The sequence below is a fragment of the Homalodisca vitripennis genome, chromosome 4, assembly GCF_021130785.1.
Source record: "Homalodisca vitripennis isolate AUS2020 chromosome 4, UT_GWSS_2.1, whole genome shotgun sequence".
In the NCBI taxonomy this organism is placed as follows: domain Eukaryota; kingdom Metazoa; phylum Arthropoda; class Insecta; order Hemiptera; family Cicadellidae; genus Homalodisca; species Homalodisca vitripennis.
Window position 1 is genome coordinate 148,017,838 of NC_060210.1, and position 60,948 is coordinate 148,078,785.

At 32.6% G+C, this 60,948-nt stretch overlaps 1 protein-coding gene across 1 annotated transcript; it reads left to right on the forward strand.

The window, feature by feature from the left end:
• Positions 1–27,497: 27,497 nt before the first annotated feature.
• LOC124360287 (SLIT and NTRK-like protein 4) lies at positions 27,498–58,172 on the forward strand. The gene is made up of 6 exons (XM_046813789.1): positions 27,498–27,745; positions 33,938–34,153; positions 40,463–40,680; positions 42,354–42,568; positions 50,801–51,021; positions 53,548–58,172. Exons 2-6 carry the CDS (start codon positions 33,938–33,940, stop codon positions 53,818–53,820), a joined length of 1,143 nt encoding a protein of 380 aa, XP_046669745.1. The 5' UTR covers positions 27,498–27,745; the 3' UTR covers positions 53,821–58,172.
• Positions 58,173–60,948: the final 2,776 nt, after the last annotated feature.

Below are 60,948 nucleotides of genomic sequence, written 5' to 3' on the forward strand. Positions count from 1 at the left end.
AAATATTATTGTGAACTATTCTGGTTGTTATATCTAGAAGTACTATACACATAACAAGACGTTAGAGGTTGTAAGATGAGATCCCAATCATGAGCTAAAGTGAATATTTGGAGATTTTAATCATGTGAATCAAAATTAAAATATTACACATTATTTGGATTTTCAGTAAACTATAAATTTTAAATATTTGCATATGGACTAGGAATAATCTACTGAAATTCGATTCGCAGGATTGTTATTGTGGGAACCAAAACTAAATGTTTTCAAAAAGAGAAAATGCGCAAGACACCCTTTACCCAAACACATTTTTTTATAGGAAACCAAAGTGGCATAAAATATAGTTTTTTATTAATATATTTCTGGAAAATAAAAGGTCATTTTGGTAATGTCTTTAAAAAGTTGTGAATAATGTTTAACTCATAAGACACTTTTTACTTTGAAAATGTAGATTTGATCATTTGTACTTAAAAAAAGTATCAAATGCCAACTTAGTTTGATTAAATTGTATATAATTAGAAATCTTGTCATTAAAAGTAAGTAGTATGACATAAATTAGATCACGCGTTGAAAAGCTCAAGAAGTGATAAATAATTCGCTATAAAAAGTTCAAAGTCGCGTTTTTAGTTACAACGTTCTACAAAATCAGTTATTTTATAGAACAGGTTTATATGTTGTTAAATGTAATTTCTTATTTAACTTTAGGAATACAATTTAATACTCTAACATTACCTATCTACACGGTGTCTAACGTATGCAGATTGTGTCTTTCTTACCTTTCAATACTTTGGGAAAACCCAAGAGGAAATGTAAACTCCTGTTTTATAATTAGTGTAATCAGTTGTATTTGTGAAAGATAGGGCCTGAATTTTCCTTATTCATAGTTCATACTTGTAGTTAAACATGATTACGCAGCTTACCAGGAAGAGTTGATGTAATATTCACGATACGAACCTCTTATATGCATTTCCTGATCTGTAAATAGACAAGGAAAGTGCAAATGTTCAGAGAACGTGTCACGTAGTCACGTACTGGATGTGGTACGTGGACAATTCTAAATCCTGACAAGGAAAAAAATCACCTGAGGAAATTACCAGTTATTGCTTACATCTGATCGCACATTACAACACATTATTGGAAGTTGAATACACTGATTCTTAGAATGATGACATAATTTCTTCCGATGAAGACATCGCTTCAGGTGTTATATTATGGAAATCATTTCGACTGATTGAAGCGGCTCAAAAATGAATTATTAAAGAAGATTAAGAAAAAGTTGATACAAGTTTGAACTTTCGACACTGTGTATTCATGATCGATACTTGACATTAAAAGTCAAACATTCTTTGTTGAATATTCATGTTCATGTTGAGATATTCAGTTCCTCTGATTTTTAGCGAAAACTGACAACTGTGTTGATTTAAGGACAAAGTCAAGGTCCTTTGCAGTGGTGGGTAACTCTGCACTCAGTATTGCGAATAATATCAGTAGTGAGAATATAATTACTACAGAGCATTTACTAAGCTTTCTTTTTTTAATATTTAAAATGTATTGTTTTAACAATGGGATCTATTAAAAATATACACAATTATTTTTATTTTACACTGCGCTCAAAAGGTGGCTCAAACCGAGACATCTCATTGAGGTTGATAACCAGGTCCAGTCAACAGAATTCGCTAGTGATGGGCTGTACCACACTACTTTTTAAGTCTGGACAAGTTATTGTGTTATTAATAGATCATTATAACAACGTTCATCTGATTATAGAAATACATTTTTTATTGATAATAATACTTTGCGATTTGTACTCAGACTCCATCGTATTTCAACTGAGAGTACAACTTGATGGAAGGGAAGATTCTCTAAAAGATTTCGTATATTGTCAGCAAAAATGTATGTTACGAAATTTACTGATATATTTATGATATTTTTATGAAAGATTATTTACAATAGTTTTTACAAGAACGACTTAAAAATAAATTATATACATTTTTCCGAAATATTCTACAAAAATCAATTTTTAACTAAGTATTAGCCTATTATGCTACACTCTGGGCTTGGTTTAGTTTTATCTTTTTATATATGTAATGGTGAGAATATGAAAAAACTTTCTAGATTTGTAAAATATTTTGCACTATATTTCGTTTATAATAAAATTACAATCTTCACATAGGCAGTTTAAAAAATTAAGTACAGTAATATTGTAAGCTGAGGTTTGAGTGGCTTGACAGTTTTCAATAATTCTGCTAAAAAGTCTATTGTAAGAAATATTTGCGAATTCTCTTCACATAAACTGAACTTATCCATACATAATTAGACTTAGTATGGAATTAGACTCTACTATATATTCTATGAGATGTATATAAATGTGGATGCCTTTTAAGGAGTGGTCAGAAGAAAAGAGACGACTTCTCTACATACATAGTATCCAACACACGGTATCCACGTGTGTTATTGAAACGTAAAACACTCTTTATAGTGGTAAAATAGAGAGTCATTAATATTAAAACTTTGCTAATAGGCCAGGCGTTCTTATGTATCCTTAGAAATCGGTGCATTAGAAGTGTTCTAACATAGTAGAAAACCAAGAGACCAAGACAAGACTCAAGAGACCAAGACTTACTTAGTATAATCTTCATAATATGACCTCGTATTTCCAGCCTTGGGAATTCTATTTGCAGACCAAGGAAAGACATTTCACTTAAAACAATTACCACTTACTCGTCATATCTGCATGTAAATCAGTACCTAATCTTAACCAAGATGATTGAAATTGATTCTGAGAATGATCACTTGCGGAAATTATCTGACTGATTGAGGCGACTTCTGTTGATGAGAATACCTTTATTCATTACCATTACGACGGAGGAGCTGAATTTAGTTATGAAATCCGTAATGAAAATTGTTTCATAAATTTGATGCCAAAATTAATTTTAATTTTGTTTCTACATACTGTATAACTTTACTCGAAATATACATTTTATGATAGAATTATTATTAATTTCTTGGATATTTGAGGGAGTTGTAGCTTTATTAAATTACCTTAATTACATTTTACGAATGGTTCATTTCTTTCTCTGTTTCCCACAAACGTAACTGTTAATTTAAAACAAGAGAATGGAGTAATCCGACATAGAGAAGTAAATGGTGTGATTTATAAGTAAATAAATTCATAGACATATTGCTTTACATATATACTGTACAAATAATATAATAACACGTTGATTTTTTCACTACTTACCATCTATTTCACTACTTTAAAACTTTTACAGGTTTGTAACATCTTACCTTACTTTTAACTATAAAACTTCATAAACCCATATAAATGTAAGCTTTTGCAAAACTTAAAATGCACCTCGGTTACTTCGGAGCAAATAACTCGGTTTTCATTTTCAACCTCGATTTACTTGATCACTTCGAATTGCGATATTACACTAAATCAGATGCTTAAAATGTTCTCTGGTCTGAAATTCCAATCGATAATATAGTTAATTTGATTTTATTTACTAACGGTAATTTGAGGGTAGAATCGTATTTGAGTTGCCTTCATGTTGTTGTTCATTATAGTTCTGACCCGAGAGCCAATTTACGAAACATATAAGAAGTGTTTTCTTAAAACATAGAGGAATTTCGCATAAAGGGAAATCTACCATCAGTTCCTCTAGTTTTAGTGGCGATCGAAATGAAAATGTTAAAGGATTTATAAAAATAAGCAAAACATTTGTAATTTTTTTTTTAAATTTTCATGTTAAGCAGACACCTATCAGATACCTAAATAACAGTAATATTAACATTACTAAGGTCAAGAAAAAAAAACAAAGTATCAATTTTCAGCATAAAAGTCGTTTCTCTCTATACGGTTCGCTGGCGCCAATAACTTCTATTTACTTATGTTGCTTTTAAACATGTCAACCTTACAAGTATTGTGTGTGAAAAAATGTTTCGCTCAATATTTTTAAATCTTTTGTTATTAGTTCTATTATCTCATTTCGGGCCCAATAAACTAGTGCGACGGACGTTCGATGTTCCTTAAGGAATACTACTAATTTTATTTTACAATTTTTTTTTCGTGTATATATACGATACAAATTGGCTCTCAGTTCTTACAAACTATTGTGATAGACAATGGCGTAAATACTAATCTGATAATTAAATTGATATTATTAATTTACAAATAATAATTGATACTTGATATTTATATAAATCATACAAATGGGTTCAAATATGTAATAACAAAATACGTTTTTTCGTTTATTAGGACTTTTTATACTGCCCGAGTTTAGGCATAACCAGCATGAATAATCATCGCCTCCTTATAGATTTCAAAGGTAGTAATGCTGACGTCAATCACTAGGCCTTGTAATCTTAGGAGGTAAGGGGTTTCTAAAATGTTCCACACACCGTTAAATATCGGTCCATAACATGAGTAATCTTCAATGATTGATTCTGCATGTTATCTCTTATGTTTGACTAATTAAACACCCACCCATCTATAAATGTTTCAATTTTACGATTCTCTTCAATCTCATGAAGATAAAATATAGATAATGGAATTTATTCACGCGTTCAGTTGATTATACTGTTGTATACTGGTACACGTAAACCCTCATTTTTATCATACTTGGGCTATTTTTAGCGTATGAATTGTGAGAGTTCAATTCGGTGGTTGCTATTGGCAGTCAAGAAGAATAGTGAGATGAAAAGGTAAGGTGACGTCTCGTTCAGTTATTAAAACCAAATGTTCACAAGTCTTTGTATAGTCTTCTCTAAAACCATGTTTCCATGTTCCTACGTCCTGCTAGGGCAGGACAAACTGTCGTAAGAAGCCAAACGTGACCAAACATAACTTGAATTAGCAGTTGTATTACATACGTAATTTCATATATTCCCGACCATGTCATTTTTAAAATATCTTACAACTTACTTTTCTACTCAAATTTATACATACTGCAGCTTAGACTGTTTCAGTGGTAGACCGAATGTACTGAAACATATGGGGTGGGATACCGCTGAGGTCATAGTAATGAATACTCGATTTACAAAGTTTACTTATGTGTTTAATTGTGGCAAATAAACATAAAAGCACCGCTTCTAGATGTTAAAAATAAATAATGTATTGCCACGTTGCTGCCAAATAGAGTGATAATGAACTAAATTATATCATGGGGGTGGGCCTAATGGTTCCAATGTTCTATGGGAATTTTGCATACGAACTTAATAGTGATTAAAACTTTAAAATTGACTTCCCTTCATGTTGATGTCTACTCACAAGCGCGGGCTCGACAGCTTGGCTTGCCATTGCAGCTGTGGTCGGAAAAGTGAAGATTAGTAGGCTAGAAGTCTTAAAACATGAATGTTAGAAGCACTCAAAGTTGAACTCATAGTGAAAACCAAACTCAGAGACTCGAAGTTGAACTCGCCTAAAACAAAATCACGACGGTATTAGCCATTTATCGAGACAACTTAAGATTCATGACAACGTGGTCTCGTCAGAAGGACATCACCACACTGTTATCAATATTAATCTGCCAAATAAAACATCAAGCAAGGTAAATTACTTGACTATTTTCAACTTCACTTTATATTACATCAAAATTAGATGTCTCGCATGAAAGGGCTAATTTATAATAAGAAAATATACATTTTACTTACGGATAGGCGTGCGAGGTGTTGCTCGGCAACAGGGTAGGCAGCTACAAAGTTGACGAGAGAAAAGATTAATACGCTTGCCAATTATGTTATTAATCCGCTAAGAATTTAGTTCCAAGAACATCGGATGTAACTTATATCAACCAGTAACGATTAACAGGGATGCGAAAATAAGTATTATACAAAATACAAATAAATAACGGTACAATCTATCCAGACTTCCTCTCATGTAATTTTATAGCTCTGGGTTGTTATTTTATGTGATTTTAATTGTAACGTTGTAATGTAATGTTCTTTTCCATTTCTTATTCTTTTATCAATTGCGTAACTGTTAATATTTTCGAACTACTCCCAGTTGCATTTAATGCAGCAATTATATGTTGAATATTACGTCAAAGATATATATGGAAAATGTAAGAATCACAATAGTTTTAATATAATTTAATTCTTGATTAGACTATGTTGCAACATTGTTTTTCCACTAATTTAATCATTTAATTTATATCATTTATGCACTTCATACCATGCACATCTGAAGATAAACTATGTGAATCCTGTTCCATATATAATAGTAATGTGATAATTTGCTCATGTATGGAAAAAAGTATTTGACCTAGAGTTTATGTCTCAAGAAAGTCTACATTAAGGAATTATTTGAAAATAACAGAAGTGTGACCGATATTATCAAACAAACTGAAGCCGATCAGTATTATAATGGTATTCAGGCGTATCAATAACTGCATAGCTAGTTAAATTTATACATAGCCTACAGTTGAAATAAGCTAACTGTATTAATGAGGTAATTTCTCAAATGAGGTAATTTCTTTCCTCATTTGAGTGGGAAAAGAATATATTATTAGCTAATCGTAATAATAAACAACAGTTTAAGGAATATTCTTTTATTGGAGGGAGAAACTGTAATGTATACACAATAAGATGGTCGTTTTCGTAAATGCCGTCAAGCTTCTGTGGTCGGTAAAATGATAGTGTATATTCGTTTTGTTGGCTTTTATATACATTATAATTCATAAAACTTATTATTTCTGAAACAATATTTAGATTCTGTTTTAATATTAACTTTTAAGAGAGTACATACCATTAGGTGAAGAAACTACCACTTTAGCTCTTGAATGAATTTTCTATGTTGTGATCAAGTTTGAAGGCAATCTTCTTGAAGTATTGTGAGTTATAGATTATTCAAACATGGAAGATCATAAATTGTCAATAGAAGCAAAGTATATTAAAACATTTTTAGATAACCTTGTATGCAACAATTTCACTTGCTTGTAATCACAATAAATTTGTGTTAGGTAAAATAATACACAGTGGTATACCTACATAAACAAGGTAGGGGTACGCCACGCCACCATTGCGTAACAAGCTTCAATGAGACTTCATAATATAAGAGCTCAGACAGGAGCAGCGTGTGCTTCTATGCATGTATTATAATCCATATGTACTCACTTTGTTTACAAAATTTATTTATTCTGATTTTCTCTTTGCTTTAAGGATACCCATAAGACCAATGTAAATTGTTCACTAACGCTCAGCCAAATATCATAGACGGTCATGCAAAATATCAAGTCTATAGGTCAAAACAGACATAAATGAAATTTTGAACAATGTTAAACTTTTTTGCACATGAAACAAATTTACACTATTATTTTTGGTCTTGGGATTACGGTCAATTTTTAATTTTAAAGATGTAACTAATACGAATCCAAACCTTTTAATTTTTTTGTCTTTAATTTTATTGGCTTTTCAGAAAATATATCAAACGTTTGTATTCTTTTGTTTAAATATTTTAAAAGTGATAATTTATTAAAAAAACGAAACAAACGAAAAACGATTGGACGCGTATTTAAAGAGAGAGACATTCCATACTTACCATAATAAATATCTATAGGAGTTTGAAGTATAATTTTTAATTTTAAAGATGTAACTAATACGAATCCAAACCTTTTAATTTTTTTGTCTTTAATTTTATTGGCTTTTCAGAAAATATATCAAACGTTTATATTCTTTTGTTTGAATATTTTAAACGTGATAATTTATTAAAAAAACGAAACAAACAAAAAACGATTGGACGCGTATTTAAAGAGAGAGACATTCCATACTTACCATAATAAAAATCTATAGGAGTTTGAAGTATAACATTGCTCTTATGGGTAAAGTTCAAGGCCCTTTCAGTTCAGCCAGCTCACACAATATTATGGTTTCCTCACTGCAAGTTTAACTTACACGGCGCCTGCAGGCGGCAACCCCGTAGCAGTATCAATATTGCCGAAGTCACTTTGCAGGAGAACCGATCTTGTTCTGCATTATCTTTTTCACAAGTACGTGTAAAAATATACAATTTTTTTTAATTTATAAAACTAACAACACACATATATCTAAACAATACTGTATTTAATAAATGACAGTCATTTTCACAATGTTTTTGTCATCTAAGGCACTATTATTTAAAAATGTTTTAGATAAGGAAACACAAATTAAAAACACATTTTTGTATGATCAAATAATTGGAAAAGTTTAATGTAGTAATTTGTTTTATTTTAGTAACAATTATTGTTTAATAAAAGTCATTCTTGTGGTATATATATATATATATATATATATATATATATATATATATATATATATATATATATATATATATATATATAGTTTGATTATACAACACTGTCTATAGTATAAAAAGGATTGCTACAGCTACAATATAAACTGTAAGTTTTTTAAATATTTAAATTAATTTGGAACTATTACCTTAAAAAAAACCATTTGCTTTTGTAAAGAATGTTTTTGGCATCAAAGCTGATCATAACGTATTTTGTTTCAATTTAAATGCATTATGTAAAACTATTTTTGTACTCCTCCATCAGAACTTGGGAACAAAAGCATTCCCAGAATGTGTTTCTTTCGTGGCCCTGAATTTAAACAAGCTTTGTCTTAAAGAATCAATGAAAGTGTTTGACCTTTAAAATGTAACAGCAAGCTCCACTTCAATGCTTTTCCAAGATCGATACACAATAGAATGTCACAAAATGTCATTTGATAAGTTAATAGGTATAAATAACTGTTCATTTTTAATAAGTTAATAAGCATAAATAACTTCACTTTTAAAGTGTTAAATTGCTAACATTAAAATAAAAATGTAATATTAAATATTTTTTTTAAGCAGAACAAAATTTTAAACAATGTTTTAGAAAAAAAGAATAATATTTGGAAAAATATCGTATAAATATAACTATATTTACAGTAAAGTAAAAATGCAAACAGTTATGCTTCAAAGTATAAAATAGTCTTAGTCAATTGTTAAAGTTTTTCGTGAAATCGATTGGAGAAATTCCAAGAAAGAAATTGATCAGAGTCGAAAAGCAAGGGTAGGGAAATGGTTTAAATACAAATAATACCCGTTTTCTCATATAAAATTTTTTATACACTTAAAACCAACTGTCAGGCACTTAAATAATAGTTATATACATTAGCCTACGAAACTTAAAGTCACGACTTTAAGTAAAAAAATCGGTCTTTGAATCTGAGATTTTTGTATCTAATTTAGCTTTAATTTTCGTGTCTGAGACTTGATTTAAATCTCTGTACATCTTAATAATAATCTAGTAAACAATCATCTCTATTGTATTGCAATTTGGAAATTGCTACCGAATAATATAAACGTTTGAAAGTAATAGTCATTGTAAATTGTTAAGGGAAACTTTGCAGAAAACAACTGTTTAAGGTGCATGAGCAAAGCACACCATAATTAGAGTTTAACAGAAATCCGGTCTGGCTATGTTTTAACAAATACAAAAATCAAACTAGCAAATTCTTAATTTGCATTGAATTTCCTTTGAAAGTATATGTTATTTTATCGTATCCAAATTCGACTACACCCAAAAATATTATGAAAAGGTTTAGATGTCAGTAACTCATAAAGTTGATGGCCATGTACGTCATGCGATACCTCATTTTAAGCGCTTCAAAAATAAATTATTTCACGTTCCATTTTTTTTTTTTTCATTCTAATCTGCCATTGAAACATAAATTAAATTGTTTTTCACCCAATGCTCTTGGACGCACGAATCACATTTATCTATCTCCAGTCCCAACGCCAGTCAGCCAAATCTATCGATCCCCCAGGTATGTGTGCCAAGTACTCGTTCCTACTGTAAAACAACTGTGACTATTGACTCTAGAACCAAAAACTGTCCATTCGATTGTCTTACACCCACGTATTATTACAGAAAATTACTTTATTGACATGCCATCGTCATCCGTTACTGATCCACATACTTAATTTATGAGAGCGCAAAAGGAAACGTATTAGTTTTTTTTTTTTAATGACGGTACATTGATCTAATTCAAGTACATTAATAGATTCCTAACCATACTAAAATTCAAAATATAGTCGTAATTTGCAACAAACCAGAGCTGTGGCACTAACATGCTGACATACTTTGTCACGACGCATCGAGAATCCAAAGTCGATTACAGAAATAAAAAAAGGGCTAAGAAAGATCTCTGTAGAATGACAGAGCTAAGCTGTGATATATTACATGCAAGTGTTTAGACACATGGTGCTGCAGAAGAAAAATAGTTAGAAGAGCTACCCTAATGAACATGCTAAGTGAGGATGTTCCGTAAGTATTACAATACTATAAAATGAATTTCTCTAAGTCTTTTATAGTCGTCTATGACATCATAAATTCATTATCGGTGTTATACAGGTACATATAAATTCACTTTTAGGTTATAGCTGATACTAATGTACAAGATGTCACGTTTAAAAACCATCCTAGATTTATGGGAAAAAAAACTTGTGCTTATTTCTTGTGCTTAGGAACAAAATCGTGATAAGGATTAAAATGATGGAGATGTCGATGAGAGTTAGTATTTACTACTACACGAATATTCTATTTGCAAATTGGAAAGAAACAATACTGAAGTATTAACTTTCAAGCCTTATCGATCTAGAGTGCAACTGTAAAATGTACTGTTGAATGAATGCTACAAACAACTTAATTTTTACTTATTCCTCGTAATAATTGTTTTACTCTAAGGAAATTCACGTAATACTAAAAGGCACGCAGAGATGCAGCCAAACAAAACTAATAACGAAGCAGTCGTCTTGAAATGAACTTCACGATTGCCAAGTATGAAACTTATTTGGAACAAACAGTTCTGACATTACAAGTCAGGTAACTTTTAATGAAAACCGGATTACAAGAATTTTAATAAGGCGAATGAACGAGCCGAAGGCAACACGGGATAGGTTGAGTGATGAGCCAAGCCGAGCCTACGGACCTATCCCAAGACTATCGAGCGGGTGCGCGCGCACGGCGCAGCGCGGTGGCACGGGCGCGGGGCGAGAGTTTCAGTACTGCGAGCCGCGCCGGCGGAGGATGAGAGGCAAATTGAGAGATCTGCTCACCTGTACATTCTCTAGCGAGCCCAGACCGACTCTCCACCGCTCCAGATCCTCAGGTATCCTCATCACACATATCCAGTGCCATTATTTATCGCATTGGCACTTTTAGGGCAGGACTCTTATTTTTTCTAAGTTGGATCTACTACTCAGTATTCTCCTTATGTTCAGTTATTAAGTAATATTATTTTTTGGAAATACATTCATCACTTTCAATGTTTAATAATAATAATAATAATAATACGTAACAGTACAAATTCAATATGTTTGCGGACCATAAACTAGCGGAACTAAATTTAGAGGGGCCCAGGAATCTGCGGCTAGTCAGATCGTAGTGCGGAGGAAGTCGGGTCCTATAATTAACCGAGGTATTTACGGTGAATGAGAGCCGTGACTGTGTGTGAGAGATAAGGCGAGGCTTGTCACCTCCCCCCACCCCATCACTCACCCACGGGGGTGGTGGGTTGTGGATGACGTAATCGATACACACCGTGCCGGCCCACTTATCACGACACGATATCAATACTGTACTAGATCATTGAGGCCACGCTGTGTAGTGACACCTTGTAACGTGTCAAACTTCAATACATCCCTCGAGGTACAGTGTTCACTTTCAGTATGTGATACCACTTCATGTGTTCTTGTGGATATCAATAATGTATCAGACCATTGAGGCCACGCTGTGTAGTGACACCTTGTAACGTGTCAGACTTCAATACATCGCTCGAGGTACAGTGTTCACTTTTAGAACGTGATACCATTTCATGCGTTCTTGTGGATATCAATACTGTACTAGACCATTGAGGTCACGCCGTGTCGTGATACCTTGTAACGTGTCAGACTTCAATACATCTCTCGAGGTACAGTGTTCACTTTCAGTATGTGATACCACTTCATGTGTTCTTGTGGATATCAATACTGTACTAGACCATTGAGGTCACGCCGTGTCGTGACACCTTGTAATGTGTCAGACTTCAATACATCCCTCGAGATAAAGTGTTCACTTTCAGTATGTGATACCACTTCATGTATTCTTGTGGATATCAATTCTGTCACTGCATTTCACGTTATTAATTTTCATTGTTCGATTTTAAATCAATGTGAAAAGGTTCCATCTTACTGAACTTTGAACACTTTGAAGTTATATTCTACTAAAAACTTCTCAAATACGTACAAATATTTTATACATTTTACACACATTTATGTTACCACATAGATGCTCATCAAGAAGTGTCTATGTACGCCATATTTTGGACCTCACTTCACCAACCCTTGACGTAATAAACTACTGCAATCTTTGCAAATATTTAAACAAATAATTTCGGTCAGATATTTGTAAATAAATGTACATAACAATAGATCTTATGTAATGCGATGCAGACGTTAAAGTTATAACATAGTTACTCAGTTAGAATTGCCTTTAAGTCTTAAACTTTAGAACATCGCCCTACTGGTCTTTGAAGTAATAAACTAATGCTAAGTTCACCAATACGTAAAGAAATTGTATATAATGTGATGCAGACAGACGTTAAAGCTACTCGCTGAGAAATTCCTACAGTCTCGAACTTTAGGACTCTGTCTTACTGGTCTTTTAAGTTAGAAACTAATGCACCGCTCGTAAATTAATTACCTCTTGTGCAGTTTTGCACAGACGTTCACGTTTCAACACAGTTACTTACCAAGCAATGACTATGAGTTTTTACTTTAATAGTCCATTGCGCTGTTCATAGAACTCTACAGCTACTCACGCCTCAGAAACCCACATGACCAAATACTATGATGTTTGGCATGAGGCTTATTTTTTAATCGTAGTATTTAGATATAGAGGGTTTATTTTTTTCAAACTTCTAGACTCCAAACCCAATGCTTTAAAGTTGTATATTCGATGATTTGGAAGTGGTTTTGTACATTGGAACAATTTGAACTATTATTACTAAGGAACCGACAGGTTTTGTTTAATAACTCTTAATATACAGACCTAGATGATTGAAAATTGATATACAGGTTCCTCTTGATCCAAGGAAGAATGATTGATTTTGGGGTCAAATAACTAAATTCTTAAGAGGCAGAGTGGAAAAATTAGTAGACAGATCCTAAAAACCGGCACATAAGTACTTCTTGGTCTAAGGAACTATTGATTTTATGATCAAATGAAAAAAGAAATGAAATGAAATGAAATATGCCTTTATTCAAGAGGCGGAGTTAGGGCTATTTAGCCCTCTCTACCACTCAACCTCAAAAAAGGGCTTTACATTTACCATTAGTATGCCTGTCTGTGCAATAACTTTTTTATTAAGTTTTGTCTGGTCCTTCGATGCTCTGTTGTATCTGTTTATTTATCTCAGGGTTCACTGTGATTTAACTGTTATACTGTTACGAAGTGGTAGATAGATACTACGTCACGATTAGTGTTTAAATACATTCGCAAGATTTGTTTCGAGTTTGGTTTAGATGTAACTCCGCCTAAAAAGCTGGGATATCTCATGCCAAAACATCCTTTCTCTCTCATAAAGACGGTGAGACTGTGGAACTTAATCCTATCATCCAGTTTTGTCACGTCTCCATCTGAAGTATATTGTAGCGTCTTGTCGATAAGAGGACAGTTCACAACTTGTCGAATTGCTCATGAACATGGCGTATTGCTGAGTTCGTAATTATTCTTTAATTGTTATTGATATTCTCACTAGATGTTCTTGTGGTACCTCTCTTGTGTACATATGTAACCTATTGGTAACATATGTTACCCTAGTAACATATGTTTAAACAAATTAAAGTGACAGCCACCCGAGTCGAAATAGAAATATCGACTCAAATTGAGAAGGTGATCAATACGTTGTCCTCAACCATGGCAAAATATTGTTACAATTTCGAAAATATAGTCACGATTATAAAACGCACTGTCCCTTACTTCTTCTGTAACTCAGAGTAGAATCCTTAGAGGAAAGGAGAAGAGGGCACAAATGATGAGGTGAGAGATTCTGTTGTCTCTAAGCGTGGTATTTACCAATGACCTCACATTTTCTTATCACATAACTCAAGTTTCATACTTGGCTTTGGTTGGGTTGCGTGGTATTATATAGGTTACATATTATGGATGAAACAGATTTGTGTTATCAAAGGAGCAAGGCTACAGTTGGTCCAGGCCATACATTTGTCAGTGGTCTACTACTGCTTCCGTGCATACTACAATTTCACAACTAGCGAAGAAATACGCCTATCGTTCGGCATGATGCCGGACTTTTGCCAGCGGGTGATGTATGCAGGATGCAGATAAGTTCTGGGTGTTGAAACGGTATGAGCCAGGTCCTGGTGGAGATTTTGGACCTGCGTGCGAAGATTACCCAGTGCAGTACTCGGCACAGCAAGAAATCACACTCCCAAAATAATGTGGTTGGTAACAGGAGGAGAGGAGTAGGGTTGTGCTATCGTTATAATTACGAAAGCTAAAATTGGTTGAGTTTCTGAGAACCTTGTCCACCTAACACTGACAAAACTCGTAATAAATTAGAACTCCTCTCTTAAAACATGTCCGTATAACATACGAGTATTTTTGCTGTATTCAGCCTTTTAAGTAATTTTTTGTTATACACTTATTCTGACCAACTAATCTGAAGGCTTGCTATAGTGTGATGGCAATTTTAACTATTTCAATTAAAAAAACTGTCATTTTCAAACGGTTTTTGAATAAAGAAACGTATGTATTTAATTTATAGTATACAGAGCAAAGGTAAAAATTAAGTACTATCCGACTGTTTTGGATAAGATTCACAATTTATTGTAAAAATTAGCTTTATTAATCGTTTGCAGTGAGAAGGCTACAAGTGCTTTAAATCCATTGTTGCTGTAAACAATTTGTGGTAAATGTTAAGTGTAAATAACTTATCAAAATAAAAATGAATCGCTAAGCGCTAATCTCGAAAACGGCTGGAACGATTCGGTTTATTATTATTACTTTTAAATATCCGTTGAAGTCCGAGGAAGGATTTAATGAAGATAAAAATAGTGAAAGTTTCCCGCCCAATATTTAAGGTTAGGGAAAAATAATGATAATATTTACAACACGTAATCCAAATTTAACGGACACTAAACAGCTGGTGATACTTTCAACTGAAGTTCACCAAAGAGGCAAACGCATTTGTTTACATTTAATTAAGAAAAAAAAAATAATTCTTCAGTGCTTGATCAGTAGTGTAATGCAGATTGCAAAGACTAAGTTAGGCTACTATATAATTTTTACTTTAGATTGCACTAGTAACTAATAGACCATCTAATGCATTGGAAATACTTTTTAAATGCTGTTATAAACAACAACTTAATGAAAAAAGCTGTTAATGTTTACACATAAGATAATCGAAACTAGTAGGCTCCCTTCACATTGTGCATGGAATTTTTACTGTAGTTAAAGGAAAAGCAAAGGCACACTCTTCCCTTTATACCAGACAGAGAACACAAGGGATGTTTTTTGACCAAAGTAGTATTCTTTTGCTTACGTATGCGCATATTTTCTTGATCGGGGTAAAAAATCAAATCACTTATGGCACCACAAGCAACGTAAACCGGAAATAGACGCTTTTTAATTAAAGCTGGATTCCAAAGCACATATGTGTTTATTTTCTTGGTTAGTGCAATAACATAAACTCAACTGTGGAACCGTAAATAAATTAGACCGGTAGTGAGTTTAAACGGCCGGAACTGACGCAGGAACTTTTCAGTCGTACATAAATATATTTTCTTCATCAGGACTCTAACAATGACGCTTATCGTTAACTTAACGAAACATCTTAGATTAGAACGAAAGTGAACTTAATCGCCCAGAGCTGAAACTTTTTGACTTGTAACTTTTTTGTCGTACGATATATTTTTTCATTAGGACAAAAAGGCATAACTAAGGCACTTGAAATATCTTGCACAGAAAGTAAATTAAAAGTTCTAGGTGCTTTTGATAGTTTTTGTCATATATTTTCCTGATCGGGACACAAGGAAAATACAACTATGAAACTGGAATTACTTTAGAAAGAAATTGAATTGAAAAAGACGGAAGTTGACACTTTAGATCAAATTGTGTTTTCAAGACTTATACATATGTTTTCATACAACACTTAAATTTGAACTACTGTAGTTAAAGTTTTGTTTAACTTTTAACCTAGATACTAAAATAATTTGTACCTTATATAACTGCTTTTGTTTGAAAAATATCATAGTGCTCCATCATATCACATCATATATGCTTTCACTTAGAATTTCTTCCCTTCTATTTTAAAAATTGCGTTTGAAGCCATGGGTAGCTGCTAGAAACTGTTAAAAACTTTGCTGCAAGTTTGAATTCGTTCTCGAATTATAGTTTTCTGTTAATACTGACAATTAGTATAGAAATTATACTATTGAAAGTGATTTTATAAATAATTATGGTTGAAAAAGAAATCACCCACCCCCCCCCCCCCCCACCCCCCCCCCCCCCCACCCCCCCCCCCCCCCACCCCCCCCCCCCCCCACCCCCCCCCCCCCCCACCCCCCCCCCCCCCCAATTTTATATACAGTCTCGGTTAATTTAGCATTTTTGTGTAGTAGATGTATCACCAATGTGGTTTATCGCGAGTGTTTCCTTATAATTATAAACTTATAACATGTTTGACGTGTTAAAGTTCACCTAATACAACAGATGTTCATTACCTGTTACTTGTGAAGGTTATGTTTGACGTGTTAAAGTTCACCTAATACAACAGATGTTCATTACCTGTTACTTGTGAAGGTTAGATTTTCATATGTGGCAATCATACCATATGAAAATTTACATCAAACATAGGTTATTTAACTTAATTTTTTTTTAATGTCTGTGGTGAAACTGTGAATGCTATTCTATTTAAAAGATAGGTAATAATTTATTTAAGGCTACAATTTGCAACAATAATTTTGGAGTGGTTGTGGTTACACAGAATATTGATATTGATTGTGTTAAATAAACAAATATAATTTTGAATAATTGGTTACAAGTGCAAACCTGTTGCCACAAAGCTGTAGATTTCAATTAGAAAATATCGCAATGTAATCCTTTAAAATTGAGAATGAAACCATTTAAAATTACATTGAAACCACAAAATATTGTTTTCCTAAAATGTGTGGCAGAGTATATTAAGTAAATAATAATTAATTTAGTGTATAACTATTTCATATTTTGTGAAACTTCGTGTTTATAGTTCATTTTCGATCGCGTGATGAGCATTTGCTATGCATTACCAGTGAATAAAGAAGGATTTGTGTGTTATGAATTTGGAAGTATAAAGGTAAATTACCACTCTCCTTCCAGAAAAAATAAAGAATTGAAACTCATAATCTAACACTGTTATTTTTAGCTATTTACAGTGTTATTAAGTTTACTAATCATATGTTATTTGAAGAATCTTGGAGAAATTAAAAAAATTTTAATAAAAACAATACTTTTCCAAATGGTTTTTGGACGAGGCCTTTCTAAACCAAAGGTTTTATCGTCAGGCGTCTCTACAAAATACATGGACTCCATTTATTTGAGGGGTCGCCTGATGATAAAACCTTTGGTTTCGAAAAGCCTCGTCAAAAAAACAATTTGGAAAAATATTGTTTTTATTAATATTTAATGTTATTTATTACAGTCAATTGGTTTTTATATAAATTAGTGAAAGGTTATTTAATTGACACCAGGGCCAAAAAATTGCTTTGTCCCGATAGTCATATCGCCATTTTGGGGATATGCTCCAAACCTGCATATGCTTATTAACAAGAGTTTTTCTTGGAGTTGTAACACCCCTAATAACCAGAATCCCATAAGGATACAAACTGTTAAATATTAGTAATAAAACGTGCAGAAACGTTCCGACCCCTGTCTCAAGGTTACGCAGAACATTTACTTCATGGGCTGTTAACGTACCAGCTGTAAGTAACTTGCACTAAAAATGTGAGAGTCCGAAAATTTTTCAGATCCCTGTTACAAAGTTACGCAGAACATTCACTTCATGGGCTAAGATAACGTACCAGCTGTAAGTAACTTGCACTAAAAATGTGAGAGTCCGAAAATTTTTCAGATCCCTGTTACAAAGTTACGCAGAACATTTACTTCATGGGCTGTTAAACGTACCAGCTGTAAGTAACTTGCACTAAAAATGTGAGAGTCCGAAAATTTTTCAGATCCCTGTTACAAAGTTACGCAGAACATTCACTTCATGGGCTAAGATAACGTCTCAAAAACAGCTGTTATTTGTGCATTATGATAAAAATTAACGTAAATCTTTCCAAAAATGTAAAAATGTTTACGACATAGAACATATAAAAAGCTAAAAATTCTTTAATCCAAAATAAGTTTTGGTTTTAGGGCAATCTTGGTAATTTTACTATGGCATCATTTTGTGTAAATCCAATAAAGGATTAAACAAGTTGTAGTGAAATTTGTTGCTTAAATATTATCTCTTGGAATTGCAATTGTTACTATATTTGACTGGTCATATTTTAATAAATACCATATTAACTTAAAAGCTACTAAGATAAAAAGTTTATTTGGAGTTGCAACATAAAACAGGAGTCGAGTGGATTAAGGTGAACTTTGAAGTCGGTCCGCGGCTTTGCTCTTATGTGTTCCAGATGAAATCATACATTTTCTCTTCATCACATTTACATCGTGTTCATAATATTTTTGCATTAACTTAGTTAATATTGCGATTACTGATAGTTTTATTCCGTTACATCCAATTATGTTATTAAATAAACCGTATTATTTAACGTATTCATGTAAACTATAAAATGGATTAAATTTTTTATCTACATTTATATTAAATGTGCTAACTATTACATATGCTCAGAGTTAGCAAATTTAATATAACTATAGATAAAATTCACTTCATTCTATAGTCTACACGAATACTTCAAATAATATATTTTATAATAAAATTAAATCGTCACCTTGTTCAGCAAAGTTACAACTCGTGGTATATTGTGGAAAGTGTATTATTTGAGTTAATGGTGTCCTAGAATTTTTGAGAGCTTTCTCTAAAATAATTCAACAGGAAAATTCAAAAGATACATATGCGTGTTTCTATGGTGTTGAAAATCCCAAAATGAGCATGGCGTAAATCTGGAGAGATTGACGAAAGCAGCACGGAAGTATAATTGTACTATAAGTACTGAGAAACATTCTTTATTTCTAAGATCTATTAATCTATTGGTGTACTTAATTGTTAATATGCCTATTAAACCAGATCATAATTGGATGGAGCCTCTGAGAAAACTGCCTCCTCTCGAGGACGCTATTTTACTCAGAAGAATGTTAGGTATGTTCTTTCACTATGCATATATTCTTCCTCAATTAGCAGATAAAATAGTTCCTCTTGCCCGTTGCATCTTTTCTTTACGGCATCACTGAACGTCGAAGTATGATGCCTTGGTAGAGAAAATTAAGTTTTTGCATGGTAATGCTGAGTACCCTCGTGTTCAACTTCCCATGGAAGAAATACTACGGAGTAAACTCGCCATCTTGCTCCAGTTGAAGATTGTTAGAAGGAAGACTCAGATTCTAGAAAAGAATTATTGGTTCTATAAAATTATAATCTAGAATGTGATACCAAGTCTGTTAGGAAAACCCTGAACAGACTCCTTGTCTGCCGTGAATCGTGATATTTTGCGTAGAAGTCCGAGATCCAGACCTGCATATTTAAGAAATTGTAACCGGTAAAAAAAGGAGGGAAAAATTTCATATAATTTGTTATGGATTTAATTTTAAACATGTGTTTTGGTAAATGCTTTGTTTTCAAATAGTCATGCATTTTTCATGTCTTGTTTAAACTTTATTACACTCGTTCTAAATGTGTCTCTTATTGTGGGATTACGTATTCTTTTTGTGTTTGTTAATAATACACTACTTTTTCCGTCCTTCTCTGCCTGTCTATATGTTTTCACTAAATCCACAATGGTGGCATTTTAAAGATGTATTTTTCAAAATATTCAGAAACCGATCAAAAAAGAAAAATGTTAAATAAACTTTCTAAAAACTAAGCCATATTCAAGCGAATTAACATTTACAGTAGAAAAGCAAATATATGTTTATTTATTGCGTTTACTTTTATGGCTATTGTACAGCCATATTTAGAAGAAAGAGTATTCATGGCGTACGTTAATTTGAGCAGGAAAAGTACATATTCTTAGTCATTTTTCATCCAATAACAAATGAGGACAGTTAACAAACGTTTTGTCTAATTAGGGTGTGTCAGACCACCGTCTGAAATATTTAGTGGTTAAGCGGATAAATGCAGAAGTTTACTTTGAATGGATTTCCCTCTAAATTGATCCAAAAGAATTTGTTAAAATAATGTCAACTATGTAAAAATATAAAGCATCCAAAAATCTGAGGGTCACATGTTTGAATTTCTAATGCAAACACACATCATGTTGTGCATTATTTTAAAATTCTTTGCATCTTAGACATATTGGTGAGAGAATTTTAATCGTCTCTATTCCTTTCAAAGTTGTGGTGTAAAGGGTATGGAAAATAGTATTTTATTTGTTTTTATTGGCACTCCTGTGGTACGGACCCATACCAAAGTATATTTTTCAATACTTCATATCACGTGCTTTCACATGATACCACGCATTGCCGTATTTCACAAAAATATTCTACCATTGTAAAATGTACGTTTGAAAATATAAAAATGCCCATAAACAACAAATGTCAAATGGTGAGGTGATATCCACCACATTAAATTTAAGTCCATGTAATCAACTTTCACATTAAAAGTTCTTTTCTGAATCTAACCATTCAATAATGAGGCAAATATTAAATCGTATTTATTAATAAGTGACGAGTTGTAGTTCACATTTTTACGTTATGTAATTAACAGGCAAAAAAAAATACTCGTGCAAAGGATGTACTAACTACATTAATAATATCACTTCAACCATGCGCTCGATCTAGGCTACAACCTTAGCGTACATAAATTTACAGCAGTGAGTAGAAAACAGCGGATTATCGGCCCCGGTTACCTCATATTTATTTTACTCAGTATAGTTTTTTTCTGTTAAACCGGTTATTGTTCTTTTTAAACGAGAAGTACGCTAACACAGTTGTGAGTGTAGTTTTTATTGTGATTTATATTGACTTTTCTTCAAAACGGCGAATACCAATGAAACAAGATCATATATGCTTTTATTACTAGACTAATGTGTGTAACACTGTAGAGCTGCGGTGCATTTGTATTCAAATATTTTAAAAGTAATTAAAAATGTGATTTAATTTTATCGACAAATTACGTTATATTAGGATAAATACTTCAACCAAACTGTACCACTATAGTGTAAACAATTTTACTATTATAACTTTTATTTTATTATTACTCACGCAAAAACTAATCCAGATAAGAACATAAATAATCAAAACGAATGCACGCCAGACTTCGAGTCAACGTGAAGACGTCGCATTTAAGTCATAACGGAAAACATCCTGGCCGACTTCAAATGGACCGATGTTTACCATTTTAAATTTGGATGTAGTAGTTTTGTAGTTTCAAACCAAATTTCAACCCTCAAGGTCTAATAATTCTAAAATTATCGTGTACATACGCTCGACGATACAGACGTACAAACTCAAAGAGATAAATCTGCTTTCGCCATCAACTGGTTGAAAGACATCGCTAAACGCGTATTCAGTTAAACTTTGTAGTCGTATATTTAAATATATGATTACGTGGATACGACCGAAGATTTTTCAGTAACAAAAACAATTAAAGTAACATACCCTTATACAGATATACGTAAAATTCTATACACAAACTTCACTTGCGTCTGCATATTCTGCAAATAAATCAAAAGAGCATTATTCAGTGACTTCTATTAATTTTCAGGTAGCGAGTGCACAATTCTAGGAATATACAAATACTCGTAAAAGTATGTAGCGTTGTTTACTAAGTAAAAAACATAAACTGTATATGTTTAGTCTGTAGTGCAAGTCTCACGATTCCACGTATACGCAACGTTAGTATATTGATAAAAATGTATGCTTAACATACAAGCAAATGATTTAATAGTAATTTGTTTAACTGTTGTACATGAAATCCTTGCCCTGTCTATCCAATTATTCATTATTAAATCAAATCAACACAACACAGTAATGGAAGCTTTTAACCTTTTAGCTTGTTATGAAGATTACATTTTAGGCATCGCAGGTTATGTTAAAAGCTTTTCATCAAACCAACTAATTAAACAAATTAACTTCATCAGATGTTTTTATAAATGTATGGGAGCGTCTTCTTTCAATTATCCATGGGACTCACCACGGTACTTCATTTATCCCGGACATTACCGAGCGATTATCCCAAATTTGCCAATCAGCTACTAAACACCTGGGATAAATTTCACTCCATGATACTTTTTAACAAGAACGTGAACATCAGATAAATGAAACATAAATCATATCTAATTTATTTGTATGTGTAGAAATATTATGTAAATTAACCTGTCAAATAACCTATATAACAAGATAGTCGAAAATTTCTGAACATCGAAACACCCTGTTGGACAAGCTGGGACGATACAGGTTTTATAAACTAAGAATAAATAATAGTGGATTACTATTTATATAAACAATTATTGGCTGAACATTTGAGAATCCACTCGTGAAGCTGAGACAATTTCGTTACTCATCGTTCGTCATTTCGTTTTTTCGTTTCGTTATGTGGTTTTCGTTTCGTGTGTCTGTCCACACGATATATCGAAAACCAGCGACCAAAGAATACCAGTTGGTATTCTTTGGTCGCCGTCGAAAACGAACACTGATCTACAGGCTTGAAATATGCATGAAGCTTCGTTGTATATAGGCAACACTGAATTCGATGACGGTGCACGACAGTCCACGGAATTTGGTTGAGCGTTAGCAAATACATAAAGTCTAATGATGATAGCGACGAGAAAATAGCAGAATAAATTTATTTATAACAACTGATTATAATCATATGAGATTTTAACTGAACATATTAACACATGTAGCTTATTCGTAGTCAAATAATAATAATATAATGGAAATTCATGTTCAAATTTGATGAAAAAATGTGTTAAAATTTAAACACTACTATGAAACTTAACTCAATTAGCAAAATGTGAATGTATGTTCTGGCAACATATTTTGATAAACATATACTGTACATATATGTAGAGTTTTAATTTAGCATGAACAAAGACAAGAATTGTGCATTTCCTACCATGGAATTTGTCTGAACATTATTGAACGCTATTTAATAATCAGTGAGCTGAAAAAATTTCTCTTTTGTCTTCCAGGCCATGTAAAAAGTGTTTCTGTATAGTTTATGTCAATCTATCTTCCCACAGGACATATCTAGCTCAATCTAGTTAAAGACTTGGGCGTTACAGTTGATAACGAGTTATCGTTCCGTACTCATATAGAAACTTGCGTGAATGCTGCGAGTGGAATGATGGGCTTTATTATGAGACAAGGTGTGAATTTTAGAAACATCGGGTCTTTTATGGTGTTCTACACATCCTTGGTCAGATCGAGACTTAAAAAACGCCGCCATTGTATGGAATCCTACACATTTAATTTATAATGATGTGCTTGAAAGAGTGCAAAAGAAGTTTTTGAGATATTTATATTTCAAGTGTTTTAATGTTTACACGTATTTAGTTCCATACAATGAGCTGTTGGAGATGTTTGGGTTGACGAGCCTGGGCCTGAGGATGCGGGTCTTGGAGCAATTACATTTGTGGGGCCTGGTCCGGGGTCGGGTGGATGACGCGTAATGTGTGGGGACCCTCAGCTATCGCGTACCGAACTTTAACAGTAGAAACAAGTTTTTGTTTAATTTACCTCACTCACGCACAGTGATGCGATCGACTTTTCCTCTGTTGCGGATGATGAGAGGTTATAAGGCAATGCTTTGGGGTGGATCCGACATTGATGTTCACTTTGACAGTTTGAACATCTTTAAAGAGAAATGCATTTCATTAATTTTGTATAGGTACCAGTCCTTCATAGTATATATTTTATCCTTTTACAATTTCTGAAATTCAAGCTATATTTATTAAATATTGATTTACTATTAATTTATTAATTAAAATTCCATTAATTTATTGAACTAATTTCCTGATATTGTCATTACCATATACTGTATTTGTTATTTATCTTAATGTGTATTATTTATTGTTTATTTATTTTTAATAGTGCGTAACGTTTAGAATAATATTTATTTATAGTTATTTTGCTTATAGCCTAAATATTCCAGTGATACAATGGACATGGGACTTGGACTCAAACCACTTATTTAACATTTTGATTGGTTTGTACTGCTATAATGTATTTGGGTGTATTTCCTGTTTTATAGCATGAAAATAAAATAAAATAAATAAATCTAGAATGAAATGAGCTAAAACTTGAAACTTTACTTGCGATCTCAGGGAAGTCTTTTACGTGACACATAGTTTTGCGTAGGCATCTCCTACCTTGATTTTAAAGACTATATACAGTAGGCTACTGTATGCGTATACTCAATCTTTTGACCTTAATGCACTCAAATGGTAGAAAATGTATTTATACTTAATATAAAAGGGATTGTGGTTTTTTAAGAGTTATCTTTGTACCATTATAAAATGTCTGGTGTTTTAACATGTAATGTACAGATTTTAAATGTCGTGAAAATAATTGTGAAAGTTCTGTAAATAAATACGGTAATTGATTAACTAATATAATAGTTTTTAGAATATTTATCATGTTTTGTTACTTACTTTTTGGGTACTATGGTGTAAACCGGAGGCCACTATCTTGGAAGGGTTTTCCGAACGAGAATATAGAAAAACTGCATTATTAGAAAGAATAGAATTTATTTTACTTAATGTGAAAATTCCGACGATCGGTTCTTGTTTTCTGCCTCCCAAAAAGAAGCGACGTCGGCGAGAAAGAGGCCACTATCTCTCTCTCTATTTACTATTTGTTATTAGACTGTATAAGTAAGCAAATACTTACTTACTTATTGTAAATAAAATATTAGCGAGCGCTCACGTGATTTGAGTTTAAGGTACTATCATGATGTATGTTCTTCTTTTTTGGAGGGGTGACTGATGGCCAGGGTCATTTCCGATCGATACTTTCCCGACCTTAGATCACGTGCATAATGGTTCAACGTGTTCTGGAGTCGAGGAATTTGGACGATCTGGGACGTAATCTGAGATCGGGAAAGTACCAATCGGAGAGCCCCTGGCCAAGAGTACGGGCCAACCCCGCACTTATGGCGAAAAAATAAAGACATCCTTCGAGAGAGTATCTAAATTTAAGTTCAGATCACATGATTGCTCGTAAAGGTTATCTTTAAGTTTGGTACTACTAGTAAAATACTGATGATAGCCTAATCGAAACCTACTTATATTGACTAATAACAAATAGTAGATAGGGACAGTGAGGGCCTCCTTCTCGCCAACATCGCTTTCTTTTGGAAGCCAGAAAGCAAGAACCGATCATCAAAAAGACATGTAATTTTTACAGTAGGTAGCCTAAGTCAAATAAAGTCTGTTCTTTCTAATAATGTACTTTTTAGATTCTTGGCAGGAAACCCTCTTCCAAAAATAGTGGTTTCCGAATAATACCGCAAAGTACCAATGTGTTTGTGTGTGTTTTTTTTTAATTCTTTAAACAGGCTTCACTGGTTCATTGATAAATATAATACAATAAGTACAGTTAACAAACGAGATGGGGGATTTACAAAGTGAAAATGTATATAAATCGAAAAGTATTTAACATATCTTATTTACGATTGGAATTGTACAATATAAAAGCCATACATGTTGTTAAATAATATAGATAGGCTATAACACCAGTGAAGTCTAATTTTAAAATATTTAAAATTGATCAACATATTCAAGAACCTGAAGCAGGGATTAAAGTTCTTGCAGACAGTTTGAATTAAAATTTTAATTAATTCTGAACATTTAAAGAATGTATCAAATGTCAAAATATTCTTCTTTACGATTTTAATGTTCAAACTGGAAGGTATTAACAAAATAATACAAAGTATATCCTACTACTGGTGCCTTCTGTATCACAGGGGAGTTTGTAACACAAGAATACTTATAAAAGGAATACAAAACACTATGGTACTACTGCATGTTAGGTTGTGGAAATATTTAAATTTTTAAACTTGGGAAATAATTTACTGGGAATTGTACCAAAAATTATCAAACACTCTCTTCTCCTCCCGTACTTGGTGGTATCTGCAAGGGGAGTGATGATTCAGGAAGTAGTAAAATAATTAGTTCTACAATGAGGATAGGAAATGGTACTGTTGAATCATATTTTTATTTTATTTTTAGTCACTTCAATGCATTATAACTGACTTGTTGGTGAGGGGAAAGAAATTTAAAATTTGAAAATGGTAAATAAATTTAAAATTTACTTGATAATATGACTAAATAGTTTCCAGAACACGGTAAAATTATATGTATTGATTGGACTTATGAAAACAAGTTATAAATTAGGATGATTAAACTACTTTTACAGTATTATTAATAAAATACTTGATAAAACATTACACTAACTTCCATAATGGTAGCTGCTATACTAGCGGCCATCTTGATCATAGCCACATAAGACAATGTTAAATATTCTGCAATTGTTGAACCTTGTTAATCGTAATAATATTAATAATCGTAAAATTGTGAAAGATGTCTCGTTTTGAATATAACTAATACGTACCCAAATACTTTTGACTTTTTTGTATCTGTAAAGTTTATTTAGGAAAAAATTCAAAACTTGTTTACTTCAGCGTTTAATATTATATATTTTACAATGTATACAATTTTACATAAGTATAAATTTCAAAAAAAAAAACTCGTTTTAATGCACGTTAATTGTATATGTAAAGTAAATAAGATATCTCTTATAGCACTTAGATAAAAAATAAGAACGTACAAATGTATTATACTTAAAAATTTTCTAATGGAGAAATTCCAAATTCAGGTAGTTTTGCTACAGTCGGAGCAACCAATTTATCTAATTTCCAATATTGTATAAAACGTTCATTCTCCTTTGAAATGAAATGACAACCTTTACGTGAAAATATATGGTGTTATCGTTATATAGCAACGAATAAAAAATGCCGGAATTTTCAGTTTTTCCATCGGGATGAAGAACAAGGTTATCTATGAGGTTGAAAACGTGCTTTTCAACTCTATTCAAAAACTGAGCATAATATATCTAAAAAATTATAGTTATTCATAATGTCATAAATACCATTAATTAAGGCAAGGTAAGGTGTCATGATTGAGTGAACTATATTATCATTTTTGTTCCTATGAATTTCTATCAACAATAAAGTTGATAACGTCGTCATCTATTCTCCCAGCTGATAAAAAAAGGTTCTTACCCTGCTTTTCTCTTTGCTTAGTGTCAACAAAACAAACAACTGTTGAATTTGGTATATTGCATTACTATTACTACCTGCTGCTGGCTGGGTGCTGGTTGCTGTTGAAATTGTTTTTTATTTAGGTTATTAGTCATCCGCCCTTTCTTTTCTCATTTTATGTTTTCTATGTAGTATGCTTTTTAAATTAAATGTATGTCACCGAAGATTGTTACTTTAGTATGTGGTAACTATACCTTTTGTTATCAAGCATAATCTTAAACTTGCAACGAATACTCTGAGAATTTGACAGCATTATAAGGTTAGAATCATTTGAAACTATAAGGATATAGGCTATTTGATATCACTTCACTGCTCTTAAACATATTTTCAGTACAGCCATTAATTTTAAATTGGATAAAATACTAAGGTAATGCAATGTAACATACATGCAACGAGTTTTATCAAGTTATGTATATTCCATTTAGATGGCCTATAGGTGTTAGGCCATTGAAATTGTTAATGTTTTCACAATTGTTTGAGTGAAAAACTGTTGAATATTAGGAAATTGTGTGTTTTCAAAAGTTATATTATCATAATATAACTCAGTTTTATTCATTTCACAGGACCTAGCAAAATTCCTAGGCCTTTTAGTATGAAAGGTAAAATAATTGGTAGGCCTAGTTGTTGCTTCTGCCCATTAGCCCTTAGGCATTGTAGTTGTTAATTTGCCCATCACAGGTTATGCAAGATTGTATATACAATCTTTTTTTATTCTAAAAGTAGTTTTGGCAAAGATAGATTAATCTTGTTATTTCGAAGCATCGTGCCAACAAATAAAAACTAAAATGTATGACCAGCTTTCATTTCATATTGAATTTGGCATATTTGTCCTAGAATCTTTTTATAATGGGAGTGCCTAATCTAAAGTCCTATATATTGGTTAGGTTTCAAAAAGTTGTGTATATCTGTGGCTTTCACAATCGGCCTAACATGTGTATTTTTAAAACTGGTGTTATAGCTTTGGTTTTTGTTTTTATATTCAGATGTGTGTATTTCAATAAAGACAGATGTTTCTGATATGTACAGGCTATGCAAAGTTTAATATTTAATTCCATAAAAAATTACATTAAAGTGTGATTGGTGGTAAATAAAAAGCAATCACTTCTTTTTGCCTTAAAAAATGTGGTTGTTTCTTATTGATTGGCTTTACGAGAATAACTGAGTATTGATTGGCTTTACGAGAATAACTGAGTAGGAGATGTGAAATTCAATTAAACAGTGGGACTGCCGAAGGCCGAGCAGTCTGTCATTGGTCAGAGTTAGAGATAACGTAGGTTCGAATCATGTCTGTGACCGTTGCACTTTTTACCAGTACAGTACCATTAACCTTGTACTGTATTTACTATCTCCCTTATTCTGTTTGAATAGATCCTCACATAGGCCAGTGGCCTATGAGGACTGGACAGAATAAGGATTAGAAAGGGATCGGTCTCTCATTAAAAAAAAGTGTTAGATTGTTTTCAAAAGATCTTTGTCATTGGTCTTGATTTTGAATTTATGGTCTTATAAGTTACCTGATATCGGTTGCGCTCATCATATGTGAGATAGCTGAAGCAAAGGTATGGTATCTTGACAGATTTTTATCATTACAGTAAAATGCCTTGCTCAAGTCAGTATATGTTGCCCTCATTAAAGCTTCACCTGCATCAATGCAATCATTCACGAAATCAACGAGAGCCAATTTGGTTAATTGTTTTATTTTCCAAGTATGCTGCCAGTTAGTTACATAATGCCTTTTCTAACTATTTGGAAAGAAAGGCCATGTGAGATTGGGCGATAGTTGCACACCTCCCCCTCATTCCCTTTGTTTTAACATAAGACTAACTTTTGGTAGAGTAACACTCGGTTGGGTACCAGGTCATGAAGGTATTCATGGGAATGAAAAAGCAGACATCCTCGCCAAAAAGGGAGCGGAATCCACAATGGTGGGGCCTGAGCCAGGTTGTGGGATAGCCTTCTCCAACATTAAAGCTTTGGTCAAAGATTGGGAAAATAGGACAATACACAATAATTGGAGTAGAGCCTCAGGATTAAGACTATCCAGATTGTTAATCTCTCCTTACGTTAAAGAGTGGACAGCTCTCCTAGACCAGAATAAGGAGGATATAAGACTGATATTAGGAATGTTGACAGGACATGGCCCTCTAAGGAAGCACCTTATGAAGGTAGGCCTTAGTCAGAGTAACGAATGTAGACTCTGTGGAGAGGAGGAGGAGTCAGCGGAGCACATTTGGTTAGATTGTCCTGCCATCGTAGAGACTCAGAAAAGATACCTGGGAGCATATCTCCTCAGCCCCAAGGACATTAGATAACAGGAGCACTTAAATCTGATTGGTTTTTGCAAAAGCCTCGGACTTTGAGGGCACAAAATTAAAGTAAGGGAGGCGGAAAGGTCCTTTTAGGAATAAGCGCGGTCACAAACTGTCCTTTTCCCTCAGGAAGGGAAAAAAACCTTTGGTATCTTGCATCCCTTGGGGAATGGATTGAGATGTTAATATTGTGTAAGATTGGCACTAATTGTTCCTGACATTGATTTAATAATGTTTGTGCTTAAACCACCAATGTGAGGTTTTGACCTCATAAATAGAGGGGCAAACCTCATAAATATTCTTTGTAAAAATTCTTTATTTATGGGTCCGTTTTGAGAACAGCATTTACCCTTTTGTTTGGTGGGTTACTATCCTGGGAGCATTTATGTCCACATATATCTAGGGAGATATAACCCCCCATAAACAAATTATTTATCAATTCACTGATTTTACTTAGATTTTTTATTCCCTTTCCAACAATATTTAGGCTAATGAAATATTTTTTGTTTGCTTATGTTTACTTCTCCTCTATGTTCTTAAGTTATTTTCCAGGTTTTCTTAGGCTTATTACTAGCGTAGTAAACACTTTTCTACTGTACCAGTTGGTCCTTGGAGTTCTATTTAATTTCCTGTGTTCAGATTGAGCAGATTTATGTTTTCTTTGTTTCCTCTGTCTATTCATTTTCAAATTTTTGTATGTGTTAATATAATTTGTTAGAGTTGTATTATATCATGGTTTACCTTTTTTATCTTATTGTTATTCTTTAATTTTATCTTCTTAGAAAAGCATGATATGTTAAAATGATAGAGAATAATGGCAAAGAAATATTGGCACATTCTATTAATATCCTGCTCTTTCCACACACTCTTACAACCTTCCCTTTCTAAGAAAAATTTTAATTTGTTTATATAAAGAATATTATACAACTATTTCAAAATGCTGTGTAAATATTGTAATGTAGGTCTATTAGAAGACAACGCCTATTTTATAAATAGAAAAACTTTTTACCCTACAAACGATAACTCGGACCTTTCATTTTTATTTGACAGTCCATAACTCAATACAAACCTATCAAGAATTGAACATAGTTTCTTATATAAACATAAAAGTACAGCAGGGCCTAGTGAGATAGGAACTCTTCCACACTATAGCTGCACCATCCCAGAAGGAGCATTTTCACGTGCTTTTTGAACTCAATACAAAAATATTGGAGATCAGTTTCCTCCTGCTCTTATCTAATTGCAGATGAAATTTCAAATTTTTGTCAATTTTAATTCCTAAGACTTTTGTAGTTTTTTTTAAACACCACAGAAGCATGTACTACTATTATTACTACTACTCTTCAGCTACTCTGCTAGCCCTACTATTATTGGGAACAGCCCCACTACATTTTTTAAATTCTATACAATAGGTTAAAGATGGCAAATTTTAACAACTTTGTAAGTAATAGGTCAAAAATGGAGAGCCATTGCTCTCACTCGTGGACCATAAACTGCTTTGTAGTCTACATGTTCAAATCTTAAAATAACATGAAGTTTTACATAAGTTTATTAATTATTTGTTCAATTGTTTTGTTACAATTTTAACACTAAATATAGTATGATGTAGAAACACATATTATATATTTTAATAAAATGAGAATATTGAGGATACATTTAATTTCTTTTACTGAGTATATAGGTTTTTTATGGCATTGTATACAAGCCAAGAAAAATAGTAAAAATATTTAAATAAAAGAACATTCTACTAAACATTTATTATAGACTATTAATAATATCAAATATGTTGTCAAGAAACATTTCATACCATTTCATTTTTTGTTTGGGAAGGGATATTAGCACATTTTACAGGCAGCATGACCAGTATAAAACACACTTTTGGATAAGTTAATGGAGTAAGTTTTTATTTATGTGTTCTAAAACATCTATCTTACATCATATTATTATTACATCCAGATAATATCATATGGTGTATAAATTTAAAAGTATTAATTACATATTCAATATTTTCAAACTATTGCTACTTACTATGTCATAGTATAATTATTTCATTTATCACTCTGCTATTAGTAGATAAATACTTTTCACAATACTGTATTAATTCATAGCTGTAGTAAGAAAAAATCACGAACACAGATAACACTCACTTGTGTTGCAACCTCCTTCCAAGATGGCTAAACTCAAATGAATGAAGAGATAAATAAAGAATCTAGAAATCAATCATTATGTCAATTATCGAGGTCACATGTTACATAACCAGCGAATAGTATTTCTGTTTTTATTTAACATTTCTACCAAAGCAAACATATCTGGTACGAATACAATCGTGTTTTACTTTACAAGGTTAAAAAAATACTCTTCTCTATCAATAAGAACTGTTATGCCAATGGTTTTAACACTTAATTTAGGGCCAATAACATACCTCTATTTTTTTGAATGAAAGATTATTAATGATTTTAACTGTTCTTTCAAGTGCTACGCATCACTACTTTCTAATTAAAACCATAAACAAGAGAAATGTTCAAGTTGTGTTGCGTAGTTACCACCATTACCATTAGGATAGTTGATAAATCAATTGATTATCTCAAAGTAAATCATGCAGAATTAATACGTTACACAGAATGATTTATTTAAATGTTTATACTTTCTTAGGATTCCAGTAGCTCAGTCTCAATCACATTAAATTTGAATAAAGCTAAATACAATAGTTATAATAAAATTTAATTTTTGGTCTAATATTACTGTAATTACTTTAAAATTACATTTAAACATTTGTACACATTGAATTTTTCTTGAATAAACACCATATTAAAAATGAATCATCTAAGTAAGCAAATGATCATAATAATGTATAAAATATTTATCTTATTACTGTAAGTATTTTAAACTACTAGCTATTTACTACATAATGCTTCTATTTTACCATACAATAACACATTTTAAACGCATTTACATTTTCATGTATATACAGTATATTATCAGTCGAAATACATCATTATGACCAAATATAAGAATAAATAAGCACAGAAACATTCAATATTTTTTAAAGCAAGATGTACACCAGATCACATGTCGCATAACCTACTAGTATGTCTGCCAGTTATAAACACAATAAAGCATGGTGTAAGTTGATTCCTGCTGTTGATTCCTGCAGTTTTCAACTGCTAACAGTATTTTAACAGGCTATCAAAGTCTTATTACTAAACTCGAAATCAATACTGCTTCAAAACTGATACTGATCAAGAAATTGTTTACTGAACAATCAGATAGCTGGTTTTTGTTTGACTTAGTACACTACATGACAGAATTTTGTATTGGCGAACATTGTAGCTTTTAAGAACATGTATATGTACTAATTGTCTTCTTACTTGATGTAAAGGATAGATTTCCTTGAAACGTAGTGTTATGCATGTTGTAACATATATTATTTGGAAAATGCACGAAATCCATTATCCTATCAATTCCAATACATCAGACAGCCATATATAAGTAATCTTTCAATGTTTCTGCATTTCATTTGTGGAACTCTCTCCCAGATAGAATCAGAAATGTTGTTACACACGGTCACTTTGGGTTGAAATCAGGGCCTTTCTGCTGGGAGCTCGGTGGGAGTGATGGTTTGTGGTTCTTGTGGTCACACTTGGGGTAACTATCTGTAAGTTGAATGAATGGAGAATGGAAAACTGATAGGGATAAGATAAGTTAACTATTTCTAATGAAAGATAATTTTTTAAATTAAATGTATATACATAATTTAATAGACTACTTAAATGTATAATTTATACCCACCATTTATTTTATTATTATATTTCATTTTATTTCTACATGTCAGATCAATTTTGTGGAAGGAAAGATTATATTTTAGTTTCCATACTTGTGATTAGAGATTAAGTGGCAGAGAAGACATTTAAGTCCTAACTTCACCAATACATTACCAGGAGATTAAGGCTATAAGCAAGTTTTCAGGAATTATTGTTTGCTTTGCAGTGCAGATGTGACAAGTGCATAGAGTTAAGTAATACTGTATATGTAAGTCAACCATCCCCTATAATTATTACTGTTGTATACTATAGATATAGATAAAAATAGGTTAATATTATTATCATGTATGAATTTTAATACACTGTACCATATTGTTTCAGATGATTCACTTAATACTTTTTGGTTTAGTTTTCTACACTTCACATGTGATGTCAGTTAAGTCCCTAGAGCTTGCAGCACCGTGTAGTGAAGGATTTTCATCAAAATGTTTGTGTGGTGATATTGAATATCTAGGCAAAGTCCAGTACGTTGTAAATTGTACAAACACACAATTTCAGAATGCATCAGTATTACAGAATTTGCCCTCAAAAACTCAGGTAAGACTGCAATTCTATATTTGTTTGAATAGATTGTATGGATGTTATTACACAATATGTAGTAATATTGTTAGGTATTATGTTTGCATGCATTACTGTCCATGTGTTACTTGCATACGTAATGCAAGTATTTATTTTAATAATGTATTAATTTTACAATAGTAAATCAAAATACTTTAACTTTGTTTCTTAAGGAAACATATTATAAACCATATAAGTAATGACAGCCACTAAGTACCAAAATGAAAAATTCATTCAGTAGATAATTTTATAGCATCTACGCAACTCTTGTCTTCATCATCCCCATATGACACTCCTATATTAACAATTTGTATCAAAACACATTCTATCATCTCTTGTATATAACCATTATAGTATTAATAAATTTGAAGTTTACAATAATAAAGAATACGAAGATTGAACAACTTCGTGAGTAACTTCATAAAATCAAACTATTTTATGCAAGCTGATAGATTTCCAATTCTGTATATTATAATTGTTATGTGCACCTAATTATGGCAATAAAAAAAAGGAGCAATGAACATCATAAGATTATATTATATGTACCTTAATACACAAACATAATAAGCTCTGTAAAAAACAAATGAACAATCATAAAAACACTGTTACAGCTAATATATTTGTAATGTGTGCTTAATTTACCGAACTGTAAAATAATGGCATTTTACCTCTTTTATGCTCCAAATTAAACATTAAAACTTTTTTTCTACAATATTTGCACTAAACTTTTTGGTACCCGAGATGTTTGTAAAAAAGCGTTGAAACATACCCTTTTGCCTTAATTTCATACCCTCAGACAAAATCCCAACACTTGGCTGTGTAAATTTGTGTCACTTACTACTAGGTGAGTACAGAAAAAATGCTACAAGGTAGAACTTATATTTGGATGTTGAGGTCGGACTCTAATTTTACTGGAATAATAGCAACAGTAATAAATTATGTTTCTACATAATTTATGTAGAACTTAACTTCCTAGATAAATTCCTAATTAAGTTATGTAGGATCTTAGAAGCTTCTATCTAAGTGATATGAGTTATTCCAACTTCCCCACCACTACCAGTCACTAGTTGCTCTGGAGAGCTAAATACAATTTGCATAATCACCTAGTCTATTGTCCTCAACAGACAAATTTTTGCCAACCTCCATCCATTTATTGGTTTGTTCATCGGAAAGATATTCTAAAGTATGGTAAGGATCACTATTAGTTGAATTAAAAATTTGAGAATTTCCAGTTGAAGGCTCATTTCACCTTCTTCACACCGGTTTAGAGCAAAAAGCTTTAGCCACAATTGACACCATGCTTTGTGCTATGTTTTACTTTTCACATTACTCCAAGCAACTGCATCTGGAAACATTGAATTCTTAACGTGAACTGGCATTGAAATTATTGCACACTGTAATCAGAGTCTAATAAAATTTTCAACAAATGTCTCGAACATACATTGAAAATTTTTAATTATATCTTATCCATTAGTTGCATAAATGGTGTAACATTTGCAGGCAGATAAGTACAATAAATATTGCTTGATGCAAGGTTAGATTCTTTAACACATTCACTGCTGCCAGAAAATACGTAAAATACAAGCCCATGCTGAAAATATTTTTTTTAGGTTTTAATTTACCATTATTATGTGGAAGACTTCATATGCACCATCAATGATGTGTATATGTCCATATATACATATATACAGCAACAATATAGTAGCGGCACCGGAAGGTGCCGGCCGCACTCGGCAGGTCAGATGCCATTGGACACCCGACGGTGTCAGTCGCGTCCGTCACTTTCCACGCACAACACTTTTCACTGTTCAAATTGTTTACAGTATTCATTCATTTGTAACCGTCATACACACAATTATATACAATATTTACAATATTTCCACTTTTTCCTGCCTCATTTTCTTTCCTACTCCATGATACTTGTCGAAGCATCTCAGTGCACATAGGCCAGGTTCGCCAGGGCACTGGGCACAAAAGAAAAGGGTCATGGTTCTTTTTTCTTTGTCTTTGAGCATTTCTCTGCATCGTTTTCTCTTCATCCTTTCTCCTGTGTTGTCAGGTGTGTCCATTTTTGACAATACGTGTCTGACAGTTGTTTGTTGTAGGCCGGAGTGGAGGTGTGATTGCGTTTGCTGCAGGCAAAAGCATGTTGATGATGGACAATCTAAAGTGGTACAGCGATCTTTTCCTTGGGTTGGTTTGTAAACAAAGTTTGAAGGAGTTCACCAACAACGTCTGAAGGAAATGGACGAAGATCTTTTTGTACCAGCGAATTGATTTGTGTTCGAAGGCATAATAGCTCATAAGCTGATCATTTCGGTCCACACCCTTCATATGGGCGTTGTACTGTATTATGGGCAGAGGCTTTTGGCGAGGTTGGTTATACCTATTCATTGAGATTGCCCAATCATTCTCAAAACTCTGTGGATAGGTACAACACCTGACGCTTGTCGCACCATTTTGCTATCAAAACCACCATTGGCGTACCGTTCTGCCTTTTCTCCTCTGGCAAGACGAGCTGTCTTGAGATCTAGCGGAACATGCTTTCGGTCTGAGCGCATTGTGCCGGTGCAAGTAGGTTTTCTCACTCAGTAACTCGGTTGCAAGGGGGGTAACTGATATAATAATTATCCATATACAATGAATGGCCCACCCCAAGCATTCCCCTCATCAAATACTTGACTACTTTGCTAGCATGACCTTTTCCTCCAAGTTCACCTCCCTTCCCAGAAATACACAGTGAAACTTACACAAAGTCCATCCGGTTCACATAACGAGTAAAATCTTGATACCATATTTATGGCGCTTTCCTTGAATGTATTGTCGAAAGTGCAGACGTCCTCTCCATAGCACCATTCCTTCATCAATCGACAACTCTCTGACTTGGGTAGTAGATGGTTTTCATCTTTTGATTGAAATAGTCAATCAAAAGCCTGACTTTGTAGAGGCGATCATCAGTTACAGTCTCTTCGTCACTTTCATAAAAATTTAAACATCTTAGGATCAGGAGAAATCTGTCTCTGCTCATTTGGGATCTCACGAATCCAAAATTAAACATACGATCAGTTTTCCAGTAATCGTTTAGACGATTGATTTTTACAGTTCCCATGTGAAAGATTAGCCCGAAAAATTTTTTTCAGTTCAGCCACTGTCAGTTCCTGCCAATTATTTATTCTTGATTTTATTTTGAGGTTAGGGGAAAATAATATTTCCCAGGCATTTTTGTTAGTGGCAGACACAATTTTTTCCAACAAGGTATCATCAAGTAGTAAAAAAAACCAATCGATAGGATCGTTTGTTTCCGGGGGCAGGTACAAGCAATTTGTTTTCTTTTGTGAAGGGAATTCTTCGCATACCTGCAGTACGAAGTGACCATATTGGGTCAGAAATCACTTGATCAGCTTCCTGGTCATCCGTGTCCTCATCCTCGATGTCCACAGCGCGCCACCACATTGACAATAGGCGGCGCGTCAAGCTGGGCTTGGTCAATGTCACTCTCCGGGCCGGCAGACGCCACAGAATCGTCAGAACTACTTTCCACATCACTCTCACTCAAATAGTGTCTTATTTGGCTAGAACTAGGACCATCCATTGTTCACAACGAAGTTCACAGCCCCTACAACTATAACCAATACACCAAACACACAGATTAGCCGATGAACTCAACCCGAACCACGTGGAACAACAAACAAGGGTACTCTACACGCGGCGCGAAATATACCTTCCTCACGCAGAAGCTGAAACAGCACTGACGTTGTGAAATCTAGAAGGTGGCGTGACACCGTCCGGTGCCGAACGCACCCGAGGACACCCGAAGCGCGGCACCGTGCGGTGCCAGCCGCATTCAATGTGTTAAGGTGTACCAATATAATAAATTGTACTATACATGGTAAGATAAAAACAATCCTTAGTTAACACTTATTATATTATTTTTATGTGGTTGAGTTCCACATCACCACTCCCAATTAAGTGTGGTGAATTCCATTTCACTAAATTGGCATGTCTCCAGTCACAAAGATAAATCTCAAGTACTCTAGCCATAAGTATTTAATTTGCGTATTAGAATTGTTACTAAGCTGAAAACTATGTAAATTGTAAATGTAATATGTGATGAAGATATAATCTCACCTTTTTCTTAGGTTTTTTTAAAAATGTTTTACACAGATTTATATAAAAGCTAATTAGGTCCAGGGTTTCTTATGTAGGGTTTTTATGACACATTTTTTTGGAGCCAATGCCTTTTATAGTCTTTTCGTGGAGCTAAGATTCATGGAGCCAACATTCTCTGATTCTTATGATCACAGTGATCGAAGAAAATCATCCAGCAAAAATGGATAGGGTTTTTTTCAATTATTAGAGTTAGTGACCTTGGAAAGGAAGCACTCATGGTTAGGAATAGTATTAGATTGGAATAGTATTTCTAAAATAGTGTGTTAAATGGTTTAAGTTCGTCAATTGGGCAATCATTAGTAAACATTAGATAGTACTTTTGTCTTTGTAATATGCATTACACAGATGATCAAGCACTGTATATTTAATATTTTCTAAAATTTTAGTGTAAACAAATTGTTTTTTGCCTCTTTTGTAGACTTAGCTGAAAGTGTCAACAGCTCTTTCCTATCAGTAAAGTTTGGAATTGGAGTATGTTTTGTAAGTAACATGTGTTTTTAAATGAATTTAGTAGTTTTAAACAATTTGTAGTATTTGTTATGTATAAAAATTATAACTGATACATGAAATTAAAGAGCACTCAAGGTACTTGGGTACCTTTGGAGGTAGAAATCACATGGCGTCAGGTTTGGTGAAGCCCATGAAAAAACAGCTCTGTTATTAGACCCCTTGAGGCCAATCCTGTGGCAGGTACAGTGACATTCAACCAATTGTGTACTGACTTATGCCAATGAGGCGGTGACCATAGTTCTAGAGCATTAAGATAAGAAATACCTGTTAAAGGCCAAATAACTTTGTGTCTAGATATAGAACACAAAATGTTTCAATTTAGGAGAGTCTTGCTGCAATTGTACTATCACCCATGAAGGTTTTCTGAGCCCCAGACACACACATTGTGAGTGTTCACATGTCCAATGAGGTGAAATGTTGATTCATCACAGAAAACAACATTATCCAGAAAACTTTCATTGTTATGCAATATTTTGTACGCAAAATTGGATGGAAAACATAGTCTGTAGGCTTTAGATCCTGTAACAACTACAAACGATAAGGAAGTAGTTGTAAGCTTTCCTTAAAACTTTCCAAACAGTCGTCACTGGAATTGCTAATTCACGACTAGCCTTCCTAACTTATATCTGTGGGCTACGAGTGAAAGTCTCTCTCACTCACTCAACACTCTTCATTAACCATTGGTCGTCCCGTACTCTTCCCTTTGCAAAGGCAGCCAGTATCTTCAAAATGATAATAGCATCTAAAGATATTATTTATCACTTGGAGGATCACAACCAAACTTTATATGGAATGCTCGTTGCACAGTTACTACAGATTCGGTCTTTGCAATCTAAAAGCCATCTGTTCACGAGTCGTCATTTTTGCTACTGGCGTTTTCTAACGGATGACGGAGGAAACGTTGCGTCCGCATGCGCACAAACAAAACTGTTTGAGTTGCTCTTTGATTTAATGTATGAATTATAATTTTAAGTAATGTGTATAAAACCTACAAAGTGTTTTAAAACTCCAATAATCATTTATAAAACACTTGATATTAAGTAGAGAGGGCTAAATAGCCCTAACTCCGCCTCTTAAATAAATAAAGGCATATTATCATTCCGAATTCTAAAATATTCCAAACAACTTTTCCGATTTTACTCTTCATAAAAATCCTCAGACTTCAAGAAATATTGTAAGAATTAGCCGGATTGGTCTAGCTGTTGTCAAGATTAGCACTTAAAAACAAATTTTGGGTTTCATTTTTATGTATAAAATTCAATTTTACCACAGCAAAATATAATTAGTAATTGAAATTTTCCTGATTATTAACAGGTCTACTAAACTATCAAGTGCCGGATTAATGAAGTCTTACTTAATAACTGCTATATTACTCATCCTCTAAATAAATATTTCTGTAGATTTAGATATCTTATTTGGCTGTGTTGTTCATTATGAATTGGTGCTTGTGTGCTCCCTTTCTAAAATCCTGCAATCATAAAAGTTTTAAGTTGAATGTATTTTCAAACTTCTCTGTAAGTAAGAAGTTTTTTATAAGACTTAATTAATGCATTATTGTTTGCTCAATGTTTGTACCGATCAAAGATTTGTATTCATATACTTTTTTAGGTATTGATATTTACGGGAAACAACATAAATGAGTTGCCGATGAATGTCTTTGGAACAGCAAACCCCTACCTGGATTTGAAGGTTGTTGACATGTCGAATAATAACATTCGAGATATCCGTGGGAAGTCATATCACCGAGTCTCCAATGTGGAGAGGCTCATCCTGAATCACAATCAGATTTCTATCTCCTCAAAGGAGCCAAGTCACCATCATCCACGGTAAGGGAATTTAGGATATAATATTAGATGTAATGCTTCAAATTTTCAGTTATTGTCCTTAATTAAACATTGTAGACTAAGTTTTGCTACAGAATTAAAGACTGTTATAAAACCCACCTTAGTTGTTTTGACAGAAGAAGGTTTGTCATACATGTGTATATTATTATTATTATTATTATTATTATGTGTGTATGTATTATTTTCTTGATTGGCAAACAAGGCAAACTCAACTATGACACCAGAAACACTAAGACTGGAGTAAATTAAAATGGCCATAAATATACACTTTATTATATATTTTCTTGATCGGGGCAACGAGGTAAACAATTCTTGCTTCAGAAATATAATTAATTCAAACCATAAGTGTTCATACATGCACAAAGGCTGAAATAAGATCTTTTAGCAGTTTCGCTTAACATGTGAAACTGTTAACCATGAACACTGACATAATATGTACCTAAAATATGTCCGTTTTGTTTCTAAATTACATAGAGTGTCGCCATTTTTCATCATAATGCATAACTGAAAAACTAAATATAATAATGTAAACTAAACCAATATATATATATATGTAGACACACAGGGTTAGTGTGAAAACACCCTTATATCTTTTTAACTGCTTCAACCACTTCTCAGCTATTTTAATACGGTATGGAAAAAGAATATTTGTGAATTTTGCAACTTCTCCCTCTTTTCAAAATAGGTATTTGGAGTGTGCTTTATGAAAATTACTAAATTTAAAGGTAGTGGTAAAAGAAAGTAAAAGGTGAAAACTAGAGGCTTTTATCCCATTCCATAAGGAAAGGATTCTTATTGTAAATGTTAACATGTTTTGTTAGGCAAAAGTGTGGATATGCCCTTATACCTTTTTCACCATTTTATCCAAGAAAATCACACTTAACATATCAGGGTACTGGTACTTTTAGGTTACTTTTCAACTCTATCCCTTTTCATCAATGTGTAATTTTTAGGGGAGGGGAGGGTTAACCCCAATATTCTTATGGAAAGCCCCATCAAATGACAACTCATTTAAAATTAATGTTAAAATAATATTAATGGATAAATCTAGAGATCCCTGTCATACTCCATAAGGAAAATGCACCTATTTTAAATGTTAACATGTATTATAACGAATTTTTATTTTCCCAATTTCTGTTTCTATTTATAAGAGAATGTCATCACTACATGTAGTTATGTCACAAATTCTTGTTTTATAAAATACTTCATTCATAATAATTTTGATCATGAAAATTGTGGAGCCTAACAGACTTTCTTTTGGAATACTAGGTTGATATGTTTCAGTTCATTATTTTCATATTCAACTATCTCAAAAAATTGCCTATTTACAATTCCTTCCTAATAATTAAGAGCTAAACCACATCAACAAATATATTCTAATCTTAACAATTTTCAGTTAACCATTTAGTTCTGTATGCGTAATGATGTCAAATATGTATATTAAGTCAATGAGGGAATTAATATGACCCATACTATTCATAAAATTATGTTGTATATTGGCAAACATTTTTGAAACACCTTATCTTGATTATTATCTAGGTTTTTCGGAATCCAAATTGTTTCTTTTGTTTAATATTTTATTTACAGTCAATAATTTAATTAATGATCCAGATAAAATAATGGTACAGGTTATTAATTTGACATTTCTTTTTTAGTGTGTTCTCAAACTTTGTGAATTTGCTTGAACTGCACTTGACTGATGCATTTGCGGATAACACTCCAGACGACTTAGCATCTGATTTACATGACATTTTCGTCAACAGCGAGCTACAAGAATTACGTAAATTACATCTAGAACAAAACAAAATTTCAAAATTTAAGGATACAAAAATGTTTTGTGACTTACCTAGTCTACAAGATCTTCATCTTGGTAAGTAATAGTTAGGTATTTATGCAGATAATCATTGTAACCTGTACGTAAATAGTCAGGTGTCACTTGGGGTGATGTCACCGATGACCACCAGCTGTTCCAGTTGTGATATGGCTATAGTCATATACCTGTCTGCACCATTTACATGTTGTGTGCAAAATGAGTGAAATCAAATATACATCTATTTGATTTTGTGATAATTATATTTGATTATTGCAACAGGTATTAAAGACGAAACAGTAATTTTCCATACATGTACAGTTCGAGGACTTTAGCTGTGCGTGACCTTGAGTGTGTGGTGATAAGCGGGAGGGGTGGCGGGGTACCGTTATGCGCTGCGTCCCGAAAACATTTCCTATGACTCATGGGTAAAACCCTCCTTTAACCCTTTTAACCCCAGCCATTTTTCCATGGACTTGCCAGAAAGCCCATGGCGATAAGGGACCGTAGTGCAGAATTGAGGGAAAATACATATAGTTTTCTTATTTTTGAAGATAATTTTTAGGTTTTTGTTTTAAATTGTTCACAAATAATTGTACTCTTAGATGTAATAGTTAAAAAGTACTTTTACAGAATGATTTGTTTTTTTAAGCGTATTTATACATAAAAAATTTTTATTTTTTTTTATTTTTTATAGTTTTGGACATACATAAAGGGTAGAAAAAAAATTGTAGCCCCTGAAAAATGAAGCAATTTTTTTGTACACATATTTCTTACTACACACACAAAATTTGAAGAACTTTCCTTGATAAATGCAGGAGATATATCCAATTAATTGTATTGCTGCATAAGCACTTCTTCATATATTTCCAAATACACGTCAGTAAAAGTATACAGATATGTATACTTGTTTTTGTAATTTTGAAATAATAACAATTGTAAAATAACACAAAATAATTGTAATGGTTTGTAAGACTAAAACTTGTTTAATTTTTCAAAAAAGTAAAAGAAATAATATTTACAATATATACATTTTATATAAACAACTCAATTCATTGTCTTCAAAATTAGCACATTCACCACTAATAATAGGGTACTTTGGGATTATACCGACCACACCAGTATGAAGAACACAAAAATATAAATTTATAGAAACAAACATGATAGAATGAAAAAACAACTCTGTAATTACAAAATTACAAACTTACAAGCATTTCCAGGCATTGTTATCGGTATTGTTGTCGCTGTTATCTTATCTTTCTCAAGAATCCCGATTACGACAGGCCACGCGGCATCACATGATTTGCACGGTACATAATTGCCTTTCCATTACAATTCAATTTATATTTCTGATCAGATCCTCTAGAATTTGATATTTTACTGATAGGTACTATCTCGAGGGATATTTTTCTTTCGTTGACATCAGCGCGAAGGCATGGCACTCGCATTTTGGGTGGCGGAGTGTGATCAAGAATAAAAACAAGTTTTGAGTGTTTTTTCAATAAAGAGTTTAGTTTTAGTTTGATCATGTTTGTTTTTATTAAATTTTTGTGTTTGGAGAAATGTAGAGGTAAAACACGGAAGTACAACAAAGCGACGCACCAGCTGAACGGGCGGCGAGACTCTGCAATCACGTTATCTACTAGACGCTCGACTTTGACCTCTGTCTGAGGATGGGGAGGGGTTTGCGATAAGACAATTCCTGTTTTATATTGACGAAATATTGTTCTACGCTAATCTAGTAATCAGTAGAAGCAAAATGTCAAATAACAATTCATGTCTGGGTGTGGTCGGTATAATCCCAAAGTACCAATAATAGTGTTTATCAAAGTGTTTTCACTTACTGGTAACTTTTCTCTACGATGTTTACTCATGTTTTTTTACTAATAATAGAATAAACCACACGAAAAACAACCGCTTTCAATAACGCAAACTAATTGAGGTTGTAAGTGAGCATACAACAACAATGCAACTGAAGTCGTCTGACAGCTGACATCGACAAATAAACTACGCTCAACGACGACGAAATACGATGCCAATTGGAAGGTTTATTGTTTTTGCATGTAGCCCGTTTCTTCACCGACTACTATACCGAAACTGATGGCATTTGGACATATTATTAGCCAGCTACATTAAATTCTCGAGACGTCCGGTACATCGGACGTTGGGCATTTTAGCTAGACCACCTCTGTCCGATATATCGGACGCCGGGGCTAAAAGGGTTAAGGAATCGTGTTGGCCCAAATAACTCATCACCCTCACTAAAATCAGTCTGTTTTGTGACAGTGTTGAGTGTGGTGGTAGCTTGTGCTTCGCTTTTACCCATAATGTTAAATAATGAGTTTTTTACCCATAATGAGTTAAAGTCGAAAGTCAAAGGCAGAACTATTCATAGTCAGGCTCGCGAAATTGTGAGTAATGTTTACACATTTATGAAGGAAGAGGCAGACCATCAAACTGTTAAAATTCCGTTGTCAAAGGCTCGCCAAAGAACTGCTGCAGCAACTGGAGTGTCAGAGTGAGTTGTGACTAAAATAAACAGTGAACTTAAATATTTGAAGGTTAGTAACCTGTGTGAGGCAAGTTTTACAACGCCAAACAAAAACCGTCAACAGTTACTCATTTAGATGACTTCGATAAATGTGTAGTGAGAAGACTAGTGTACAATTTCCATATTGAAGAACATTGAATACCGACTGCAAATCTATTGAGGCAGGCGCTAAGGGACAAAATAAATTTCCAGAGTTGTGAGAAAAGTTTGAGGTGGTTATTAAAGGACCTGGGATTTACTTGGAGAAGGACGGCAAACAATAGGAGATTATTAATTGAAAAGTCAGAAATCCGAGAGAAAAGGATAACATACTTGAGAGCGTTGAAAAATTACAGGGAGCAAGGATGCCCCATAATTTGTTTAGAAGAATCTTATATACTATCGTCTCACGTATCTAAGCAAACTTGGTCGGATGGCTCAAATGAAGGGTTACACGTGCCGATTTCAAAGGGCGAGAGACTAATAATTATCCATGCGGGTGGAGAGAAAGGGTTTGTGCCCAATGCTTTTACCTGTTGGAAAGCAAGCAACCATAGTGGAGACTACCACGACAACGTGAATGGGGACATATTTATGAAGTGGATAAAGGAAAAAGTGTCACCGAATTTGGAACCAAATTCAGTACTGGTAGTCGATAACGCGCCCTACCATAACATACAAATTAATAAAGCTCCTACTTCAAAAAGTAGGAAGCAAGATATGAAGGTGTGGCTTTCATAAAACGGAATACCATTCTGCGACGATATGCTTTTACCTGAACTCTACAAACTTGTGCAGCTATATAAACTAAAGCATGTCCGGTACGCCTTGGATGAAACTGTTCAACTAGAGGGTCATGACATCTTACGACTCCCACCCTACCACCCAGACCTCAATCCCATTGAGTTAATTTGGGCCGAAGTCAAAATTTGTGTGGCTATGAGAAATACATCTTTCACTATGTCTCAAGCTAAAGCTCTATGCGAAGACAAGATTTCAAGTATGGGCGCAGAAGAGTGGTCAGTAAAGTGCAAGCATGTAGAGAAAATTGAAAGGGACTATGCAGCCGCAGAACCCCAGATTGACAATATTATAGAATCCCTTATTATATCAGTTGGTTCGGATACAGACAGCAGTGACAGTGATCCAGAAGAGGAGGACAATTTGAGTGGGATTGAAGAACTCCAATGTAAAAACAATCATTGTAAGTAACATTTATTATTAGAAAATTATATTCTAGCATTTTAATTAACTAAATATTATTGAAGTGATTGTAAATTAAATAATAAGAGAATACCAAATAATAGCAATAATAGGACTTATCCTTGTTTTTCAGTTGTTATAGTGTTGTTTAACGTGTTTTTGAAAATAGCGTATTTGTCGATACTAATCTGCAAATCGAAATCGTGAGTTTAAAGTCGTTAAAGAGATTGTTGCGCCTTCATCTCAGCGGCTAGCACGTAAATGCAACCCGCCACACAGATAGCGTTTGATTGTTGAAAGGGTAGTATTAGGGCTGTACGAGCACAGCTAAATTCCTCCAACTGTAAAACCGGCAATATTGATGAGCATAGGGTGTAGAGGGAGGATTCAGTAGTGGGGGAACCAGCCACCATCAGACTTGTTTGTGCAGGCTGTTATAGTATTGTTTACTAGTTACATAATAATTAATTGTAATTTTGGTCTTTGAAAATAATTATTGCCTTATGCTTTATTAATTATTTTGTTACTTTAAACCTAATAACAACTTAAGAAACAAGTAACTTTTTTGTTCTAATTACAATGAAATTTTGATGAACCAAACTCTTGTAATGAATTGGTTTGGTGATCCAAATTAGATGGAGGATAAAAATTTATACATCAAATTTATTCTATATTATATATAAATATACAATCGTTCATAGTTATTGTGTAGGTTTGTGAAATTCAAAATATCTTATGTAGGTTTATGTAACAATCAAAGATCTTTTCCGAGTTCTAATGTTACTTTAGAGTTCTTTTGTCTGTTAGAATGAAATTGTAAAATAAAATACATAGTATTGTAACAATACCCAACCTAGTTATCTATTTGGAATCTTCTAACACGTTCGCTGCGAGCGGTAACTCTGGTTACCACTGCTATGCTGCGCGAGGACTGGGCGGTAACTGTGGTCACCACAGAGCCTTTGTTCTGAAATGAGGTCAGTGTGCGGCCAGCACTCGAGATATCACAACGATGTGTTTCTCGCTCCTCGGGAGGTACTTTTCTCGCATTTTTATGCACTTCGTTTTCACATTAGACTTTTTCATTATTTTTAATGATTTTTAAAGTTTTTGTAGTAGTAAGTGGTTGTGCAACACAATGCATCTTCCCCTGGGACCAACAGTGGTGTACAATAACCAAGTTCAAAGCGTACAACAGAGTCCAGTATTGAGTTCAACTAGGGTTACGAGCTGGCAAGGAAGACTGTCCTCAGGAGCTAGCGGTAACCACAGTTACCACATTCCCAAAATGGTAGAGAGTGATAACTTTGGTGATTTATGAGTAATTTTCATATATTTCTATCATATTTCATCCAAAAATAAGTTAAAATAAATTAAAAAAATTTCAGCATATAGGGAACTCTATATAGGGATTTTTAGCAGTGAACGGGTTAAGATCCATTTTAGATATTACCATAACCGTTTCTCATACCATATGATATGCGTTATAGTAGGCGTATCTGATTGTGTATTAGGCCATCAATAGCTTTAATGCAGTTTTCAATGTTGCTGTGATAGCCTATATTAGCCCCCTACAAAGATGCTCCACAGTCTGCGCATGTGTATTGTGTTTCTCGCCCACCATTATCAACATCAGCAATACCTTTACTTACCAAGCTGCCACCAGAATCTTCTGATTCGTCACCTCAGGTCTCGGTTGATAAATTGGAACTGCATCTCAATCCTCATCATTTAAGTGCAACTAACACTGCTGAATGCCTAACTCAGAGCTACGCAGCCAGACAAATCTAAAATTGTTAAAATGTCCTTATCAACTGCAACTAGTTCCTGCCTTACCGACTGAAGCACAACAATTACAAAACTTGCAATAGCAACTTGAAAAATGCAATTTTAAAACGATAAAGAATAATGGTCTATTTCTAATGTCCATGTAAAACCTCTCCATATGCTATCATAATAGTTTTTTAATTGACCATCTGAGTGTAGTAGCAATCAAACAGCACCACTGTGAAGTTGTAGGAGTTCAAATAAACATTACTATATGCCAATGTGCATTATCTTTGTAGCGAAGCAGCTGTTAGGAAGCGTAATAACATGGTCATAGCAGTCAAGCAGTTAATGAAGAGTTAAGATTTTTTTTAATTCTGATTTCCCTTTGCTGACTCATTGTTACTCAATCAACTCTCTGGGGATAGACCCTTTCGAGGGAACCTCCAGGAATTCTTTGTGCTCAGCGCAGTTATTGAGGCATACCTCTGTATTTCACATGTTATCACACCTAATTGCATTGCATTTTACTAATACGGCGTACTTAGTTACACTTCCCACTCTCTTTGAGTATCATCCCAGCCAGTGTAAGAGACTAAACTCTACTACTGAATATTATATTGTTATTTAGCACCCTCACTACCATATCTAATAATATATTCAAGATAATCTCCTTCCTCTTCGAGTATCATCCCAGCCAGTGTAAGAGACTAAACTCTACTACTGAATATTATATTGTTATTTAGCACCCTCACTACCATATCTAATAATATATTCAAGATAATCTCCTTCCTCTGGGCCACAGTAACCAGTGAAAAATTTAGTATGGTGTAATATAATATAAGTGTATTATGTCATACAAGGTGTTTGAAAAGTCTGTTTGAAGAGTGAAACGCCGCCTACCGCATCAGAATACGACGATCCAGTCAGAAATGGCAGCGCATAACGTACTTCACAATGTGTACCTAAAACAACCCGCCATTTCTGATTGGATAAACCATTTGAGATGTGGTTTGCGGCATTCAACTCTACTAAGTGAGCTCTTTCAAATGATTACTCGACCCATGCTTTCATTTAAGATTACCATGTTTTCCTCTGTGGGCCGTCACCCCATGGTTGGCATGTCATGGTAATAGCAAGGAAAAATATTTTACATAGCCATATGACACTATGCAAAGTTTATACATGTTATCTGCTATGGTTTGTAAAATATTAACCCTTTTAACCCCGGCCATTAAATCAAGTGATGTGCCAGAAATCCCAAGCCATTTTCAGACAAAATGTAAGGGTTTTGTAAAAAATTCATAACTCAGTTATTTTTTAAGATATTTAGGTAATTCTTTTTTTGTTTTACTTCTTTATACATGTAGCTTACAGAAATATACAAATAAAATTATTATTTTGAAAGTATTTTTTTTTAAATGCATATACATATATAAAAAATAAATAAAAATGAAAAAATTTCAAGTTTGATCATGGAAACCATATAGATAAAAAAATGTTTGACACAAAAATACCCATTTACTTTATGATATATTTAATCCTTAATAAAAGGAAACAAAAATTATAGGCCTACCTTATTTACAAGTGGAGTAACATCAATTTTTGTAAAGCCGTGTAAATTTTTCTTTTTGCCTTTTCTGGGCAAGGCAATGTAACAAGACCTTTGAAATTCACAGTACTTAAAATAAACATAAAACCAAAGTTATTTCTGAAAAAATAACTAAAACTGTTCATAATCTAAATTTTAAAAAAGTTTTAAAACAATATTTACATCACTACAAAATGTAAATTTTCAAGATATCCATCACTCAAATCGTCGTCACTAATCACATCCACACCATTTGCAACTAGGTTACTAATTATTGTATTTTCACTTACGGGAGACTTTGAACGATGTCTTTTACTCATTTTGAAATAAAACAAATAATAAACTAAACTTTAACTGCCGTACTTTATACTGCTTTAACCTAAAACTGTGAAGAAAACGGAATATTCACAACCACGTGATATACAGCTGTCTGCAACAAGCGTGAGCAGTCAGTCGAGACGAACTGCAATTGCCCAGTCACAGACTGACAAAATACGAAGTCAAACCATTACAAACTAATATATTTCAAAGCAAAATATCTTTGTGCACAAGTCTGTGAAATTTCAAAGCATTTGGTGAAATAGGTGGCCAGTAAAGTAATAAAAAGTGCACGTCCGCACTATACGGACGTCGGGAGTTGACGCCATTTTTACGATGTCCGTATAGTACAGACGTCGGGGTTAAAAGGGTTAAGCCGTACCCAGACTTTTCAAACACTTTGTACTATAATCACACTATCACATCACTGGTAGTAAAATAATCTCCATTCTATTGGCCCAGTAACCGGATGCTGGCAGTGAATGAATCAGGATGGTATGCTGTTTTTTATTAAGGTATTGTTTTCAGTGTCGAGCCTAGTAGTACATTATAAACTCTTGATATAGCTTCCACTCCAGTGAAAGAGAGAACTTTGTATACTATTGCAAGTGCACCATTGTTATACAGCACATTTACTACCACTTTGGCAGTAGATACAGAATGAACTCATCTCTGTAGTTTTTAGTGGTATGGATTAAGAAATAATATTTCATATACTAAGTTGTTTATGTTTATTATTTATTGAATACAAAAGGCTCTACTTATTTTGAAAGATTTATGTAAAGTAGTTAGTAAAAATGTATAATATATCATTATTGGTTTTGTCCAGTAATTTGATCTTATTGTGATTTAATAATCTGTGAACATTCTTTGTTTCAACTAGGTCAGAACAAATTGACTGGCATTCATTTTGAACTGGATTGTCTGCCTCGCCTGCGGTTCTTAGATCTGGAGTTTAACAACATACAACATTTGGATAAAGAAGATCTTGGAGTGTTGGACAAGTACACACATTCTCATAATCACTCTCTAACCATTGATCTGTCAAATAACACACTCAGTGGGGACTGTGATACTCTGTACTCTTGGGTTCAAACTACAAAGGTAAGTTTTGTGTTATGATGTTTTTCAGGTAAAATTACTGACATTTTTTGCTACAGGTTTCTTTGGGACGAGTTTATCTTTTACAGGCTCCTTTCAGAGTAGTATTTTAATTTTGCTAGTAATTCTTAAACATAGTGTGTGCCCTGTTGAAACATTTTGGGAGTGATTAGTCAGATACGAGCCCAGAATTTCCATACCAGGTCAAGTATACATAGGAATTTCAGTGATACAGGATTTGTTTAGATTGGCCTCTAGGTTTTCAAATTTCTACTCTTGTGCCATGAAGAAGATATTATCTATTTCATTGAGTATTTGATTCTCTAAATTCAGTTCTTCACTCTCCTTTTGAGTATTAGATATGTTTTTATATATTTCTCCATTGTTTGATTGTATTAACTTTTGCTTGAGATATCAGTTCTTTTTTCAGAATTGCTGTTTTATTGTCAATTGTGTGTGAATTCTAGGGATACTTTCTGGTTATCCAATTCCGGGATCAGGTCCTCTCAAATCTTCGACAATTGTTGTAACATGTAGATCTGCATTCTAATTTAAATTTGTTGTGTCTCAATGTACTGTTTGAGATGGGGTTCCTCCAATGGATTTCACTGGTTATCCTTTCAGGAACTTGTGTTAATTTTGAATGTTACATCAAAATGTTTAATATATTTCAAAATTTTGTTTCCAAAGTTCATATTAGAAGATTTAATTTATTTTATTAGTGACTTCCATTTTTTATTTGTAGACTCAAACTTTTTTGCTAATGGTCTGATTATTTCATTCATTTATTGGTCAATAAATTAAGTTATTATCATTGATTGATTTGTTGCTAGAAAAAAAAAATTGATTGTGTTTATTACCATATATACACAAAAATAACAATAGTAAATGTTAAATTATTTGTAGGAATTTATTCCCACATGGACATCAGCCTGTACGTGGGGAAATTCTATTGGTAGACTCAATTGATCAATTTATGTTTAATTGTATTATACTGCTTGAGCATTATTTGCATTCAATCAGGTTGGTGGCTGTTAACAAATCAGGATAGGTTAATAAGAGAATGTTATTTGATAGATCCATATGTCTACCTTGTAAATTAAGCCATATGCAGGAAGATTTAATTTATATGTTTTTAATTAATTTTCACATACATCCAGTTGATTTCATGTTTGAAATAGGGAACATTGAAAGTTGGAACAAATTTACTGAATTTGTCCATTTTTGTTGCTGTGACAGTTTGCGAAAAATGTTTCAAAGCTTGTCACTTGCACTCACATACCCAGTGAAGTTAATCAATGATCCTTTATTCTAATTATTTATTTTAGTAATGTACAATATGAATGGAGTTAGAACTCCAAAAACTATAATTTATCAGCTTTATTTTTTTTATCTCATTAAATTTGTTATTTTCCTATTTTTTTCAATGGTTCCCTTCAGTAAGATCACAACAAACTTGCTGACTCAACACACACACACACACCACACACCACACACCACACATACACAGTACACTTGAACTGGAGATTGACTATTCTTCAACAGCTTTTGATTCAAAAATAATGAATTAGTGTTTTTTAATCAAGTAAAATTGTTGGGCTCGAGCAAAAAATAGTCATCTGGGAACTAATCTAATCTGCAGATATTGACCAATTTTTCAGTGAATCCTTGATAGCAGAATTTAGCTACCTTGGAGAAGAAACAATACACTCAAGACTGTCATATTAGGCCCTGCTATAATCCGATCTGGTGACAAACAGTAAACATTTTGTAACCACTAAACAGGGGTTCTGATGAATTTAAATCTGCTTAGAAAGTTGGAAAAATGGCTATTAGAAAAGTACAAATAATTGGGAAAAAGTTATCAGTTAGAGAAAGTCGAGTTCAAAAAGTATTACCATTGTTTATTGAGAGGAAGGGTATAACTGGAGATCAGCTGTTGAACTGAGAAGACGAAAGGAGGACTGAATTTTAAACTGTGACTTCAACATAACCTTTCAAGAAGGAAGTAGGTGCAAGTTGTTTTTTGGTGATAACATTGACATGGTATTTGTATTTTTATGTTTATGTTTATTATATTGTTGATGTCAATTAAACAAAGAATGTTACAGTTATTGTAGCTTATACCTACTTTTTGTCAACTGCAGAATAATGTGGAGAGAGAAAAATTACTTTATCAAAACTTTATAAGTCCCTCTGTACTAAATATATGGTTTCAATATTTAGTGAACTCACTGCAATTAAATTAAATACTATAATAATAATCTGAAAAAATGTGTATCCTTACTACTTGTGTATCCTCAGAGTCAAATTCAAGTTCATAACAAAAAAGTAGATGAAATTGTATAATGAAGTCAAACCAAGTCATAAACGTGCTATAAAAATCATTTGAGTATATTTATTTCTTTTACTGTTTTATGCTGTACTACAAACTACTGTACCATTAAAGTAACTCAACATTTCAGTACTAATTTGTAAAATTGCTAGTAAATTAGTAAAATGTTAATCCTTGTTTATTGTAATTGTTAGGTGACTGTCCGCAACAAGGAAAGGTTGCACTGCCGAGCAAGAACTGTGTCGGCACCTCAGTGTCCCTTACTTCTGGCTGCTCCTGCCCCTGCCCCCACCCACACTGGTACAGAACTTTTCCTCTTCATAGCTTTGTGTTTCACTCTTGCTCTTCTTGCCTACACCAACTGGAAACCTATAGAGGCGCAGATGAAACCTTTAACTGATGCCTTATCTCGAAAAGTCCATTACACAAATCTTGGAAAACAAGAAGATCAAGAGATTAATGTTTAACAATTACTCTATGATTTCTTTTTCATTTGTAGTTTTATCTAAGAGTAGTTTATACACTGTAATGAGATTAAGGATTTTAAATCCAGTCATAATGTTGTTTTAATCCGTAATAACATTTTTTTTAATTGAACCTAATAACGGTTGATAAAAATGTATGTGTGTCTTATTTTACCATTTGTTTAGAACGATGGTAAACAATGGCTCTTATCAAGACTTGAATTAGAGTTTAAGATCACTGTGATATCATATGCCTTCCACTTACATTTTAAGACTGGCTTTTGTCGATTATTTTATAATGGTTATATTTCAGTATTTGCATGCATTCAGGCAGCTTTATTATAGCCTTAGTGATTGTTTTATATATTGAATAAATACATGTGTACTTTTTTGTATTAAAAATTTAAACTCAGGAATCAAAGCTCAGTTGTTCCTTCAAAAAATTATAGATATATAAAAAAAGATGTTGTTGTTTTATAAGAATGTAAAGTGTTTTATAAGAAGTGTTTGATAAAACCTTGTATAAGTATTTCCAATACTTAATTTTTCCTCAGCCACATACTGTACATAATAAACTCACAATTCAATTTAAAGACTTGTAAATGTTTCTCCAAACAATATGACACATTTATGTACAGTCTAGTATACACACTTACCAAGTTAATACCATTGTTAAAATTGTAAATTCACCTTATGTTATGTTTAATTTTATTGTCTTGAGCTTATTAATAAAGACATATTTATCCTCAAGAACTGACTTTTCATCTGAAAAATAAATTAAGAAGATGAAAAACTGGCAATCAATAGACACTGTTCAAAGTATGATTTTCAGCAATGTTTCTGAGAATTTATTAGTATCAAACTGTAAAATTAAAAATACGTTAACAATTATTAGTGTTTTTGTGGGCTGAAGATGAATACAAACCAAATTCTCAGTCCCTTTTTTGGAATGAAATTTTATCCAAACAACACAATGAAACCTTCAAACTACTCAGACATATTTAAGGCTTGACTAGTTTAAAGTACTTAAACGCATGTTTTTGGGTTATATTTATCTAGGAGTAAAAAGCAAATAAATACTAAAAAGTAATGCACCGGGAGAAAATGTTGTCAATGATACTATTATAAAAACACAACCTTAGTATTATATGAAATTTTATAATGCCAGCAAATACAGAAAGCATACATCATTAGCCGAGAAAAGAATATTACCTGCAAGTACTCTTGGAAAAATACCAATTGATTTATTAATATTACAAAATGTAAAAAATGTAACTACCGTACTATTCACTTTCGAATAATTTTTTTAAACATGAGTAATTTATATGTAGTAGTATGATTTATTATTTCGTTTCAATTCTAAAAGTATCAAAACCTGTGTTACAGACTACTAAGTTATCCTTGTTTGTTTTATGTTGTACCATAATAATATAACATCGGATTGTTATGAATACAATGAAATATATACTGTACATTGTCTTTTTGTAAATTACAAGTCACAGTTTATGATAGGGTTTTAATCCTTTTCGTTCCTTCTTGATATAGTTGTAACTCAGAGAAATGAATTTAAAGAATTCAATCAATGTCTTTCTAAGTTATTTTGGGAAATACATAAATGCCTTCCCATGCATTTCAGCCATGTTAAATACTTAACCACCAATTACTTTATTACATGAGGAAAAAGGAAGTGTTGATATTATTTTACTTAATGTATTAGATATAATAACTAATATAGCTTAGAAATACTACCAACTAAAACATATGTTCAAATAAAGTAATCTATAATTTAAACTATTAAAATATACAATTTGGCCATAACTACTTAAATTTAAAAATCTATTTTCAAAATTTTGTTTAATTAATAATGATTTAAGAGATTAAGGTTTAGATTTGAATTTTTTAATGTTTTTACAATATTAGTTTTATTATTTTCAGCGTATAAGATTAGATTTTATTTTAATAAAATAATTTGCAACATCTGTTTTTACTTATTTATGTTAACATGACGTCCAAAATTATCTATTATATTGTTTGTATACAAAAGTATTTATAAGTACTTATTAACATATAGTTTCTAAAATATTGCATTTATAAGTTAATATAGAAAATTATATTGTGTAATTCAGTGTGTTCATAAAAACCCTTACAAGTATTTTGGACAAAATTCTTTGTGTAAAAGTAAAGAGATAAGTTCCTATGAAGGGCCTATCAAGTTTATGTTTATCAGCCTCTCTGTATATATTAAAAAAAAAATAAAACTTGTTACCTAAAAACCACTCACACAATAGCATGGCTATTGTGACAAAGTGATTGTTTAAAATATTTTTCCTCGTTTTAGAAAAGCTTGTAGGAACAGGCTTGCCTGATCCATTTTGTTTGCATTTAATTCAACTTGAGACAAACTCAAAAGCATACACTAGAAAAGTTTTTGGATTGCGATATCGATTTTTTTTTAGTCAGGAAGTGAAGTTGTTAATATACAGTAAATATTGCCAGCCCTTACATTCTGTATGCAATGTTTATTTGTCATTGTAAAACGTTTTATCATCTGTATATAATAAAGAATAAGCAAATCTGCTGAGATGTTGTTTTGGGTTTACAGGTGAGTAATCTGAAGTTTAGGGCTTAAATTAAGCTTAACAATTTATGACAAACTGCTAGGACAATTATAATCTTCTTATTAACCCTTTTGAGTGCCAGGTTCACGGCCATGCTGTAACACCTCTATGCTGAGTTTATTTGTACAATCATACAAAATTATTACAAATATGTTTATTCAGAGTGTAACTCAATGTAGAAACAATAATATTTAATATTTATTGTTGTCATTATTTCTACTAGTTCTTGCCATACCAACTAAAAAATTAAACAAAATAAAGGAAGGTAAAACACTCATTGTGAAACTCATTAAATTCCTTGTATGTTATAAACATTCACCATATGCTTTATAGACACTAAGGTGCAGTACCAATGAAGCACTGTTACTGTCACGTTCTTTTAGTTCAAACAAACACTGCTACAGTCTCTACTTTTTTCAAGTTATAGCAATCAGGCAGCCATTGGAACTGGTACCACAACATAGCTAAATGTTGAACATAAATAACAGTTTAACAGTCTTGCTGTAACATAACAAACTGTGTTTTATGGCCTTAAAAGTGGCAATATTGTATACTGTTTTCACTCAATATAAACGTTCAATGGCATTTTTATAAACAAATCCTTATTTTAGTGAATTCAAGTATTAAAAAAAGTTCTTGTGTGTAAATTTGTGTTTGTCTCTTATTTTGAAACTATAATCCTTTTGTAATATTAGATGGAAATGTATTCTTTAAACGGAATCAATTGCTTTTATTTGCTTGTAAAGTTCCAGATGTTAAAGTTGCTGCCATAAAATCTCTAGTAAATCATTAAAGTTAAAACTAAACAATGGTCAGATAACTGACTTAAATGTAATGAATCACCTTATGTGCCTTATCAGTTATGTTTTTTTTTATAACTTTAATATTCCATAATATTTGTATAATACTAGAATATGTAACATGTAATACTAAATACAAAGCACATGTACATGCTGCCTGCTATCCTTTTTTATAGTACTCTACATTTTCTTCTTTGTAGAACATCTTTTTTAATTGTTTCCCCTTGTAAATTGATTTGGTAGAATGTTTTCTGTTATTTAATTACGATCAAGGGGAAAATTTCCGTCTGCTATTGGTAGAAAATATTAATTGGTTCATATTGGTTGAATAATTTTAGATTTACTTTACTTTCCATCCAAAAATTTTGATAGTAGACTATATGATGTTAGTCATATTAATTAAATGTAGTTTTGGTATAAATGTATTTTCCCTCTGGTTATGTTTATGTAATGGGCATGTATATTTTATATTTACAGTTTATTCTGTTGTATTTTAGTTTAGGACAAAACATACTTAAGAGTATGACACTAACTATTAACGCATTAAACAAAATCGTTAACACTGCATATTTATTTACAAAATGGTAAATAATTTGTTTTGCCAGCTAAAGCATAAATATAATTAAGATACAATGTCTCACTGAGAGAGTCCAGTGTCATCTTGGATAGTGATTATTCTCTTATGCATTATTACTTGTAGTTATTTTATGTACATTTTGTTAATCATTTTATAAATTAATTGTATTAACTTGTTTTAAGTTTGTGATTATTTGTTTACTTAGATATAACTCCTCGTATGAAATAAATTATTTACATTTATGAATTTTTCCTTGATATATTATTTAAACATATTAACGATTTTTGTTACTTCCAGCATTGTCATTGAAGGATGATATGTTTACTTTATATGTTAATATTAAAACTAATTGCTTAATAATTGTCTTTATTCATCTTATACACCTATATCTACAGTATTTAGGAGATAAGCTAAATTCTTTTATTTATAACAGAGTACACTAATTTATTATCATGATGATACACTTCACTGAAGCTGAATAATATTTATTATTGTTCTTTATCATTCCAGTCTTAAAATATAACTATATACGAAAGACATGCAAAGCACGAGCATTAGTGGGAGAGGTTAAAAACAAGTGATTTGTGTACCAATACTCCGATTCACTCTCCGCTTATTAAGCATCTAATAACCAACACTCAGGCTGAACTCCTGAAACTGGGGTAGGCTGAATATCCTTCACGCTGTATAATGAATAAGATAATTTTCAGACTCGCTCGTATTTTGTACAATTTATTTGATGTGAGGAAAACTGATTTGGCATCAGTCAAGTTAGATCTTCAATATAGATGTTAAAGAATATGATTTATTAAAAGTATTGCCTAAACATTAACTTTCTGCAGGTAATGGGTTTTGGACTCACGGAATACTTTGAACACTTTCAAAACCCTAATACTGACAGATATGTCACTTTACAAATCTACTTACAAAAATACTGCATTCATCACTAATTATTTCTATGTTTTTAATTTTTCGCTTTAAAATTAATGAAAGTTTCCATTTCCACATTATATAACTTGATCTGAATCATCTTCATTCATTTTAAGGATCAATTGCATTTTTATGGGGGAAGTTTGTTACTAAAGTAAAGTATGAAACATCATAAAGATTAACCTCCCTTCGTAATGAGTTCTGTAGTTCATTGATAAAATTCATCAAAACCTCAAAACTCCTTGTCTTAGGCCTTCCAGTCCTACCTATTCTTCCTATTTCCTGAAACTTGGTTATTAAGTTCCGTCTAGTACTTTCTACAAACTGTTCGATCAGGGTAAAATAAGTTTAATCTTCTGTTTTGTGGAGATTTTTATTTGCAAACTCCATGAATAAAAATGAGTTCTATTTTGTCTTCTCTATTATACATCATTATCAATAGTTATTAAAAAACTTCACCGCTCCTTATTTAGAACAAAACTAATTTACAAAAAGCATAAGACATAAAGTAAACTTTTGCTATATCCGAATTGCATTCAATCCAAGGTAACAAAGAAAGATTATCAACAATTTCTGTTTACAAGGCTGGAGCCAAAGGTCAAGTTTATCTAGCCAAGAGTTCACTTCTTGCTACAGTACAGAATGTAAATATAACATTCCTCTGTTAACTTAGGAGAACATACACATGTTATTTTTACTGGTTGATTTCACCTTAATATAAATATGCAGTACTTTGAGAAGTTTTAGTATAAGAGATTTAGCCCACTTCCCGTGATACTACAAGGGCAAATCAAACATAAACAGTAATTTATTTGAAAACTATATACATTTGTTATTCTTTTGAAATTTTTTAATATTCTCTTCTGCATCATCTACACACTTTTGTCACCTATTTGGAAGTTCAGTATTCCTTGGTCATATAAATTTTAAGGGTGAGGTGCAAGTCAATTGCACACGAGCTCCTCGATTTCTTCATTGCTCTCAAATTGGTTTCCTTCCAGTGATTCCTTCATAGGTGCGAACAAGTTCAAAATTCTATTTATAGCAACCTTTTAGTTTCATGGGGAGAGCTAAATGTTTCTTCGTCAGTGGCACACCCAATCTTCTCTGGGGGGTGTCCGAAACACCGGAGAGTTGGAGGTACGGAAACCCCTCCCCCATACTAGAGGGAGGTCTGGGGAAATTTATGAAGTACTAGATCATAAAACATAAAATCATTCAAAATATTACTTATGAACTAATAAAAGGAGGGCAAAGATCAGGTCAGAGTGTATACAGCTGCAATAAAACCAATAACAAGGGGAAGCTTATACAGGGATAATTAAAATCTTATGTAACAAATACAAATGTTACATGTTAAAATATGATTCTTTGTAGCCTTCTCAGTTTGTTTACAAATTTATTTACTCTGCCTTTATTTATACATTTTCTCCTTGCCAATCAAATCCCATAAAAAGACAAGTACCATATAGAACTCTGTGTTAGCTTCAAACAAGTCAGCTCAGTTCATTTGAAAATATTGTGCGGACAGACAAACAAATGGAATTTTTCAGCCAATGAACATTGGAACGAGTGTGATTTTGGGCACTGGGGTTCATGTTCAGTGAAGTTATACAGAAATATTCAGCAAGTTCTACCACGAGGACAATTAAAATTGGCTGATTTTGTATACAAATCTGCCTAAAAAACTCAATGACTATTTACTAAAATTAAAAATAAACTCTTCTGAATTTACCATATGAAAGAAGTTAGTATCTTTGTTCGCTGAGCGAAGTATATAAACAGTTGAACACCAAATACTACTTTAAAAGATTAAAAGAACCATTTATTTACTTCTTTCAGTAATAAACCAATGTAAGACACTTTATCTTGTATTCAACTCTGCGCTTATAGAAATATCAACTCTTGAACTTGTGCTTTAATAAATTCACTTCTTTCAAAGTTGTTAATTAACGGGTTCAAAATTAATTTAAAATAATGAATTGTATTCAGTACAAAAGCAAGTAGATATTAAATAATTTCTTGACTGTTACTATTGGTTATCTTCCCTATTTCAAAATTTTACTTTATTACAATCTCCTATGAATTATTCCCAAATTTAATTTAATTTGAATTTTAAAATAATACATTGTTTTTGTAATAATCATTTAGTACAACAACTAAGCCAAAATGGACTAAAATTCCTGCAACTGCTTTAAATACAGAC

Bases quoted from the DNA above. Each gene is read 5' to 3' on its own strand.
- LOC124360287 (XM_046813789.1), top strand. From the start codon at position 33,938: ATGATTCACTTAATACTTTTTGGTTTAGTTTTCTACACTTCACATGTG. The intron at 40,681-42,353 runs GTAAGGGAATTT...TTTCTTTTTTAG, and splicing joins CCAAGTCACCATCATCCACG to TGTGTTCTCAAACTTTGTGA. The intron at 51,022-53,547 runs GTAAGTTTTGTG...TGTAATTGTTAG, and splicing joins CTTGGGTTCAAACTACAAAG to GTGACTGTCCGCAACAAGGA.